Raw genomic sequence first — 71,410 nt, 5'->3', positions numbered from 1 at the left:
CTTAGCACCCGCTGGCAGCTCATTCCAGGAGATCCAACATCTCACACAGGCCTAGAAGCATGCAGACCGCCAATAGACATAAAATAAAAATAAATAAATCATATTTTTTAAAGAAAAAAATCATGTTGTTTTTTTCACAGGGTCTCGTGTACCCTAGTCTGACTTCTAACTAACTATGTAGAGGAAAATGGCTTTGATCTGATCCTCTTGAGTACTGGGGTTACAGGTGTATAGCACAATAGATGGAAGTCAGGGCTTCCTATATGCCTAGCAAACACCCTACCAAACCAACTTTCATTCCTGGTAATGGCTTTTGCTTGCAGACCTCCTGATTGGTCTTAGAGGGATTTCCCCAGGGGCGCTACTGAGCTACACTTGGAGAATGGCTGAATGGATTGTGTGATTTATTTCTGCTGCCTACAAATGGAGTCCCTGACTCCCTGGCCCTAAGATACATCCTCCAATCCCTGCCTGAGACATAGCACAGTGTTTGTGAAATCTCATGGTCTTTTTAGTTTATATGTATGTGTGTCCATTTGCACGCATGTATGCAAGTGCTAAAAGAGGTCAGAACAGGCTGCTGGGTCGCCTGGAGCTGAAGTTACAGGTGGCTGTGAACCATTCGATGTGGTTGCTGGGGACTGAAGGCAGGTTATCCGGAAGAGCGGTGTGTGCTCTTAAATGCTGAGCCGTCCGTCCGGCCAGCCCCATTTTAAATGTAACTGGAAATTGCTCCCCCCTTGTGTTCTCACTGATTGACCCATCTGTCTTAGAGTCAGACACTATTACAACAATCACAGCAGACATCTGTATCAGGTCTTCTGTCCAGACAGGAGACTCTTTCCTGGAGCTGCTCTTCTGCATTCCTTCCTGGTGTCCTTGGGACATTGAGCCAGAACCCAAATAGAGGCAAGCATGGGGCAAGTGTCATCCTGCAAGGAGCAGGGCTACCCCCTCATTCCCAGTTATATCTGTGGCTCATCAGCTCCTCTTGCCAGCCTGCGCTTCCCCCTCTCCCTCCCCTTCCTCTCCCCCCTCCCCTTAGCAGGTTCCATTTCCCCTTCTAGGACCTGTGAGCTCTCGGGAACAAGCTGTTGCACTGTTTGTTGGCAGCTTTGCCCCTCCACCTGACTGTGGGGTTCTCCAGGGAGAGGGGGTTCAGGCCCATCCTTACAGGCCAAGGCCTGGCAACATGCCAGCCCTCGGAGACACAGGAAAGGCCAGCGGGATCTGGGGACAGCTAAGGAAACATGAGTTTCAGAAGGTCACCTCACAGCAGGTGGAGGGCTGCACCAGGAGAGCCTCTCTCCGAAGGACAGCTGTTGTTTGGCACAGCCATGGGTATAACCTGACACACAGAGAACCTTGGCAGCTTCTCTGCCTTAGAAGACGAGAGGTGGTCCTGTAGGAGGGGCTTCTGAAAAGCCAGGCCTCCGGGAGAGCAAGCCCATTGGTGTCCAGGTCTAATACACTCTGGGACATACTCCTTGCTGGGTTGTAGTTAACTTGAGCGGGGAGGTGCTATTGTTCTTGTCTATGCAACACCTGACCCCAGTACCCAGCACAGCAAGATACTGTTCTCAGTGCAAGAAAAGGGTTTGTGGAAATGAGTGTTTTATAAGTGATTAAAACAAACACAGCAAACAAACAAACAAAAAACAAAAAAAACCCGACCTTAAACTCCTGATCCTTCTGCCTCTATCCCTTAAGTACATATCCCACCACACCCAGAGTAGAAAAAAAATTAACATTATGTGTGTGTATGTGTATGCTAGCACTAGTGTGCATGTGAGCTTGAGTGTGCATGTGTGTAGGTCAGAAGACAACTTGTGGGAGTCAGTTCTCTCCTATCATGTGGGTCCCAGGGATTGCAGATTTTCTCCCTGAGCCATCTCACCAGCCCCCAGAACAGAATGCACAAGGATATGTGCACACACCCTTGTATTGTATTGTATTGACTTTATCGTTTTATATTTTTTTCCTAGGCAAGCGCTTTTTTTTTTTTTTTTTTGGTTCTTTTTTTCGGAGCTGGGGCCCGAACCCAGGGCCTTGTGCTTCCTAGGCAAGCGCTCTACCACTGAGCTAAATCCCCAACCCCTTTATATTTTTTTCTAATCTATCACTACAACCACTGGGCCAAAACTGCATACACCTATTGTGTTTCTGTTATTTTTGTCTGTGACGTGTCCCATACAGACCAGCTGACTTCAAGGTCCTGGACTTACAAAGTCCTTCTGCCTTGGGCTCCTGAATACCTGGGACAACAGGTAGGCACCTTGTTATGTGGAGGGAAACAGGGGTTAGGAGACTCTGCAAGGTTTCAATACAGACAGAATAGACTAGCCTCCCACTAGTATTGTCTGCAATGATTATATGTCCGTGTGGGGGTGTTGGATCCCCTGGAACTGGACAGTTGTAATCTGCCATGTGGGTGCTGGGAATTGAACCTGGGTCCTGTGGAAGAGCAGTCAGGGTTTCCTCATGAAGTTGCCAGATATGAGTTGGAAACTTCTAGAAAATTCTCAGGCTTTCAAGAAAGGGCAAAGGAAATCTCTCTCTTTATCTCCCCCCCCCACCCTTTTCTCCTCTGTGTTTGTACGTGAGTGTGCATATGAGTCTGTGTGTGTGTGTGTGTGTGTGTGTGTGTGTGTGTGTGTTCTAGATAATTCTAAATCATTAAGCAAATTCACAGAGAAAGGGTCCATTTACTGACCTGGAACTTCATCCTGGGCTGGCCCAGGGGGTAAAGGGGAGAGGCGACATGAGGCATAGGAAGACTACACACACACACACACACACACACACACACACACACACACAGGGAAAAGGTAGGGAAGAGAGATAAGGAGAGGGAGAAGGAGGGAGAAGGAGGGAGAGGGAGGGGAAAGGAGGAAGAAGGGGAGAGGGAGAGGGAGAGGGAGAGGGAGAGGGAGAGGGAGAGAGAGAGAGAGAGAGAGAGAGAGAGAGAGAGAGAGAGAGAGAAGAGAGAGAGTGTGTTAGCTTTCTACTGTTACCCCAAAATAGTTCTTGAAAGTCCTATATCTAGGATTTGCTATGAAGATCTATTTTACAAAAGACACTACATCTGGGGAAACAAAGTGGAGGGCCCCAGGCTATAGGGAATATTTACAGACATCGGATAGACATTGTCTCTTTCCCATCATCCTTTGCTAACAGATATGAACAATTCTGTGTTCAAACATGCATAGATGCCTCATGCAATGGGTGCAAAAAGTGGTGTAGCATGTTTGACTAAAGCAGGAATCAAGGACACTTGCCGGTGGCTGGCAGACCACAGGGAATCCCTTAGTCCTTCCCGCCCACCTCCATTCATTCAGGAATCTCTGCCACCAGGGCTGCTGAGTGAGAGTGAGGGAAACACTTTAGTAAGCCATTCAAGATCAGCCCCAGGCACACCATAAAGCCCTGAGCCCGACCGGTCACACACAGGTGGATAGGCTGGCTGTGCACTGCAGTTATAAAGAGTCAGCCTCATAACATATGCAAGGCCCATCCCAAGAAACACAGCCAGATCCAAGCCTACTGGCTCCACCTAGACTTTTTCTTTGAACTGCAGGCAGAGGAGAACTCCCACAACCTGGCCAAGGACAGACTGCAGCTAATATGAAGAACTGGCCCCATCCTGTAAGTTCTCAAAATTGTAAGAGGTCAGCCTACCTGTCAAAGACTATACTGAACTGAACTCCTCCCGCCTTTAGCTGTGGCTCCAAAGTCAGCTGCCAGAGCTCAGAGGCCCGAGACACTGGAATAGGATTAGAGGTAGGGGCAGGGCAGGATGCTCTTATCCTAGAGTGAGTGGGTCTGGGTTCCTGACCCTCTGTTAGTATTTTGTGCAGTCCAGCTCTCTCCCTCCCCCTGGCAGAAGAATAACAGCCACCAAAGGTACCTGCATCTAGATTCCTGGGGCCTGGGAATGTTCCTTACCTGGACAAAATCTATGCAGTTATGACCAAATCAAAGATGCTGTGATGGGGAGATTATCAGGATGGGCCCCAAATACCATCATGAGTGTGCACTCCTGGGAGGGAGAACAAGAAGATTGTACCAGACAGAAGGCATGGTGAAGAATCGAGGACAGACTTGAAGATGCTCACATGGGCTTTGGAGTTAATGGAGGAGAAGCGTGTAAGCCAAAGATTGCAGGGGGTGCAGTGCTAGAGAACACAGAGGGCTGGGGACCACTTTCTCCAAACATCTTGCATGGCCTTGGTCTTCACCCCAGGAAACAGGGCTCAGACTTCTGCTCTCCGAGGAATAAGAGAATAAACGTGTCACTTTAAGCCAATATATTTATGCCGATTTGCTCCAAGAGCCATAGAAACAAATGCACCACCTGTGCCTCCTGCCATGATTAACTGCATCCCCAAACTTCCTGTGCAGGACTCTGTCAACCCCAGCAACATAGCAACAGAGTGGTGGGTGAGAGGCAGGAGGTAGGAGACCATTGATGATCCATGAAAGGCAAGCCAGCTGACCCCTGCGACCACAGAGTTCATGATGTCAGGGCCTGGGAGGGCAAGGTCTTGTTCATTTGGAGAGTATGACATCCTGACACTTCTGAAGTTCTGTGACAGCGGTCCGCCTTCTGAGTAATGTCTTGACCCTAGAGACCCCCCAAAACTGCAGAACACAAATGGTGTCATCTCCTTGCACCACTCCCTTCCTGGTGACCACTGAAAGCTCAAACCTTTGGGAAACAACCTCCCTACACTTACTCAGAACTCAAGGCCAGCAGTGTCTTGATGTCCCCGGAGAGCCCATGATCACACAGCACTTTGAAGGTAGCCTCAGGTCACTGGTTAGCCTGACCCCGGAACCTGTGTAGAGCCACATCCACCCCACCTGCAACTGACCCTCCTTCAGTGGGCTTGGAGTTAGAGCCCTTCCCTGCCAACCTTTCCCCCAGTCTTGTAGTCCTTCAGAAACCAGACATAGGTCTAAACAAGGCTGAACACCAACATGAGGGAATATATGAAACCCAAATTTAGGGAGGAGGAATCTGGCTTCTGAAAGCGTTTGTAACATTTAACCAAGAGAATCTGCAGATAGAAGGACATGCAGAACAAATGATGAGGTGAAGAAAAGGCAGAGCAGTTTAGACCTCACTTAGACAAGTAATTTCTTGATGCTTTTGGCCTTCCTGCTAAGGGCTGAATACCAGCAGTCACTTGCTTGATAGAATGGATGAGGAAACAGGAAACAGAAAACATGGATGAACTGGAGTCCAGACCAATCCTGCCCTCCCCAGTTCTAACGTGAGGAGCTTACACTTCACATGAATCCCGCCAGGAGCTTCGTGTGCAATCAAGAAGTGAACATAGGGCTCTTAATCCTAGCACTTGGGAGGCAGAGGCAGGTGGTTCTCTGTGGATTCAAGACCAGCCTGGTTGACATAGCAAATTCTAGGCCATTTAGAGGTATAGAGAGGCCTTTTCTCAAAAAGCAAAATAAATAAATCGGTTTGGGAAAATGGCTCAGTGGGTAAAGCACTTGCTGCAGTGTCATGAGCGCCTAAGTTTGGATCCCAGCAAGGAAGTGAAAGGTGTGGTGTGGGAGTGCATGCCTGAGATTCCAGCATGGGGAGGCAGAAGCCGGAAGACCCTAGGGTTCACTGGCCAGTCATTGTAGCCAAATTGGAGAGACCCAGGTTTAGCGATAGAACTTGTCTCAAAAAGTTAAGATAGAGAAACCATAGAAGAAAACATCTGTCCTAGTTTGCTTCCTGCTGGGGACAAAAGAGTTCATCTCATCTTCGACTTCCAGATCCCAGGCTACCGCTGGGGAAAGTCAGGGCAGAAACCTGTTACAGAAACTATGGAGGAACACTACTTGCTAGCTCTGAAGCTCATAAGCAGATTCATGCTTAGGTATACAACCCAATATTACCTGCCTAGGGATGGTGCTGCCCACAGTGGACTGGCTCCTACATCATTTAGTAATCAAGACAATCCCCACAGATCAATCTGGTCTAGGCAATTTCTCAACTGAGGCCCCCCTGTCAGTCACTGTGCTAAATCTACAATTAAAGCCAATTTAAATTAAAGCAAAGTTACAATTAAAGGTAATCCTGACCCCAAATTCCTCTCACACACATGCAAGTGCATGTGCATACATGTGAACATGTATATATCCAACACACACACACACAGAGAGAGAGAGAGAGAGAGAGAGAGAGAGAGAGAGAGAGAGAGAGAATAGATTTAATGAAAGAATAATTTTCATTCAAGACAAAAATGGCAACTGCCCATCTAGGTACTAGGCTCAGGGACATGCCTTTAACTCAGACTTCCAGGTCCTTCCATTTTATTGCTTCAGTGGTCCCAGAGAGGGGTCTGCTAAAGGAGCTTTACTCAAGTCATTCCTCAAGTCAGAGCCTTTAGTAGCTCCCTGTAGCCTTGAGCATGAATTTCCAAAATGAGGTTGCCATTCTCTGTTCAAGGCTCCAAAGAGGACTTCTTCCCATAGGCTTTTAATATTGTTCTCAAATCTCTCTGGCTTCAGATTCATGGAGACATCATCTTCACAGACTCATCCAGCACCTCCACAGATGCACCCATCACCTCCACAGGTGCACCCATCACCTCCACAGGTGCACCCAGCACCTCCACAGACTCATCCAGCACCTCCACAGATGCACCCATCACCTCCACAGGTGCACCCAGTACCTCCACAGGTGCATCCAGCACCTCCACAGGTGTACCCAGCACCTCCACAGACTCATCCAGCACCTCCACAGGTGCACCCAGCACCTCCACAGACTCATCCAGCACCTCCACAGGTGCACCCATCACCTCCACAGGTGCACCCATCACCTCCACAGATGCACCTAGCACCTCCACTAACTTCATGTTTCTTTAGTCGCCCCCCACTTTGGTTCTCTAAGACAAAGACCTGGCATGGCCCAAACTAGAAGCTGACTACTAAGGCCATTAACATTAACCTTTCTCACTGGACTACATTTTCCGGGCTTCCTTGCAGTTCAGTGTGGACCTGAGACCAAAGGAGCTTAGGGAATTTGAGCAGAAGTGATTTGCTGCTCTTCAATGACTAAATACCATAAACACCATTCCCTATTCCTCTATCCCTTCTGGTTTCTTCTTTCTGGTGGGTGTACTTGAGGGACGCCTGTTAAATGGATAGTCCCACAAGAAACAAAGGCAGGGGAACGTGGTAGAGTGCTTGCCTATCGTGTACAAAACCCTGGGCTCAATCCTCAGTATTTTTCAGAAAAGAATAAAACAAAATTAAAAAACTATCTTTGATTGTTAATCTCAACTGTCAACTTCATGAGTTCTAGATGGGTCTAGATCCATGGGAGATGGGTCTCTGAGCAAGCCAATGGGAGATTATCTTGATTTGATTAATTAGGTATGACCTGTCCACTGTGAGTGTCACAATTCCTTGGGCTAGGGTCCTGGACCTCATAAAAAGGAGAGAACCAGCTGATATGCATTCACTGCTCTCTTCTTCCTGGCTTGGGGCCTCTGGAGTCCTGCGGGCAGACGACTCTCTTGTTGTCTTGGCTCTTTCACCATGGCTGTGAATGCTTTGTAAATGTAAGTTTCCCATAATGAGTTCAATTACAAAGAAATGTCCAGTGTTGTCTGATTTTACCGGAGAAGTCTCAGGATCCTACCACCGAAGCACATTTTTATTTGGAAAACCTAAAATGAAATAAGCGGGTGGTGGCCTCAGACCCGAGTGGCCCGTCTCCCTCCCGTCGCATTTGCTTTTTGAGGCACTCCAGGTTTTGATCAATAAACCCCAAGTTTGCATTCTCGGCCCACTGCAGGCCATAGAGATTTTACTACAAAATCAACAAGAATGTCTCCAGGCAGTCAGAGGGCTGTGAAAAGAAAATGTCTAAAAGAACTAGAGGAAGAGGGGACAGGGGATCCTGGAAATGGGAGAGAGGCGGGTGTGCAGGGCTTTACGGAAACAGATCCAGTTTAAAAGGTGATAATTCGTTCCACTGTGATCACAGGGCTTGAGGCGGATGAAAGCTCTTTATGCTCGTAGGGAAATTTAGTAGAGAAATAACGACTTTAATGACACCCCTCCCCACACTGCCTCCCCCAACCCTGGGTGTCGGACGTCAAAATGTTCTCAGAAAAAAACCCCTGGCCATTAACCATCCTTTCCAGAGGTGGCTATGCCCTGAAGCTCTCAGGTTTCACTGCCATTGCTCCCAGATGTCCCTGGGACGCATGGACTGAGGGGCCACTGTGCTTGGGTAGACGGGGATGATGGCTCTGAGAGACCCCCATCCCTCCCACCACCCTTTTGGGATTTCTCCAGCATGCCTAGCTCCCTCCAAGATTTTGGGTCAACCTCAGATAAGAACAACTTATTTAAATCCTGCATCCTACATCACTGACTCTGTTGCCTTAGGCAAAGGGCTCAGGCATGCTGTGTCTCTGCCTTGTCCATCAGGGGTGCTAAAAGTCAGCATCCAAAAAAGAGTGTGCCATAAACTACCTTACTGTGCCTCATTCCCCAGTCCAGCACCAGGGGCACGGAGGGCCCTGTTTACCACAAACACTTACTTTATATTTTAAAGATTTATTTGTGTGTCTGTGTGCGTGCATGCGTGCGTGCGTGCGTGCGTGTGTGTGTGTGTGTGTGTGTGTGTGTGTGTGTGTGTTTGGATACCCATATGTATGCATGTAAATGCTCCAAAACCCAGAAGAGGGTATTATATGCCCTGGAGCTGTAGATCCCCTTTAAAACGCAAGAACACATCCTTCAGACATTCTCAAAAGCATTTTGTCAGAGGGTTAGTGAGTGACGAGTGGTCTCAGAGAAAGGGGTACCTCTGCAGCATGGAAGCTCCTTGGGACTCCAGAGGGATCAGAGGATAGGAGAACCTAGGTCTTGTGAATGCAAAGCCTAAACACTTTACTGACCGCAAGACTCCCAGAATCTAAAACCCAGCAGCTGCTCCTGGTTTAGGAGCCAAAAGAATTCCCAGAACAGCCAGCCTTACTCTCTGCACAAACTGTTTCCCACTGTAAACTGTGACGGGTCCTGTAATCAGTGTACTAGCAGGGTAGCGGCTGTTAGCATCACCCACGCTGGGTCTCAGGGGTGAGTAATGGTCTTACCCTCCCCAATCAACATCATGATGTGGTTTCTGGTCCACAGAGAAGTCAGGTCTAGCTAACAGGAGGCCAAAAATAGTTGGAATTCATCCTTGAGTGAATATTCAGAATCTTTAGTGGACTATGGAGGGTCAGTGAGTAGGTCAAGATTGATGGGCTGTGTCCACTAGCAGCCATGAGGAAGCTGGTGCCAGGGACTGGCTGGGTGGGAGGAAGAAGTTACATGTGGGAAGGGTGACATCAGGGACCATGCCACCACCTCCCTGCCATCATACCACAGTTTGACAGGCTCATTCTGTTCCCCCTCCTGTCTCTGCCCAGCCATCCTGTGGTGTCTTCGTGCAAGTGAGTGACACTAAGGCTTCAGGTACATGGTGAGTCACTGGATACTGTGTTTCCATTCTGACCCAGGTATTTTTGGTTGGGGATATACTCCCAAGATTTGGTGCATAATGTGAAGGAGGTTCAAGAAGGACAGCAGCAGCAGCTGACCTGGGGACAGTGCAAATATCACATGGGAGGGAGTTGGCTGTGCCAAAGTGGGGAGGTGATGGAGTGGTGCTCACAGGGCTTAGAGTCACACCGGAAGCTGCTCTTGACATTGCAGGTGTCACCCACTGTGTCAAGCCCACTACAGACTTAATGAATCTTCATACCCAACTACAGAGGTTCTGTCACCCCGAAGCCTCCAGCACTCTTAGGTCCTTCTCTGTGAGAGCTAATGTTGACTGTCAACTTGAAGAATCATCTAAGAGACAAACCTCCGGGCATGTCTGTAGGGGGTTATCTGGATTGGGGTCATTGGGGTGGGAAGAACCACTCTAAATGGTACTATTGGCACTATTCCATAGGCTGGAATAGTGTGTGTGTGTGTGTGTGTGTGTGTGTGTGTGTGTGTGTCCCAGACTGAATAAGAACAAAAGAGCTAAACACCGGCAGCCATTACTCTGCTTCTGAACAATAGATACAATGTCACTAGCTGCCATTAGCTGCCTCCAGCTGCCTCCAGCTGTCTCTCAATCCTGCTTCCATGACTTCCCCACAGTGACAGCCTGTACCCTCAAACTGTGAGCCAGATTTATCCTTCTCTTTCTCTTTCCCACCCTCTCTCCCTCCCTCCCTCCTTCCCTCCCTCCCTCCTTAAGTTGCTTTTATAGAGTGCTCTTCAGTCGCCACAACGATGAAAATAACTGCACTCCCTGTCTGATGTTGCTGATGGTTACAAAGAAAGCCCCAGGAAGAGCAGCTGCTATGGGGGGCAAACGGACTCAGATGATGTTGAGCCTGGTGCTCATGGCTGGGGTGTGCAGGGCAGGGGAGCGGGCACAGGCCTATAGGAAAGCAGGCACCTGAAGTCATCCTTTCAGGGCCCCTGGCAGCCTTGGCGCCCACCCCCCACCCCCAACATTACAAAACCCTCCCTGCATTTATAGAAACCTACATTCATTTTCTGTGGCCGTCCCCCGGCAGTGGCTGTGCTGGGCTCTGGGATGCCTTTCTTGGCAAGTGAAGCTTCATCAGTCCATCTGGAAGAGGATATTTGGTGAGCTGGCTGGCTGGCTGGCTGGCTGGCTGCACATTTCCATGGTAAGGCTCTGAGGGCCCATCCTCAGAGTCAAGTCTGAATGGCTCTGAATACAGCTCTCCGAGTGTGTGGCTACATACCAGAGGCTTTTTGGTCTCAGGGATGGTGTGGCGAGCCTGGGCAAACCCCCACAGGGCCAGAAAAAAACAGACTCTGCTTTGAGGAGGGCAGGAAAGGTGGCAGGCATTAGAGCCACGATCACTAATGTCATCCAGTCTCTCAGCTTTCTCAATCCCAGGCTAGCCCAACTCCCCTGCTGAAGCTATATCAGGTACTTACACATTTAGGGTCATCTATGTCCCTGCCTACTTAGGAACTCACCTCAACCCCACCCTCTAGAGCCTGAGCTCCTAGAGTCACACCACAGGTTGACACTTCCTGGGAACCTAGACCACATTTTGGTTTCTAACATTAGGACTGGACAGTTATTGCTGCCAAGTCTGCCCTCAGCACCCTCATCCGTGACTCTGGGGTTCTTCCCTTATCAGCAGAGACCCCCAGCAATAAGGATGGGGAGCAGACAGGCCCCTCCTACGCCCCCCTCCCAGTGAGCTGGTGGCCAGAGGCCTCTCACAGCTTGACTTGTTCTCACAGATGTTTTCTGAGAATCTGTGACATTTGGAGCACTCTGCAGGAGGGCACAGACATATGAACAAGATAATCATATATTGCTGGTAGCAGAGAGGCAAAAACCAGGAAGCAGGGACAGAGCAGACAGGGACATAGGTGTGCAGGGGTCGGTGTAGCTGAGAAGGGAGCATGTGAACGCCCGGTCGGAGCTGCTGGTGAGCCCCAGGTCACTCCCAGGTCCTGAGGTTTGGGAGTCATTGGGTCTCAGAGCTTTCTGGGCATCAGCACTGGGCTGGAACGCTCTGTAGAGACATTCTCTTGTCGCAGCTGAGCCCAGGCCCCCACTGCTTTTCCTAGATAGAAGCCAGGCTTCATCTTGGCTGAGCCCCTCCATTTGAAGTCTTGCCTGGCCCAAGGGTATTAGAAATAGAATATTCCCAGAATCTCCGAAGTGGGAGATTCTGCTTTCAAGAGTACTGTCTCCCCTGACCACAGGGCAGGCCTGGATTCAGAGTAGGTAACTATAGATTCTGCTTCCTCATCTCAGCACTTGGTCTGCCCACCGGGTACCTCCTGCTGGTGCTATTCCCAAATCCACTGTCATGGATGTGTTGGACACACCTGGAGGGATAGACAGAAGCCAGAGTGGCTCCCACTGTCTGACCCTAAGTTAGCCAAAATCCTCTGCAGGCATTGACCCTTCTCACCTTACAGGTAGTGTGCATTAGTCACTCGTTACAGCCCCAAGCACTGGAAGGATGGGCTGGGGCTGTATAGCAAAGATGTGGGCAGCTGCCAGTTTCCATGTTCTCCATAGAGGACTTCTGGGCTTTGCAAAGTAGATTGGCATACATGATATAATGCACATATGGTTTGTATGTATGAGGCTTATGTGTATAAGTACGTGTGTGTGTGTGTGTGTGTGAGATATGGAGACTATGTGGTTAGTATATGAAGAGTGTAGTTTATATACATGTGATGTGTATATATATATGGTCTGATTTGCATGTGTTGCATATGTATAGTATATACATATGTGGATGCATATGTGCACATGTGTGTGTTATGGAGAATATATAGTTTGTATATGGGGAGTGTAGCTTGTATGCATGTGGTGTGTGTATACATGGTCTAATTTATATGCTCTACATATTTTACAGTATATACATATATGCATGCATGTGTGTATGCATGTGTGTGCACATGTATGTGTGTGTATGTGTGTATGTATATACGCATGCCTGCTGGTATGGCCTCTGCCATCTTAGACCAGAATGAATGCTAGTCCCTGCCAGGTTACTGTGTACACAGCCCAGGTAGGGGATGTGCAGTATGGTAGTAGCCAGGGCCTCCCTCTGGAGCCCCTGGTTCCACCTCCTTTGATCATGATGCAAATCCCGCCACAGCCACAGTGACAGGAGTCCCTAAGTCATACCTCATGACCTGCACTGTCTCCAAAGCCACCCTGCAGCAGTTCCTACCCTCTTAGTTTTCTTGCTCTTGCCCCATTGATGACAGGAAAATTCCAGGAAGGGTGGATATGGCTGAGGGACTCCTAAGTGTGGCTCAGGGGCTTCCCCTTCAGAGCCTCTTGTTTGATTCTGGGGTAATATAGGTTGAGAGTTGGGTCCTTCTGAGGGGCCGTCATGTTTGTCTGAGCCTTTATAACACTCTGCACATCGGGAATGTTGGTGATGAGCAGTGATTGCCCGTGTGTTAAGCCTCTTCTCTTGCAGCCCTTGCAGACCCCCTGGAGAGCTAGCTCATCAGTGAATCAGTCATTCACTGCTGATGGGGCTCAGTACTGGGGAGAGAGACAGGAAGACTGATACCCTGTGAGAGGAGCTGCATAGACTGGCTGAGTCTAGATCCTGACTCAACGACTGTCCTTCTGTGTCCAGGTGGTCACCCTGTGCTTAGTACAGTGGACCGTGGCATTTTTATCATTCAAAAGAAACAGTTCCAGGTAAGCTTACACACACACACACACACACACACACACACACACACACACACACACACGGAGCTAATGGCACAGTTAGCTCCTATGTCCCTACACTTCACCAGTCTCTGGAACCCAGCAAGACGGGAAGACAGGTGAGCCATCTCTTGAACACATTTGCTACCTGTGAAGTATAGACAGGAGAGTAGTAAGAAAAACCAAGGCTCAAGTACCAAGGGACCCAGTGTGAACCTTCTCACATAGACAGGGGTGTTGTTCCTGTGCCATGAATCTTCATTGGATCCCATGCTCACCAAACTCTCTACGGTGGCCCATGAGGTCCAACACCATGTGGTCCCTGCTCTGACTCTATTCACCACAGAGACCCTTCCCATAGGACCTCAGCTTCCTGTACCACAAACCCTCAGGGCCTCAGCACCTACTGTGCCTTCAACACATTTGTCTCTCACAAGCTGTGGTCATGGCTAGTTCCTCCTAAGCCTCCTTGCCTTTGCTTAGAGCACTGCCTTCCAAGCCTTCCTCATTGCTGTTAAGAGGTTCCCTCCCCTGTATTATTTTCTGTGTAACGCTTTACCACCTAGCACGTTATATTTTCATTTGTTTATTTACTTTTTTCTTAAGGAAAACAAAAAGACAGGTTCTCACTATGTAGCATTGGCTGACCTGGAACTTGTTATATAGACCAGGCTGGCCTTGAACTCACAGAGATTCCTCCTGAGTGTTGGTTTAAAGGTGCACACTGCCATGCTGTTTATTTGTTCTTGAGCTCTCCCCTCCAGCAACCCCCTCCCGCCCCCCAACCCCCACTAGAGCATGAGTGTCGAGAGGACAGGCTGCTGTCTGGTTTACTTCCTGCTAGAGATTTTCATCTCTTTCTGCAATGGTCCTGGCATGGAGCAGGTGTCCCGGCAAGGCTTATTAACAAATCAGAGTGGAGTTGAAAGGGTCTGCCCAGCAAAGCACTTGGCACACAAAAACCACTCAGAATTGATGTTCCGGCCAGACTCCCGCATAGAGTTGTCAGAGTTGGAAAATTAAAGTTGAGAAGTCCCATCCATTTGGGAGTACCCACCGAACTGCCATTCCATGTTTCCCTGGACCTTAGATTTCATCAAGTGTCCTGGAATCTGGGCCATCTATCTGCCTCACTGATTTTCCCCTCTGTCCCCTCTGGCCTGCTGTGTAGGTGACTTAGCTGAGAAGACAGGAATGCTTCCACTCTGCCTGGCCCAAGTGACCTATCAAGAAAAGCTGTGTCCCCAGAGGATGTCTGTGAGGCAGTGCTGTCTAAGGGGCACACGGCATTCTGCCCCACTGTCCAGCAAACAGGGATCCCACAGCAAACCCCGAGGCTTACCCCTAGAGTGATGCCCCTGTTTGGAGTGTGAGCCTCAGGTGGGCTGATTGAAGGCTGTGATGGGACCGAATCCTGGTAGGAAGGTATTAGAAGCCAAAAGCTGGTCTGAAGCCATGGCATCTCCTTTTGGAGGTTGCTTAGGCAGGGCTGGCTGTACTGGGGACAAGGCCTTCTGAGTGCATTTCCCCGGCATCCTTTTCTCCTCGTTACACACCAGTTTCCAGCTCACCAAGAGAGAGGTGGTCTGTTTTCAAAACATATGCAGCCAGACCTCTTCTGGTTCTCCAAGGCCTCCGGCTCTCAGGGTCACACCACGCTTGGGAACTCACCTCCCAGTGTTGCTCTAGGCCAGCATGCCTCCGTAGCCAGCCTTCCACCACCAACCACAGACTAATCATTAGATCAGAACCACATGTTAGGGTCTACCCACTCCCACAATCTCCTGGTGACACAATGAAGCCTTCTGGTCAGAATTCCTGACAGGGGTCTAGGAGGGGTCCTTAGCGACTGACACAAACATTTGCATTTAAACCTGCAGGTGAATTTAGTTCCCTTTGCCCATGATACCTGAAGAAAGCAAGAACAGAAACCTCAGGGGTTTGGGGGGCTTTTGATCATCATGGTGGTGGTAAAGGTCGCAACATTCTGTTCATAGCCGCAGAAGGCATTCATATCATGCCTGACAAGGAAGCAGACAGAGGGGGGGGGGGGGAGAGAGAGAGAGAGAGAGAGAGAGAGAGAGAGAGAGAGAGAGAGAATATGAACAGAGAACCAGGGAGCAAGATATAACCTTCAAAGGCCTGCCTCTAGGCACCCAACTTCACCAGTCAGATCCTACCTCCTAAAGGTTCCATAGTCCCCCCCCCCCCCAAATAACTACAGCAGATGGAAAACCCTAAGCCAGTTTAGATTCCATCCCTAACACTGGGAGTCGAAAGAGGGAAGTCATTGTGTCCTGCTTGGCACCTCAGGGAGCAATGAGGCAGCAGCCGAGGGAGAGTCACATTAGAGAGCTCCACCCTTTCACTCTGGATGGGTCCCCAACTTTGGGACAGAAAAATTACTCAAAGTTAACTACCCTTACTGAGACTTCTGCCTGCAGCAAACACTATTAAAATAACAACAAAGGAGTTAAAAGGCACACCTTGGAAGTCCAGAGCCCCACAGAAGACATAGGACAGAGCAGGGACCAGGAGACCATAGGGAAATTATAATGCAGGCTTTTAAACAAGTGTTTTTACATTTGTTTATTTGTTTAGTGCGTGGATCTGAGTGTCTGTGAATCAGCATGTGCGTATGCACCGTAGCACATATGTGGAGGTCAGAGGACAACTTGCAGGAATCAGTTCCTTTCTTTTACCATGTGGCTCCTGGGAACAACCTGACAGAAAGCACCTTTATCCAATGAGCCAGCTCACCTGCCTGGAATCCAGCCAGCCCTGATCCCCAAAGCCTCTTCCCACATACTCCTCACATTGCCCCAGAAGGCGACAGCCAGTTGATTTACTGGAGATTTTGAGAACATCCAGGATTGGCGCTTCCAGGCATGGCAGAGACAGGGCTAATGTGTGAGAGGTTTAAGCGAAGACCTCACCCAGACCTGCAGATGCCTCTTCCCGATCTAGCCTCTCCTTGGCAACAGAACGTGCAAGACATTTAAGGAATTTTTCCTGGAAAGATGGATTCATTCGAAAATAAATGCATCCAGATAATGTATGAGGAGAATTCTCACACAGAAAACAAATCCAAGTGGCCCACTATGTATTGACCCTCTGTGACACAGATCCACCAGCAAGCAGCCCCTCCCACCACCTCATGCATGTCCTTGTGCATGCACACACACGTGTGCACACAGAGACCTCACAGTCGGCTCCTTGGTACACCCCTCTTCATGTAAACAGAGAACCCATGCTTTCTTACCTTGACATCCATGAAGACAGCATCAGAGAAGTAGACCAATATTCCCCTGTGAATGTTGACAAAATCCCCCCAAAGCACAGATAGAATCCAGGAATATATTAAAACATTAGACACAGTGAAAAATGGTATCTGGCCTGTGGCACTGTTCCTGCTGAGTAGCTTCAAAGCTTTATTAAGAAAGTCTGGGGGGGCTGGGGATTTAGCTCAGTGGTAGAGCGCTTACCTAGGAAGCGCAAGGCCCTGGGTTCGGTCCCCAGCTCCGAAAAAAAGAACCAAAAAAAAAAAAAAAAAGAAAGAAAGAAAGTCTGGGTCCCCATGAAACCCTACTATACCCAGGTTTACCAGGAAACTTGGGTAGGAGTGGGGTTAATGACCCTCAGCATTGATAAAATCAGGAGTGCTGATAAGAGAAGTAACACTCTGAAAGGCTCCAGCCCTGGGCCTGCCCATGGGCATCACTAACTGCTCCCTCAGTCCACTCAAGATGACTACGTCAGCTAAACTTAAGCAAGTTGTGCAGATGGGAACAGGCAACATCACTGTACAGTTACCTGAGTACTGTTTACATTGTGGCATTAATAAATGTATCTGAGAAGCACCACTCCCTGTGGATACCACAGTCTGCATCCCCTGAATAAGTCCTTGGTAATGCAGTAGGCTCCACCACAACCTCTGAGACGCCTTTCTTAGAAAGCCCGAAGAACAAGAAGCAGTGTTTGCTGCCTTATGATTGGACATCAGGATCGAGATATTAACTTTGATATTATTAGCTAATAATATTCAATAATTCCAAAAACAAGAAAAGAAAAATGGTATGTACTCTCAGGAATACAAGGTTGGCTCCACATCTGAAGCCACTGGGCATATGTCACAGTAATAGAATAAAGGACAAAAGACCGTAAGTGATCTCCATAAACACAAAAACACTTAACACAATTAAATGCTCCTTCATGAAGCACTCGGCAAAACTAGGGGCAGATAGGTGCTTTCTCATCCTGACGAAGGTGCCAGCCAGTACCGTACTCAATGGAAGAAAATGGGAAGATCTCCCCCTGTAATTAGGAACAAGAGAAGGATGCCCTGGTTGTCTCTTCCACTCAGCATTGTACTTGAGAGGCTCACTACTCACTGTGTGTGCATGTGTGTGCGTGTGCATGTGGGGAGGAGGGGGTCAGGGGGAGGGGAAAAGAAAATCATAATGGGCACAGAGCCTCATGCACTAGACAATGTCTATCAAATCACAAATGACAGCAGAGAACTAATAAGTCAGAATTAAGAGAATTGCTATCATTCGTGCTTCGGAGGGTACCATCGAGAAAGTGAAGACTAGTGAGCATGGTGGTGCACTCCTTTAATCCTGGCACTCAGGAGGCAAAGGCAGGAGGATCTCTGTGAGTTTCAAGCCATCCTGGTCTACATAGTGAGTTCCAGAACAGCCAGGGCTATGTATAGAGACCCTGCCATTAAAAAGAGAAAGAAAAAGAGGAAGGAAGAAAGAAAGAAAGAACCAAAAAGAGAAAAAAGAACAAAAGAGAGAAAGTAAGAACAAAAGAGAATGAAAGAAGAGAAAGAAAGAAAAAGGAAGAAAGGAAGGAAGGAAGGAAGAAAGGAAGGAAAAGAAAACAAAGACAGTTCATATAATGGGGAAAATGTCCCCAGTCTTGCATCTAATAAAGGACTTGTACATAGATTATATTAAAAAGATATTACAGGATGTAAGGGCAACCTGGCCATGACATCTGCCATTCCACTGATTGCCAGGGTTAATTAGCTGACCTGACCCGCCTCTCTGTCACTGCTCCATAAGTGAATTTCCCAAATCTGAATGCTCAGGTGTACCCTCACCAGCCAAGGGCCCTTCTTTAATCAAGCACATGCAGATGCTGCTCCCTGATGAAGCCTCCTCACAAGCTCTTAAGAATCAGGCAGCTCACTCGGTGATGGGCTGTGGGACAGAGCTGGGGTGGGGGTGGGGTGGAGGGTGCGGGGGGGGGGGGTGTCCAGTGAAGGGAGCTGGAGGATGCCTGTGCTTTAGGGTGGGGCTTCAGCTGCTTCCTCCTCACAGCCTGGGTGACCTGTGACCGTAATCTGTAACTAACCTCCTACGCCACACACTCATTAGGAGGGTCGCACAGAGCCAAGCCATCAGAGGCAGAGGCAAAATTTGGATCTAATAAAGGTCCTATTCGTAAAATGTAAGTCCTCTGAGAAGCCATGGCTGGTGGCTGGCTTGTGGAGATTGGCAGATCTGCTCGGGGCCAGCCCCTTACAGTGCTCAAGAAAGGCTTGCACTGCTCAGCCACCATGACACAGACACTTGTCTGCCTCTCTTGCCCTCAGCCCAACCCTTCCTTCTTATCTCCCCCACTTTACTCTGATCCCAGTGTCTCTAGTTAGGACAGCCCCATGCTTCTCTCCCGATTCTGTCGCTAGGGGAGAAAGGGGAACATAATTTTCTACAAGCCCCGTCCTCGCGTCACTCCACACCAGTGATCAATATTAATAATGAAAACAGGGGTTGGGGATTTAGCTCAGTGGTAGAGCGCTTGCCTAGCAAGCACAAGGCCCTGGGTTCGGTCCCCAGCTCCGGAAAAAAAAAAAAGAAAGAAAAAAGAAAGAAAACAATAACCGAGGATATTACACAGCTTTGATATGCCGGGTCCTGTGATAAAGACTATAATTACTTCCCAGAAGCTCACGGCAGCTCATAAGAAGTCGAGCGCCCCTGAAGTCCGGTTCCTTCCGGGCCAAGAGGTGCGATTTTGTGCTCATGCTTGGGGAAGTTGGCCCATGCATATGACTGGCTTTCAGATTGCGTTGTGGGAGGCCTGGGAGCTTTATGACTCTCCGTGGGCCTCAGTTTCCCTGAGAGTCCAGAGTGTTGCGATTCTGATCCCACGTTCACATGACGGTAGTCACGCGGGGGCTCCACTGGCTTGTGGCGTCCTCATTTCCTCGCCTACATTACTACAGACACATATTTTTAACATCCTCCAACGCCCTCAATTTGTTTTCTCATTTTCCTCCTCATTTCGCTTTTGCCCTTTGGGACTCGGAACCTAATTTTAGCGAAGGTCAAACACAGATTCTCGGGGGCAGTTGGCTTTCTCTAATACACCTCCTGAGAAGAGGGGATCTGAATGTTATTTCTGAAAGGGGCACTCCTGTTTTAGGTTGGGAACTGAGAGTGGGAACCCATAGTAGGGAAAAGGGTGACTTGGCTGTCACCGGTGGGCCATGTGGGAACCTCACTGGGGGCAGTTGGCCTGTCTTCTTTCTGCCGTCTGTCTGGCCATCCGTCAGAGAAGTATCAAGTTCACTGGGAAGAATCCAGAGCTGACAGAAGCCTTAGTTGTCTCTCTTGGAACTTTCTCATGTTAGGGGATACTGAGGCACCGAGAGCAGTCTGTTTAACCAGGCCATGAGGCAGATAAAAGCTGAGCTTACCTGTGCCAGTTTCATTCTGTCCCTGTGATAAGACACACTGAGCAAAAGCAACTTGGCAGGGATGAGGGGCATGTGTGGAAAGAAAGCCCAGTGGTTAGGAAGATTTGCTGCGTTTACACAGGATCCAGGTTTGATTCCTAGCACCCACATGGTGGCTCACAATCATCTGTAACTTCAGTTCCAAGGGGTCTGAGGCCCTCTTATGGCCTCTGTGAGCAGCAGGCATGCATATGGTGTGCAGACATACATGAAGGCAAACCACCCATACTGATAAAATAAATTTTTAAAATGAAAGAAAATCGAAGAGCCTTTTGTACCAAAAAGAAGAAACCTTCGACAAGAAGCGAAGAAACAGGGGAGGGTTGGTGTTGGGTGGTCAGGATTAGGGGTCTGGCTGAGAGGAGCTGGATAGAGAGCTCTAATTTGCTTATTTGTGTTTTTAAAGATTAACTTATTATATATAAGTATACTGTATCTGCTTTCACACACACCAGGAAAGGGCATCTGATCTCATTATAGATGGTTGTAAGCCATCGTGTGGTTGCTGGGATTTCAACTCAGGACCTCTGGAAGAGCAGTCAGTGCTCTTAACCACTGAGCCATCTCTCCAGCCCCAAGAGCTCTAGTTTTACAAAGCAACCCACCCAGCTCTCTAGCAGCTGTGAGGAAGACTCAATGTTGTGCATCTTTTCCAGCCACTCTGGTCTCCTAGCTGACCTCATCCAAACTCCAGCCCTGCTCCACAGTGCCCTTAGTGGCGGAGAACAGCCTGCTAGATCCAGCAGATCAGTGTCTCCCGTTGCCCTACCCCACCCCCAGCAGAGTGGATAGGACCTGCATCTGCCAGCCTCCTTCCACCACTGCTGGCAGGACCTCCTTCCTCCTGACTATAAGGAGCAGGGACTTTGCTGCTGTGCACTGAGAGGGAAGCAGTGGTAACGGGTGCTAGTTAATCTGTAAGGCATTGCCCTAGAGTATCTTGGCTGTAGCCCCAGGACAGTGGTTCTCAACCTTCCTAATACTGCGGACCTTCAGTACAGTTCCTCACGTTGTGGTGACCCCCAACCATAGTCTTATTTCATTGCTACCTCACGACTGTGACTTTGCTACTGTTGTGGATTATAATGTAAAGATCTGATATGCAATCATGAAGGGGTCATGACCCACGGGTGAGAACCATCTACTGCTCTAGAGGCTGGGAAGGGAATGTGCCTCAGGAATTAGAGAGATTTGCCTATCACTCTGTGGAGGGGGCACTGGGCTCTCAGCCCTGTGGGAAGCAGATATTCTGAGGTATTGGGAATTAGGGTGCTATCTTGGAGGGAGACGGCTGTTCCCAGGCCGAGGGACCTAAGGAGCTGAAGGCCCAGATAATAGGTGGGGGCTTGGTGTTCTCCAGCACTGAGTTTGTCCCAGCATTGCTCGTGTCGACTTTATCCCTCCTCACCTGATGTAGTAACCTGGACTCAGACATACTGGGTGCTCCGAGTTAGTTCAGAGAACAGGAGTAAGCCGAAATTGGCCTGTACAGGGGGCCTCCGGCTTCATGACTTCCACCCAGCTCCTTTCTAGGGACTAGGGACAAGGAACAAACACTCTATTCTTTGGAACCCTCCTCTCCCTCCATTAGTCCTGTTCCCTCCCTGGAGATGCTGACCAAGGTACCCCAGGTTTTCTCAGTTGTCCTTCTCCCTGAACTTCCCTGGAAATCCTTGACTCTGCCTCATCCCTCTGCTTCCCTGTTGTGGACTAGTGTGTGTGTGTGTGTGTGTGTGTGTGTGTGTGTGTGTGTGTGTGTGTGTGTGTGATTACATGTGGGTGAGTGTATGCATACAGATACATGAGTTCATGTGTAAAGGTATACACAGAGGTATGCATAAGTATACTTGTGTTGATGTGTGTGTGTGTGTCTGTGTATATGTACACAAGGATATGAGCTACTACATGTATGTGGCCTTCTGAGCCTAGTTCCATGAGACTTCCTAAGAAGGTCATTGTGACCAGCCTTGCTCTCTCTACTCCTGAGCTTTAGGCACGCTCTGAAGGCCTCAGTCCTCTCTGCCTCCTGTTGTCCCCTGTGTTGGGTACCCAGATTGGATGAAAGTTAGTGTACGTTGGTGTGATTGTGGGTCGCCACGCCGGGTCCCTGTAGCCAGTGGTGAGGTTGTGACACCCAGTGGTCTGACATCACTGGGGGAAGAGGCTCAGGGCTTTGGGGGTGAAGTCATTGCCTCCTTGGGATTACTGCCCCTGGAAGTTGGAGACCCTCAAAGGCATGTGGTATGCACCCTCCATAGCCCCTGTGACTGTTTGGGATGGTGCACACAGTAACCCCTCCGTGGCTCTGCAGTGTTGGGCGCGTGCTTCATCATCTCCACCTGACCAGGAAGTGAGCGGGGCTTGCAGATAGTTCCTTGTTAGTTGGGGGCTCCCCGGAAGGGGCCTGGCATATGTGAGTAGCTTCGGAATCATTGTGAGACAGTGGAAGTTAGCCACAGTGGCTAGGCACCAGTCTTTCTCCCTTCTGGGGAGTATCACCTCCATATGCTGGGACATCTTCAGGGATCTTGTCCCCTCCCATGGGCACATCCCACTAGGAGCTGAGCTGAGTGTCATGGAAAATTCCACCTGCAAGGCTGCTTCCTGGAGTAACCTGCCCCCAGAGCTCCCTCCACTTCCCTCAGCTCAGCCTTCCTAATTGCCAGGGAGCCCATAAAAGCCTTTCAGAGCCTCTGGGATTCTTTTTGTTATTTTTTCCCCTCCAATTTGAAAGAGAATTAATAGGTATGGAAAGTGTCTCCTGACCTGGGGGTTGGGGGTGGGGTGACAGCCCATAGGGTCAGGCTTATCCTGACCCCCACCTAGCATCACAGGACTCTGAAGAGACCCTGCCCATTGTTTCCTGAGCTGCTTGGAGACCCTGCAGATAATGGCCTATGGAGACAAGGGTATGTTAAGGGTTTGTGGGAATTGACCAAAAGCTAAATTCACTTAGGGAACCAAGATTCATCAGCCAGTCCCCACAATCAGCGATTTGTCCCCTACTTGTGGCTATGAGAGGCTTTACCCTTAAACCCTGGGTGGTAACCTATGTTCAATTCCTGTAGTGTCCCCATCCAGACCTGCAGTGGGAAAGACTCTTCCTGGGGAGATGCACGCACATGCATATGCACACAAACACACACACACACACACACACACACACACACACACACACACACACATATGTTTATTCAATCCAGAAAGGGAACCCATAATAGACCAAGTTAACGGTTGTACCAAAGTACAGTTTGGCAAAGCATTGACTTTTTATTGGGGTTATTAACAGCAATACGTGTGAGGTATCATGAGCAGGGATGAGTCACAGCCCACCCAGCATAGCTGGTCACTCACAAGCTGCAACCCTGGAGTTTGCTGCAGGAGCTCAACTTGCAAACAACTGGACAGGTCAGACAGATCTTCCAATAGCGTGGCCAGTCCATCCCCTCTCCCTGTCATCAGTTACTGCCTTTGTAAAGCTGGGGGGAACCTGGAGAATCCTGACAATCCCACTTTTTCAGACCTGTGACCTTCTGTTTCCCTTCTGAGTTTCTGGAGCCTCCCCCTCCCATTTGAAAGGAACATGGAAACTGCCCTTCAACAGAGCCCTGTGGAACCCAGAGCATCAGCCCCGAGTCTCCTTCCTGTGTCATTAGAGGATCCGACCCCCAGCCTGGGAAGGCAGCAAGCTGGCTCTGGCACACATCTTTTATATTTTCCTCTTTTGGGTGACATGAAACTTAATCTTGATTGTCACCATGACTGGATTTAGAAACACCTGGACCAGCAAGGTGCACCTCTGGTGTGTCTGCAGGAGTGTTTCCAGAGATGATTAACTGAGGGTGTGAGACCCACTGCAGACTGAGGGCAAGCAGAGGAAAGGGAGGGAAAGGAGAAAACCTTTCCCTGAATGAATGCTAGCCTTTCTCTTTGCTTCCAGCCTGCTGTGATGAGAATAGCCTTCCTCCCATGGGTGTTCCTGCCCCATGACCCTCTGCCCAACCACATAGGCCAAGCAGCTGTTTTGGCTCAGGAACGCAAGCCAGAATAAATCCTTACTCCATAAGTTGTTTGTATCAGGCGCTTAGTCACGGTAATACAGAATTAATACAGTGAGAAGAGGAAGGGTACATTTGGGGTGGCATCACAGAGCTGATCACTCCTCTTGTTGTTCTGGACAGGCCGGTGACTGGCACACAACAGACACCTGGTCAGCTGAGAAGGCTGGGCAGCATTGCGTACTGGGGCAGCTGCATAGCCAAATGGTCTGATTCAAGAGACAAGGCTGGGCCTGAGTACCCAGGACACAGGAATAGGCTATAGAAAAAAGGAGCCTAGGTATCCATAGAATTTGAAGACCACCAGGGCCAGGTTTCCTCTTTCCCACTTACCACTTTCCGGGCTACCTCAAGAAGCCAAGAAGGTGGCATGGAATAGACAGGCTTGCTTTCACTCTTTGAGAGTTTCTAAGACTTTCCCCAACCCCAAACACACACACACACACACACACACACACACACACACACACACACACACACACACCACCTCATCTTATCCAATCAGAACCACTAATACACTGGGTAGACTGGCAACACTATTCATGCAAAAAATTAATTATGTACTTGGGGACTAGAAAACATTCAACCGACCGGTGTCACCAACCAGAGACATTTTCAGAATAAGTGTAGCAGTAGCAGCCCATCCAACAATGTTAAAACGCTGCCTTGAAAGCAACAGCCTTGGGCTTTTCCAGAGAGTTCCAGAAATGGGCCCACCCGTTTGGATGATTTCAGATCAGTGCTCTGACTCCCCCACACCCAAAGCAACCGGTCGTCTGTCAAGCTCAGTCACACTGCTTCCATCTTGAAAGGTACTTCTGTGTTTGTGGACATTGTTCTCTTTGGGCTCAGGCCATGTCCCATCACTCCTTCCAAAGGCTTGGGATACAAATGAAGAGGTTCTTCTCTCCTCACACCTAGATTTGGGCGAGGACTGTGAGTTGGTTGGGCGTAGCTGGAGGGGAGGAGGAAGAGGGTACCTATGACACCTAGTTAAGTAAGTTGGGGCTCTGAGGTCTGTGTGTGAATTAACATGAGGAGGAGGGTAGGAGAAGAAGTTCCCGACCTAGGATCTACTATCCATATGGCCGGCTTTGAATAAGTAGAATTTTTAGCTGGGGATGTAGAAAACAATAGTCACAGAGTTTCAGTCTCTACAGCCAAATGGATGATGTTCATTCAAAATTTAAGAGTCTTGAAATACCAGTGTGGGGTGGAGGGAAATAACCTCTGAGACGCACATGCTGGAGGGTCTGGGCTTTGAGTTACAGATTGTGCTGGTCAGCTTTCAGTGACTGACGCAATGCCCAAGAGAATCACCCTACAAGGAAGAAAGGTCTATCACGGCTCACGGTTTTGGAGGTTTCAACCCATAGTCACTTGACCCCATTGCTTTGGGCCGGTGGTGAGGGGGTACATCAGGGTAGGAGTATGTGTTGGGAGAACCTTACTCATGGTGGCCAGGAAGCAAAGAGAAAGAAGGGGCTGCAGTTCTACTATTCCCTCTAAGGACGCATACCAGGAGACTTCCTTCCATTAGGCCCCGCCTCCTTAAAGGTTATACCACATCCTGTCAGGTCCAAAAATTGAAAAGTTCAGAGTTGTAACACTTCTTAACAACACAGGCTAGTGGCTACCTGGGCCTTTTGGGAGTATTTCAGTACAGATGCAGCTGTCTCTGGGGCCGACCGGAGAGCCAATCTCAAGGAACACCGTGTTTCTCTACCACCATTCAGGTCACTTCAGAGACAGAGTTGGTCCCACTCCTGAACACTGCATTAAGAATGATTAGGGGGCTGGGGATTTAGCTCAGTGGTAGAGCGCTTACCTAGGAAGCACAAGGCCCTGGGTTCGGTCCCCAGCTCCGAAAAAAAGAACCAAAAAAAAAAAAAAAAAAAAAAGAATGATTAGAACACTCTAGCATTGCTGGAGGTTCCTGGATTGCTCCACCTCAGTCCTCAGGCTCCTCAGAGCACCCCAAGGCCCCAGTCCTCCCACCTATTGACACGTGGTCTCCAGCACCCAAGTCTCCGGGCTTCCTTGGTAAGCAGCCTGAGATGGGGAAGGCAGAGCCCACAGCTCAGAGACACACAGTGCCAGCCAAGGCTTATCCAGGTCTGGACCTATTCCCTGCCTGAGGTCTTGTGCTGGTCACCCCCCTCTCTGGTCTAGCAAGCTGCAGTGGCAAAGCTGGAAGGGCAGCATCATCCCTCAGTCCAAAGCCCCCTGACATGTGCAAGCAAGGCAGGGACTTGCCCAAGGTAGCTGAGCACCTTGACAGACACTGTGTATTTGCGCTTGCCAGGGAAGGTGTGATCCGCCACCTGCCCCTGATGTCAGACTTTCCGTGGTGCTTTTTATTAACTGGGAGATAAAGACTCAGTTAAATCTTGAGTAAATAACCAAACCTCTACCGAGAGGCTGGTGGGAGGCCCAGACCAGTTTCTCAATGACTGACACACCTTCCCTTGGCACCAACCAGAGGCATGCATTGGTGTCACCGGGGTGTGTGTGCGGTGGGGGAGGACTTAAGATTGCTGGCACGCCCCACTAAACTTTAAAAGACTGGTTTAATTGGTTTGTGGAGGGGCCCAGCCTTTCGACTTAAATGCCCCCTGGTGGCACCAGCAGAAGTCAGGACAGGAACAGATGATATCAAATGGGGTTGGAGACCTAAAGGGCTACACTTTTCATTTCCAGCAGAGTGAATGCTTTAACCTGCTTGTTCTAAAACGCCAGTTCAAACTGCATCCAAGCTGAATGCCAGACCCTCGGGAGCCCGTGGAGCCTGCTTCTGCCACGTGGCCTCATTCCCACGGGGCACTAGCACAACCTCTCGTCAGCAGAACACATCGAGAAGTTTCCGGGCTGTCGAAACAAAAGGGCACAAAGCCCACACTCTGGGGTTGAGATCTGATTAACAACCAGTGCTCTGGGAAGGGAGTCAGAAGGTGAAGGGAGCACACCATGGCACGAGAGCATCTTACCACAGAATAGAAGGCACTCAACTCAAAAGCAATGTCGAGGCCTTGCATAGCAGGAGGTACCAGGGTGGCACTCAGGCCAAGCAAGGGGTAGGGTAGGAGGGCAAGTCTCGTTTGGCTGATGTAATTGTAGTCTCTGAGGCTTACTGCCTCTGTCTGTCCTGGAAGATTCGAGCCTCCACACAATCTTATCTAGGCCTGGAATATTTTCAGCCTCTGAGATTGCTGCTCAATGAGCTGAACTCTGACTGGATTGTCAACTCAGCTGTTCTGGCCCAAACTCTCCTCCAAGCTGACTGATTCAATCTGGCTTCTCTCAGGTTTTCCTGAGCTGCTCTGCTTAGCCTCATACTAACTTTGGCAACCTGTTCTAATCTTCTGGCTCATTCTGTCTTCACCTGTGTCCAGTCTGTTCTCTCTTGGCAACTTGTCTCTGTACTTGTCCCAGAAAAACACACACTCTCTCTCTTTCTCTCTCTCTCTCTCTCTCTCTCTCTCTCTCTCTCTCTCTCTCTGTATTTCCCCACAAGCTTCCCTAAGTAGCCTCCCTTTCTTCTCTTGTCTCATGAGAGTTGGGCATATCCTATGCTGTCAAATCTCTGATTCGTCACTTTGCCCGCCACTCACTTAGACTTCACTTTCAAACACTGGTACTTCCTTCTACAAACTAACTTTACCGTCATTGTTTGGGATTAAAGGTGTGTGCTAAGGCTGAGCCGCACCACAACTAGAAACAGGGTTTTCCAGTAAATAACACGATCTCAGGGTTCACATTGTGATCAAATATCCTGGAACAAGATAAAGCCCGCCAGGAGGCAAAGTGAATACTGAAAGACACCCTGATGCCTTTAGCCTTGCGACCATCAGAGCCACAGAGGCCAGTGAATGCTCAGTTGTATCTTGTCCTACCCCACGGTCAAGAAAGCTGCATTGACTATTGAAGTTGGTGGCCTGAACTTTTCCTAGTGTTCCCAAGAGGGATTCTCATGAGAGGCTTGGTAAACAGTGGTCAGCTATTCCCCTCCCCTGGATCCTGAATTAAGCATGCTGTTTAACTCCATGACAAAGGCAAGGGTTCCACAAGATGCTCACACCCCAAAGTCAGGGCGATAAGATTAGGGGCACATTCCCAGTTCCCTTCCGTCAGTTGGCTTTTGCTTGAGCGCTCCAAATCATTCTTTTTTTTTTTTTTTTTTTTTTTTAAGAGCAACTCAGCAAAATAAAATTCCAGATTATTGTTGGACACTGCTTCACACATATATCAAACAGGTCAAAACAAACAAACAGCAACTTTATAGATAAGGAAACAGAAAAATAATCTTTTCCTTTTAACCATCTCAAACCTACATACAGCACAGCTAGGTACATACACAAAAAAGTTACTGGAATGCTCGGAATAAGATTATTTTTTCATTGTTGTTTTTGTTTTGTTTTGTTTTGTTTTGTCAGTTTTGGACTTTCTTGTCATTGTTGTCGTCTCAGGCCTTGACTGCGCACTTGCGAAGTGGGTACAGCCGCTCCTTCCGCTGCTGTTTCTTGGTCTCCAGCCTCTCTTCAAGCTTGGTGAGCCGGCGGCGCATGGCTCTCGTCTTCTTGGGTCGCAGGTCCAGGGGCTTGTACTTCTTTCCCTTGTAGAATTTCCTGAGGTTTTCCTTTTGAATCTGATTAATGACAGTGAGGACCCGTGCGATGGATTTGCGTAGGACTCGTATCTTGGAGAGCTTGGACATGGCGCCGCCTGTCACTTTGGCTATGCGAAACTGGGACGGTTCCACCTTCAGATCGTCCAGTTGTTTCAACAGCTCCTCCTTCTTCTTGCCGTGCAGGTCACGTGCCTTAATCTTGGCCATTGCTGCGTTTTCACGGATGAGGCCGCCCGGTTCGAGAGAGCTTGTTTTGTTTTTTACAAGCTTTTTTTTTTTTCTCCTTTGAGACTATAACGAACGTGGTCACGCCACAAGTAAAGTCTGAAGTAGGGCAGAAAATACTCTGAAGGCTGGTTCGGTCACCCGTCATCATTAAAAATGGCCTACCCCTGGGGTTGGGGATTTAGCTCAGCGGTAGAGCGCTTGCCTAGCGAGCGCAAGGCCCTGGGTTCGGTCCCCAGCTCCGATAAAAAAAAATGCTGACCCCTAACACTGTGTATAAAAATACAAAATGTAAATAAACAATACAAACAAATTTTCCTTTTAAAGTATGTTTAAGAAAAAAAAAAAAAAAAAAAAACAGGGCCCGGGAAGTTCTGGTTCTCTTTTCCTCCCATGCTGCCAATTCATATTGTGGTTTTGGTGGGTGGTGGACAGCGTGTGTCATCTGTGGGTCGCACTGCCCTCTGTGGGAGGACGGGGCCTGTGGGAAGGTGACCACGTTTAAATTCTGAGACGGGAAGTAGAGGGTGAATAGGTCACTGTTAGCTTTTCCTTTGGCTGTCTGGTCATCCTCATCGATCTTCTGCTTCTTGGTGTCAACATCATCACCCTCATCATCCTCAGCTACTGCTTGCCCGTAGGAGCCTCAGCTTCCTCACCTTCATCTCCATCCTCTTCCTCACCATCATCTTCCCCTCCTTCTCTTCCTCCCCACCTTCTTCCTCTTTTTCATCTACCTCATTGTCAGCCTCCTTCCTGCTCCTCGTTTTCCTCATTTTGAGCGTCCCCATTGGCAGGTGCATCGCTTTCACTCTCTGCCTCCTTCACGGTTTCCTTCTTCTCCTTCAAGTCCTTGGTGATCTCAGAGCTGGTGTCCACTGCCAAATCTGACATGGTGGGGCACGCCGGTGGCCCACCAATGCAGCAAGTAAGAAATTAGTTGAGTTTGAAGACTCTGGCGAGAGAACTGCAGAGTCCGTGTTGGAGGAGGTGGTGGGCAGCAAAGGTGGCTGCAGTGAGCACAGAGCACGACCAGGGAACAATGCAAAGATGGCTTTTCAGAGCAGCCAGTGGGGGTCCAAATCATTTTTACCACTCCTACTGCCCCCCCAACCTGTCCTAATGACCTCACCAGACAGAAAGAAAAGAACACTTGGGCCAGGCAATGTGGGTAAAGCCACATTGAACCAAGCTCGACTACCTGAACAATCCCAGAGTTCACATGGTATAAAGAAAGAATTGATGTCTGCAAACTGCGCTCTGACCCCTATTCTCGTGTTTGGCGTGTGCACGCACCCCATGTATACACTAAATAAATGTTAAAAGGTTTTTTTTTATTCTGAAAGAAGGTGGCAGCCTCATAGGGGCTGTTTACACAGCCTCCAGAATCAAGGGCAGCTACAGTCCTATAACAGATATCAGCACAGGTACCTGTGCACTGTAGCATCCACATGTACACCACATGCTACATGTGCACAGTACCTACCTGTACCTTATAGATGTATTACTTGCCTGTGGTGTGCTACATACATACTGCACACTATGTATGCATACTGCCCACTCACATGCATATTGCCTGCAGGGTCCAGGTCACATCATTTCCAGGGTGGCCCAACTACCTTTTTTTTTTTTTTTTTTTTTTTTAGCTATCTGGGAGATTCTAACATGTAAATGCATTTGAGACCATAGGCTACTCATAGGAGACTCCAGTTTGTAGCTCCACTAGGACTCAGCCTGGGTTCAGGAAGGGGAACCCTACCCCATCCACCAACTGCAAGGACATGTGGCAGACATTGGGAAGACACAGAAGCTGAGCCATGGGCTTCTGGCCTCTCCTGTGGCTTTTGTTTCCACCGAGATCAGTGTTAATTATTCATCTCCAATCAGATCTTCCACTCTCCGACACCTGCCCAGCCGGAAGACAGGGAAGACAGTGAAGACAGGGAAAGCATCTATGGCCTTTGTGCTCAGAAGCAGCCCAGCCCTGGGATGAACAACAGGAGGCTCTGGCAACTTCTGTGGTGGAGGTGGAGGGTGAGCTGGGGACCCAGTCCAACCTGCTGATCTGCTTATTTTCCCAAGTGCCGGGGCTCCCACCCTCAGCCCCAACAGTGCAGAATCAGCCTTTGGGGTGCTTAGAGATTCTCTCTAAACATATTCCTCCTATATCCCACCTAGTAAGCTCCCAAGTTTGTAACCAGTTGTTGGGGTTTGATCTTGTGTACTGTGTATTCAGATGCTGATTTTGTGCCCATCTGTCTGGCTACAGTACAAACAATAAAATGGTCAAGCATCTCTGGTCTCAATGTTATGTAAACATTGTTTTCTATCATCTCTGATTGGTTAAAAAAGAGCTGATCAGCCTATGACTGGGCTGAAGAGGACAGTGGAGGTGGGACTTTGGATTCCAATGAGAGAGAGAGAACAGAAAGAGAAGAAAGGTATGGACAGAGCATGGGGAGACACCAGGAGAATTCGCCATGAGGACACACACGGAGCAGAGCAAGCCAGAGCAAGACTCAGATGGCAAGCAACAGGGCATTTATCTGGGTATTAACAGCCTAGGTGGATTAGAAGAGCCCAGAACCTGCCCAGCATAGTGCCAGCTTATAAAAATACCAGGTCTCTGGGTCTCTTCTTCAGGAACTATATGGGCTAGAGTGGGCATAGAAACCCCTGTGGAAGCAAAAGAGAGCATAGCAACCCCCCCCAAATGCTCTATACCCAGTAATAAATGTGCACTTTGCATTCCAAAAATATGACTTGGAATGTTCAGAGTAGCATCATGTTAGTTAGTAGTACTAACCCTAAAATGAGGTATCCTGAATGCTTACCTCCCACCCCCGCCCGACTATAGAACAGACACTCAGGCCACAGTGGAGTCACTAGGCAGAGGCCACATATGGAATATACTGTATATGTGAGCCACAGTCTCCCACACTGAGATAGTGATGCCCACAAACAGTAGGAAGCACAGTCAGGCAGCAGAGGTGCACACATGGTGTGTTAGCCAGAGGGACAGAACGTACAGAATGTGTGTGTCGGAGGGGGGGTGGAGGGAGGGAGAGAAAAGAATTAAAGCAGCTTACACGCTGTGGCTCAGCCAGTCCAACAATGGCTGTTTATTAATGGATGCTCTAAGACTCTTATAGTTCTTCAGTTCAGGAGGCTGGATGACTCGGCTGGTCTTCAGAATACACCAGAATCCCAAAGAAGTAGGCTCTAACGCCAGTGAAGGTCTTGCCAGCAAGAGCGAGAACAAACAGGCAAAGTGAGTTTCCTTCTTCCATGACCTTTATATATAAGCTGTTCCCGGAAACTGTGGTCCACATTAAAGGTGGGTCTTCCCACCTCAAAAGATCCACATTAAAAGCAAGTCTTCTCTCTTCAAATGACTTAATTAAGAAGAAGAAGAAAAAATCTCAGCACTGGCTCGGCAGTTAAGAGCACTGGCTGCTCTTCCAGAGGTCCAGAGTTCAATTCCCAGCACCCACATGGTGGCTCACAACCATCTGTGATGGGTTCGGGTGCCCTCTTTTGGTGTGTGGGAAAAGTGACAGTGTACTCACATAAAATAAATCTTTAAAAAAGAAAAAAAGAATCTCTCACATGTGTTCCCAGATCCTTAGGTTATAATTAGTACCAGATGTAGTCAAATTGACAACCAAGAATAGCTATCACAGGTGGGAAGAATCCACAGTATTCTTATAGCTTTAAACAGCAGCAGAAACAGTGTATAACATGAGAAGCCAGGTAGTACCTCTGACTTTCCTGTATTTTATACGTGGGGGGGGGGAGTTAAAATGCAATAAAATAAAAACAAAAAAACCCTTGGTTAAAGGGTTGAAGAGTATTCAGAGGTCTGGGGATTGAGGAGAAGTTAACTGCTACATAGAATCAAGGGACACAGACACACACACACACACACACACACACGCACACACACACACATGCACGCACACACACACACACACACACACACACACACACACACACACACACACACAGAGGACCCTTCCTTATCCCATGCTTACCATCTCCATGAACTTGGCCCTATGCTGCCTGCTTTAGTTAGGGTTTCGTTACTGTAAAGAGACACCATGACAACTCTTATAAAGGGCAACATTTATGTAGCTCATAGGTTCAGAGGTTCAGTCCATTTTCATCAAGGCAGGAAGCATGGCAGCATCCAGGCAGGCATGGCACTGGAGGAGCTGAGAGTTCTACATCTTGTTCCAAAGGCAAACAGGAGAAGCCTGGTTTTTAGGCAGCTAGGAAGGTCTCTCAAATCCCACCCCCACGGTGACACTCTTCCTCCACCAAGGCCACACGTCCTAATAGTGCCACTCCATGGGCCAAGCGTATTCAAACCACCACACTGCCTATGCCTCAGCATCCCATGGGACTTCTAAGAAAAGGAAATCCAGGGCCTTGAGGCTGTACTTTTCCACTACAGAGAAGCCATCAATGGTCATCCAAGAGGTATAGCGACATCAGAGGCTGCATGGCCTATTTAGAAGAGCCTTCTTGAGCTCTTGCCTGGCCCTTTCTCATCAGAATTCTACACAACTATCCCCTCAGCCACTTCTGCTCTGCTTACTGGAGGATTTGCTCTTAAAATCCCCAGCCACCCTTCAAGTAGCCTTACTACCCTGAGGTACAGCAGGCCATAAGAAGCCCAAACAAGTTACATTAGTTATCTTTCACTTCACTGTGATAAAATACACAGTAAGAGGAAACTTAAGCTTGGAGAGGGTGATTGTGGCTCACGGTTTAAGGGGATACAGTTCATCACACTGGGGGAGGGGTGGCAGCAGTCACCACATGGTAATAGGATCATATGGCCGCTTCTTGTTACCTGGGGCCACTTGGAAAGTAGAGACTGATTTGGAAGTGGAAATGGGCAAGGCTTGTCCTCTAGCGATGCGATTCCCCCAGGAAAAGTCCATCTCCGGAGGATGCCACAGCCTCTTCAGCAGCACCACTAGCTGGGGACCGAGTGTGCAGGCATAGGAGCCTGTGAAGGTAAACTCATAGTACTATAGGGTCAGCGGAGACCACCTCTGTCTCAAACTGGTTCTTATCTTGCCCTCTCCAAGAAGGAAGTGGACAGATGGCAAAGTGTACAAGCAGAGGTACTTAACGACTAACTCGGGGTTAAACTGAATACTACTGATTTCCATTGTGGGGTTAGACGATTCAGTGGGGGTGGTTTTGAACACTCCATAGCAGCAGGATGCTAACAGAGAGCGGTGGCAGTGCTCACATTTCGAGAGCAGCAGGTACCTGAAGCAGGGGGCAGGCCTTGATGTCTGGAGGATGAAAATGGCTGTGGGAACGAATTCTCACTCAAAGCTGAAGCTCTGAGGCTAAGGGATGCCAGTTAGGCCCTGAGTGGCTGAACGTGGGTAGGCAAAGAGGGAGAAAAATAGGACCAATCAGAGAAGAGTGTTCAGACCTATGGGGGTGGGGGAACCATGAGTCCACTGAAAGAGCCTCGAGTCTCAACCCTTTCTGTCATTTCTGTCTGTTCCAGTAACTATAGCCATTCTTGCTGGTAACTTCACTCATTGGAGGGTTTGTTTGTTTGTTGGTTGGTTTGGTTTGGTTTGGTTTTTGTTTTGTAATTTTTGTTTTTCTTTCTAGTGCAGCTGGCCCACTCATGGCTACCAGCAGGGAACTTGCTCTCTGGTCCTGAGCTTGCCCATTGTTGGAAGGTGTCAGACCCTCCTTATGGGAGGGTGAGGCCAACTGTCTGACCTAGAAGGAGAGACAACCCAGAGAGACCCCAAGACTCTAGGACAAGGGACTTGTACTCTCTATTACTGGTTGCTTCAACCCCCAGGCAGGGTGCAGCCCCAGAGACCCAAAGAAACCAACAGGGGAGCAATGTGGCAACTCTCTATTTTATGCTAATTTAAGCAGTGAGTCATTGAAACGGGGACTTGCTGTAACCTGGAGCACCTCTGGAAGAAACCCAAATCAGGGAGCTTTGAGCAAAGAGAGCCCTGAGGAACCCTACCTAGGATGGATGCCCCTGGGGACACGAGAGCAGAGCTTCTGAATCTGCCACCAGGATCCTCTGGAAATGGCGTTGGTGACCTCACTGGGTGAGCAGTGGAGGTTTGTGAGCAAAGGCTGAGAACAGGGTTGGTATCCTCTCCCAGCTCGGGCTCAGCCCATAGGAGAGTCGATCAGTCATGGCCTGAATTGGACTTGTGAAGCCAAAGGAAATCACTGGATGGCACAGCCTTGAAGAAGCTCTGGGAGCTAACAAGGTTTTTTGGTTTTTTTTGTTTGTTTGTTTGTTTGTTTTTGTTTTTTTTTTATTTATTTTTTATTTTTTTTTCGGAGCTGGGGACCGAACCCAGGGCCTTGCGCTTCCTAGGCAAGCGCTCTACCACTGAGCTAAATCCCCAACCCCTAACAAGGTTTTAATATTTCAGAAGGTTCTAGGTCACTGCTGAAATGCTCTCTCTCTCTCTCTCTCTCTCTCTCTCTCCCTCTCTTCCCCCTCTGTCCCTTCTTTTCTTCTTTTATTCCTCTCTCTCTCTCTTCCCCCTCCCTCCCTTCTTTTCTTCTTTTATTTTCCCCGCCTCTCTCTCCCTCCCCCTCCCTCTGACAGGGTTTCTCTGTGTAGCCCGGCTATCCTGGAACTCCCTCTGTAGACCAGGCTGACCCTGAACTCTAAGGTCTGCCTGCCTCTGCATCCCAAGTGCTAGGATCAAAGGTGCATGTGCACCACCACCACCACTCAGCTTGAGATGCTATATCTAAGGCCTGCAATTTTAGAGGCATCATTGGCATTGCTTACTGGGCCTTCTAGAGGATCAGGACTCAGGTGCTGGGCAGCCCACCTGGGCTACAGTCACTCTTTGATCTTTGAGGATGAGGGATGTCTGGTGGATGTCAGAGACAGGCAACTTTGGGCCCAGCTCCATGTGCCTCAGTGTAGTTGCAGGGAGCAGAGCTGGAAGACCCTAGGGCTGCAGTTGCCCATCAGGAGCCAAAATACAAGACCTAAGTCAGAGCATTGGAAAAACAAGGATCAAGATGTCATCTCAACACGTCGCTAGGCTGCTCTTTGTCATGGAGGCAACAGGAATAAAGACGGGATTCAGCCTGGGATCAAAGTTACAACCATCTTCTTTGCAGGAGGTGGAGGAAAGATAGGGGTGGGGTGTGTGTCAGAAAACAAGCCAGTCATTGGTTCAAAGGACCAAGGTTCAGAAAATAAAGTCAAGAATATGGACCCAACCAGAATATGCATGTTCAAACCCTCACACTTCAAAATCAGCAAAATTGACTTATTAAAAAAACCCTCAGAATATAGTGCTGTGAGCAGAAGAGAACGAGGCTCAATGAAATAAAATTGGACAGGCCCCCAGGGCATCTCAGTTGATGATGGAAAATTCCAAGTGTCCTCATTCTCTCTCAGGCCTCTGATTGAGGACGCCCACAGCAGCTGGGTGCTCTAACACGGCCCGAAGGCCCCAGGGCCAGGGACATCTGGGAATGGGGGCAGGGGCAGGAAGGAAATGAACTTTGGGGGTCAGACAGACCTGGACTTATTCCTCATTTAACACTGTGTAGCTTAAATTGGCCCAGGTTGCTTCTGTGAAGACAATTGGTTGATTTATAAATTGGCTTGGGGCAGCCCCTACCCGAGAACAGCCAGAGCTCAAGAGGCATGATGAAAACTCAGCTCGCAGTGGGTGTCTGCTTTGGAAATTTAAAGCCAGGGAAAAAGAGTTTTTCAATTCATATCATGACCTCAATGTTAAATGCCGTTTTCCGGGGTTGGGGATTTAGCTCAGTGGTAGAGCGCTTGCCTAACAAGCACAAGGCCCTGGGTTCGGTCCCCAGCTCTGGAAAAAAAAAAAAAAAAAAAGAAAGAAATTTAAAAAAAAGATGCCGTTTTCCTAGTCTTCGAGAAGATTCTTCCCTCTGAAGCAGAAGGAACCATCTCACCTAACAGGACATTTGTAGTGACTCGATGTTCTGGACCAGAATCCCTCAGGCCCATATCCCACACTGGAACCCATAGTGATAGGGGGTTATCTCTTGTCCTGGGCCTTTCAGAGTTGCCGCTGAAACTAGGGCTTTGGCACAGAGCTGAGCATAGAGAACATGAGGCAGGGAAAAATGATGCAAAAGGAAAAGAAGAGAGAGAAAGAAGGGAGGAGGTGCTGAAAGAAAGAAAAGAGGAAGGACAGAGAAGAGAGGTTAAGACTGTCACGAAGTCTTCCCAGTCATTTCTGTTCCTCTTTACCCAGGATGCCGGCAGCCATGTTGGCAGGCTCAAAAGGCTGTGGCTGGTCCAAGTCACTTCAAAACTTCCCATTTCAGGCCCTTCCTACCAGGCCTACCGGAAGGACAACCTTCAGAACTGTCTGAACACAGAGGAGATACCTGTGTGTCGTTTCCTAGAGAACACCCCGAAGACACGGGGCTTTGGAATCAGACAGGTCTGGGTTTGAATCTCAGCTATTTCGCTCAGCTAAACCTGGCCACCCCCCATCCCTCCACCCCCCCCCCCCGTAGCATGGGGGTTAGGGATGCATGCTCCTGTGGTTTGCACGTTAAATGAACTAGGCCCTTTGCAAAGGACCTGAGTTCCCGTGGCTCCATAGTAGATCCTGTGGTTCCACAGTGGCTCCTGTACAGTGGACCTGAGTCAGTTACCATAGAGAAGCAGGGAGGAGTCTAGGCCCAGAACTGCAAAGGGCTCCATACTATCATCTCCTGCCTTTGGACCTGGCATTTGTGCTATTAGAGTTGCATTTGAAAAAACATGGTGCGAGTAAGGGTTAGGGGAAAGGAGGCTGGAATGATGGTCTTGCATTGGGGCCTGAATTTGGTTCTTAGCACTCACCTTAGGTAGTTCACACTGCTATAACTCCAACTCCAGAGGATCCACCACCTCTGGCCTCCAAGGACCCACCCACAGTCCTGTGCACATAACCCCAGACCCCAGACTCACTCTCTCTCTCTCTCTCTCTCTCTCTCTCACACACACACACACACACACACACACACACACACACAGACACACACACACACAATTATTTTATCGTTGTTTTTCGAGACAGGGTTTCTCTGTGTCGCTCTGATTGTCCTGAAACTAGCTCTGTAGACCAGGCTGGCCTTGAACTCACGGACAGCCTGCCTGCCTCTGCCTCCTGAGCGCTGGGATTAAACATATGCACTGCCACCGTCCCGCTCGCATAATTTTTAGAATAAAATTAATAGTTTAAATTTGGGTTGGGTAGTAGTTAGACGGTAAAGTGTTTGCCTCGCAGGCATGAGGACCCGTGTGTGACCCCTATAACCCACGTTTTGAAAGCTGGGCTCGTGGCACATGTTTATAACCCCTGTGCTAACGAGGTGGAGGCAGGTGAGGACTCTGGGGCTCACTGGCCAACCATCCTACTCGGCAAGTTCCAACCCAGAGATTCTGTCGAAATATCAGGAATGGCACTTGAAGAACAATGGCACCCGAGGTTGTTCTTTGGCCATTGTACTCTCCTGCATCCACGTATACGAGTTTATGCACACATACGCTTGTGCACACACATATGGAGGGTCTGACTCAGGAAGCTGAGGGCAGGCCCCGGAGTGTGCATTTCTCTCAGCACCAAGTGAGAGCAATGATGCCCCGGCTTTCTTCCATGGAGACAGGAGACCTATTTCCTGGCCAGTGCCTGGGCCAGCCTGCCTGGGCCGTTCAGCAGCCTTGAATGGCAGGGCCTCCCTGCCTGTCAGCCCAGGTGCAGCAGTTTGCCTAAGGACTATCTAATACAATATGGTTTGGGGGTCAGGACCTCTCTCCTCTGAAAGCATCCATGGGCTGCAGCTGGTAAGCTATTGTTTCCTACTCAAAGGGAAAGTGTCATTAGTGCCCTGTGCGATGGGAAAGGGCACAGGAGCTGGGCTTGTGTTAATAATAGTCCTTCCTTAATGGGCTGAGCAAGACTGTGTGTGGGCCTCTGGGCAGGACAGGCCTCTCTTCTCCGTGCAGAGGCTCTCCTATCTCACCCGTCTGGCCCTCAGCACTCCTGGGTACATTTCCCTCCCAGGCGCCCACGTTTTCTGGGCTATGCCAGCTCCCCAGAACTACCTTTAGAGAGCCACAAACTCACTGGCTTAACATAAGAGTGTTTATCTCTTGGTTTTGCAGGCTGGAGCTGTGAGGTCAGGTTCTTAACAGGGCCACTCTCCCCCCAAATCCTCTGTGGAGCCTCCTTCAGTGGCTAAGTGGCCTCCATGTCCCTTGACTGCTTCATTCCAATCTGTCTTCACATGGTATCCTCCCGCTCTCTCTGTCTCCCTCTCTGTTGTTTTTCTCTGTGTGCGCACGCGCATGAATATGCCATGAGGAACCTGTGGGAGTCAGAGGAGGACCTCAGGAGTCTGTTTTCTCCCTCCACTTTTGCAGGGTCGCTCTGGCCGGTTGTCACTGTGGTGGATACCCCAGGCTAGAAGGCCAGCAGAGCTTCTAAGGTCTCCCCTGCCTCCCATCTCATCATCGGCATGCTGGGATTGCAGATGGGGACCAGCACATGCAGGTTTCTACCTGAGGTCCAGGAATCTGAATTGTTTGGGTTGCACGGCAAGCACTTTCACCCTCGGTCCTCGTAAGGACACCAATCGCGTTGGACTTAGGGTGACCCTCACTGCGGTAGGAAACCCATCCGACTTAGTCACAGCTGCAAAGGGACCTGTTTCCAAGTAAAGTTAAAGAGAGGACACTGAAGGTTTTGAGAGGATCCAAGCCAACCTATGACAGAAGGTTAGAAGGACTTGGGCTCCAGGGACATCCTGAATCCCTGCAACACCTAAGACCCAGGGGGCCTTAGTTTGCTCAACTGTAGGTGAGAAGTCTCTCTTCCCTCCCTGGACACCATAAGGATCACAGAGAATATCTTTTCGAGAGAGGTGTATTTGCCTTTGCACGTGCATGTGTGTGTACATGTGTGCATGTGTGCATGGGATCCAGAAGAGGGCATCAGGTGGCCTCTTCTCTATCACCATCCCTCTAGTCCCTTGAGGCAGCACATCTTCCTGAACCTTGAGCTCTCTCGACTAAGCTGCAGACAGCTGCCCCAACAATCCTCCTGCATTCACCCACTTGGAGCTGGGGCTACTGGTCCATGCCAGAGATGTGGCTTCTTATGTGGGTGCCGAGATCCAAACTCCGATCTTGATGAGCATGTAGCAAGCTCTCTTGACCACAGAACCACCTCTCCATCCTGGAGAAATGTCTTCTGACCCTCGAGGGGATGCTGAAAGAGGCAGAGAGGCTACGACCTCTGGATCTCAGCAGCGGAGTAGCAGAACCTTGCCTCCCTTCCGAGGGAATGGGAAGTTAAGCAGGAAATATCCTGGTGAACCTGGAGAGCCCACGCCAACTGTGTCACTTTGGGGGAAGGTGGCAGCATTGTTCCTGTCACTCCTGAAGGGCTGGAACTCTCCGTACCAATGGGCCCCACGGTCTGCCCCAGAATACACTGAAATGGCTTTTATCACCATCCTGGGCCTGTGTGGGTGGCCACTCAAAGCATAGCTCATCCCTGGAAGGCTCTCCAGCAGTGATGACTGCAGAGAGTTCTGGCTGAAGCACCCACATCTAGAAGCAAGGCCTTCCCAAAGCATGTTAGATGAAAGTGGCCTTTATTAAGTGCCTCTTCACTCAATTGCGTTTTCTGCTAAACAGAACATTTGATTAAAGGGTCTGAGGATAAATTATTACCAACCACTAATGATTACATTTAAAAGAGCAATACAGAATTTAGAACAGGGCTTAAAGAAGTTACAATACCTAGTGGGGCTTTTTTGTTTTTGTTTTTGTTTTGTTTGTTGGGGTTGGGACACTTTAAGCGTTTAAGTCCTGAAAGTTTAAGCAGAAAAGGAATTGACTGGCTTATAACACTACAAAGTTGGGGGGTGGCGCATGGAATTCAGACACAGCTGGATCCAGGGATTCAAACCCAGCAGTGTCTTCTTAAGGGTCACCCTTGTTCTTAGAAGGGACTCTCACAGCAGCAGCAGAGACAGCCACTGGTTCTCCAGCTTTTCATTATGACACTGTGTCAGCACTTGCTTGTCCCCAGCAGCATCCTCAGCTAAGGAAGGTTCTCTGGTCCAGGTCCCTCCCATCTCTAGCCCAGGGAACAGGAGCTCTCTCTGGCCACTCCTTTAGGTCAGAGGGTCAAAGTTAACCAAGGCCTAAGGGAGTGGATGCACCCTGGATAGATCATACGAATGGGCGAGGGGTGAGTAAGAAAGCAAGAGACTCTTTAATAAGTCCATGACTCTGGGGACATTATCTGTGAAGCCTTCAGCAACTTCCCTCCCTGCTCCCTCAACCCTGAGCCTTGACTCAAATTGAACACAAAATGTAGTCATCCTCAACTCAGCTCCTGGAAGCTAAGGAATGTGTGAAGGGCCTCCTGGTCACTGTGGTGTGCACAAAGGAGGCCACCTGACCCCGGACAGCTGACCCCAGCAGGGACAGGAGCTGTGTGTGCACTTGTTAGGGCTCGCTACATCTAGCCCTTTCTTGGACTATCTCAGCGTTTTTCCACCGAGAACTCTGCCTGGCTCCAGCTGCAACATTTACTTCTCTGTGAGACCTGCACTACTGCCTAAACTGGAAGCTCTCATTCTGTCCTTGTATCTTTTTCCAACTGTCTCCTCACTGTAGTTACAGGCCCAGGCACTGCAGCCCCACCACAACTGAGCTCAGGGCCCCACTCACATTGATGTCTCCTCCACTGCTTCTCTGACTCTTTTCATTCAGTCTGTTAGATCATTGGGGAAAGGCTTGGTCACATCTGTTTTAGGGAGACCCAGAATCCTGTCATCAAATTCCCTACATCCCACATGTTAGGCTAGGCTCTGTCCTAGAACCTGCCTTGCTCGACACAGAGTCACCATCATGTCACCATCCTGGTTGACTTCCTTTCCACAGACTGAGCAGGTGACCTGGGCTGGGCCCCCACAGGGAGCCGATTCCCTTGCCGTTGACAAGCAAATTCCTGTCAGGGAGAGAGATGCACCTTGACCCCTGAAGCAGGGCACTGAGTGCACTCATGGCCCGGCCAAGGAGCCAAGGAGCCAAGGAAAGGAAGGCTTCAGGCAGTCTCGTAGAGAGAGCAAAACACAATCATTACAGCAATGATAGACGCTGGCTGATTGAACACATTCTTCTCAGCCAAACCTGAAATTACTTGCGCTATTGATGGAGGCCTAATGGGAAAGGCAAAAGTCCCCCCACAGGGAGCCCTGCTGAGCCCCTGATGGTTACAGGGACTGCTGGCCTCCAGCCCGGGGGACACCTCCTTTCTGAAACTCCATCTTGTCTACATCCACTCAGAGCCACTGCCTGTGCCTGGGGCTATGGCCTGGGGTCCTCAGAAAGTGCTCATGGGGCAGGGGAGTGTCTCGTAGCTACTGTCAACCCTATGTGGAGTAGGGACTAATTGACCAGTCCTCACCACAAATATTCATTAGTAGACAAATACTGCTGTCCCCTCTGCCTACACCCTCACAACCAAACTTCCATTCTAGGCTCCAGGACCCACCCAAACAGTGTTGTACTGTAGTCGGTAAAATACATGTAACATAAACACAGAATACAAAGACGTAACACAAGAGTGTCATCTTAACTGCAGTTAGCGCCTAGGTTAGTTATATTAAGTATATTCGCTTTGTTATAGGAACAAAGTATGTTGGCTTCATACTTTCCAAGCTGAAATTCTAAACCCCTTGAACAGCAGGCCACAGGCAGCCACCCGGCTACTCTCTCTCTCCACATTCAGGGAAGTGGAATCACGTGGTGCTGACCTTTCGTGACTGGTTTTCCTCACTAAGAGTGATTTCGTCATCATGACTGAAGACGATTGATTAACGAAGAGCCTCACTAGGTAGCCCAGGCTGGCCTTCAATCTGAAGTACAAGGACCAAAGGGACATGCGGTCACACAGCTCTGTTTTCTGATCCCAATGACCCTGCATCTACACTGCTCCAGGATTCATCTTCACATGCCTGAGTCCCCATTGGACCACAGACCCAGAACAAACAGCCACAACCCTGCAGGGCACTGGCCAAAGGGCTGGAGGTTTGTGGACGTGGCAGGTTGGCCTGCAAAGGACCCCCTGCTCTGTCAGCCTTCTCTCTTTTTTCCCCAGCCCTGGCCTCTTCTTGAAAGAACTCCTTCCCCAGTTTCCAGAAGTGGGGGCCACCTAAGCTTCTCCCCACTGCTCCCTTAAGCCACAATTTGCTCTTCAAATCACCAAACTGTTTACCGACAGTACAGCTCCTTCACACTCTACTGAACTGCAAAACTAGTCATTACTGGGGCTCTCGCCTCCTTGCTGCTAACAATGGCTTAATGGGAAAATCAGCATCAGCGGCTCAGAGGCCTTAATTACTCTTCTCTGTTGATCCCCGCTTTGGCCTAAGCCCGCAGCAAGGAGGGAGGAGACTACCCAAGACACGGAGAGACTTGGCTTTCCCCAAAGGAAAACACAGTTCATCATTACATGGGGCCAAGACACATCATGTGGACGGAGGGGAGGCCTGCCTAAACAGTGATGATCCCAAGGATCAGCATAGTGGGAGGTAGTCAGGACTGTGATCGGAGTCCCATCCAGAAAGGCCGAGTTCAAGTTCCACCCCTGCTACTTCCTTGTTCTGTGATCTTGAATGAGCTGCTTATGTTCTCTGATTCTCTCTCTCTCTCTCTCTCTCTCTCTCTCTCTCTCTCTCTCTCTCTCTCTGTGTGTGTGTGTGTGTGTGTGTGTGTGTGTGTGTGTGTGTGTGTGCGTGTGTGTATGTGTTTAAGACAGAGTTTCACTGTGTAGCCCTGACTGTTCTAGAACTTTCTCTGTAGACCAGGCTGGCTTTGAACTCAGAGAGATCTGCCTGCCTCTGCCTACTGAGTGCACCACCACTGCCTGGCTAAGGCCTCTTATTTTAATTTTTGCACCAGGCTAGGTTTCCAGGGCCACTCTCTTGTCCATTTGAGCACCTCTGTACTTCCAACCCCCAACATAAGGCTGTAGTTAGAGTTGGTATTGAATGGCCAACAGCCCTGGGTAGAGCTCTAGGGGGCTAAGCAGGCCCAGAGAAGAACTTGGGATTTTGTCTTGTGGAGAGATATCCTGGGCTTGAGACTCGGTGCTCTGATGCCTTCAAGCACGGGAGGCTGTAAGGAGGAGCTGTAGCAACGACATGCCCTTCAGGTTGTTCTGGTCTGTCAGGGAGGTGACCCAGACATAAAGAACAGCAGAGGACAGCTGGATATCTGAAAGGCAAAGAAAAGAGGGTAGGCATGCCATGATCCAGGGGACGGACATAGCCAGCAGTGGGAACGGGATTCCCAAGAGGAAGGGAAAAAAATCAAAGCAACAGCTTGGTGACTTTAATCTCAGCACTTGAGAGGCAGAGGCAAATGAATCTCCAAGCTCGAGGCCAGCCTGATCTACAGAGCAATTTCCAAACAGCCAGGGCTACACAGAGAAACCCTACCAAGAAAAACAAATGAAACTCAGAGATGGTGACATGGAGAGGTCCGCCCACAGGCACAACACATAAATCAGCTTCAGGCCCAGGCAGTGTAGAAGCCCAGGCTTAGGGAGGAGCCTATGGGCCAGTCACCTGGCTGGGCCGCAAGGTGCAAGTGAAAACCAGCTCTAAATGAGTGGACTTTGCCCTGCCTCAGAGACTACAGTCCTGACCTGTGCAGACTCCCGTGGTTAGAGCTATGGAATCCAGGTCCCTGTATAACAGACAAGAAGCTAGCCAGGAGACTGGATTTGGGGACAGTAAGGAGGCTCTAATCTTCCCAGGAGAACTGAGAGACAGGGAGGAGTGCAGTGTGCAAGTGCTCTGGTCTCTGGGCTCCCCTCTGAAGAAGCGGCTCCATAGGGAGGTGCTTAATTTCTGCTCCAGTCACCCTGGAGACCCAGGACTCGGATACTCAGCTCTTCAGCTGCTGCAGGCTTCATGGTGATGACAGCTTGCCATTTGTCTGTTGCGTGTACAGGCCTGGGAAGTTGCAGAAGATTCCTGTCATCTGCATTCCCACACCAGGCAGGGATCCTGGGGGGCCCAGGTCCAGGAGACTGAGGGACAGTGGGGGACAATGCCCTTCCTGGGAGACAGTGGGACAATATCTTGAACATGCACAGTTGTAATAATGGAGCAAACTCGGACTCAGTGACTGAGTGTGTCAGAATATAGAAAAACCATTCGGTATGGTGATAACTATGAAGGAGAGGCCTCTCTGCTTCCCATAAACCCTCACCTGAGGCCATCCTCCACACCTGCTGGCCCTCTCCTTGTTCAGCTCCAAGACCAAACCAGCTAAGAACATCCCACTTCCCTGCTCGTAGTGTTTTTGAGACCAGGGTCTTTCTTTGTGGTCCAGGCTGGCCTTGAATTTTATATGTAGCTAAGGTTGATTTCAATACATGGCACTTCCGCTCTGTCTTACAAGTGTTCTCCCCCAACACACACCATGTGTTATGTGTATGTGTTTCCCTCCCGCCCTACCCCCCTCCCTCCCTCTTTCTTCTCTCTCCCTCAGTGAGGGCTCCCAGGGAAAAGACTGATGTCCAGAAGATGACGAGTTAATGCCTGGGGTGCTTCTGATTTGCAACAACATATCCTCTTCCATGCAGGAGTTTAAATAATTAAAATGTTTTCCAGTGCAAGTGCCTTTAAAGTGCATTCTCCAAACCAGTCAAACAATTGATCAAATCACACCAAAACTAAAAACAGGAAACTCTAAGACACAAACCTAGTCTCATTTGCAGTTTTTCAGGCCCAAAGCTGAGGAGTCTGTCACTTCGGGCCACCCTGCTGTGACCTCATTCCAGTTTAGCTAACCAGCAAAATGAGCCCCTTTCCCAGGTCACCCACCTGCCAGCCCAAGTTCCTCCCCAAGATTCCCCAAGACAGCTCACAGGCTGGATCTCAGCGAGGCCATTGCCTACCTCCACACTGAACCACTTCCTGTCATGGCTGCCCTTCGTTCTGTGGTGGTCCAGTAGATCAGTTTGTGTTCCTGAATTAACCATTTTGTTGGATTCCATGCTTGCTCTTGGAAAGGAGCATCATAAAAGAAATACCTATGGAAAGCAGAGGAGGGTCATGGGTTCAAGGCCAGCCTGAGTACATAGAGAGGTCCTGTCTCAAGCAAGGGCTGAGGATATAGCTCAGTGGTGTAGCACTTACTTAGTATGTACAAGGACCTGGATTCCATTTCTAGCACTTGAGGGAGGGAGGGAGGGAGGAAGGAGGGAAGGGAGGAAAGAAGGAATGGAGTGGAGAAGCACGTAAGGGCACGTTCCTTACTTTATATTGGAATTCGCATTGGATCTCTCTGAACCAATAATATGAGTGTGTGCGGGTACACACACAAACACACACACACACACACTTTCACACATACATTCACACACACATTTTCACACATATACACAAACTTTTATACACACACACACACACACACACACACACACACACACACACTACACACTCCTCTGGGAACAATATGCCTGAGCTATGCCCACATGAATATCTCTGTCCTGGTGATTGACAACGTGTATTAAACACTCCAATAAGTTCTGTAAGAAGGAACTTGCTTAACCCAGACTTCCATAAACTTAATTAACCAGGAAGGTCTTTAAATCTTATTACTATGTAGAGGCACACACATGCCTAAAACACCGACAGAATGCTCCTCTGTAGAAGCAAAAGTCTCTTCCTTGTGCTTATGTCTGTTTTCTTCTGCAGAGGACTTTCCCATGGACCCAGGGTCCCTTGCTAGGCTTACCAGCCCATCTATCAAGAAGAAAGGGATGCTGGAAGGAAAACTCTCACCCCAGGTAGCATGGATCTTACACAGAGGTTTCCATTAACACAGACACATAGATCAGTGCAACATTGTTCTCCAGCTCAGACAACTGGACACAAATGTACCTGTCTTGTTGACTTCTCTTCAGTCTTCTGTCAAGTTCCTTACCTCATAGACTCCTAACGTCTTTGGGAAATAATTATCCACACTGAAAGGCCTCCTGCCTCTTGGGCACAATGAGGGCACCCTTTCCCACATGGACCCTACTGTTGTTGTCCTACGGTGTACCCAGAGCCCCATGGGGTGCAAACTTGCTCTCTAGTGTGTAACTATGAGCAGGTGGCAGATACTACAGCCTAGTAGGTGACAGTGGCCTTGAAGGGGACCTCAGTCTCTTTTTCCTCCTCAAAACTCAATAGCCTGGCTTTGAAGTGAATGGCTTTTTTTTTTTTTTTTCTGCCACACATTCCCACCAGGATGTGCTCCTTGACCACAGGCCAAACCTGTACAGCTGATTTTACTACTATACTGCCAAAAGCTGTGAGCCCAAATCAACCTTTTCTCCATGTACGTAGATGGCCTCGGGTGCTTTTTAGAGTGAGGGACAGCTAACTGGCACAGGACCCAAGCATGTCCTCTTGCCCAGATGGTTTAGAAATAGTTTTCCCAACTCCAAAGCAAGGAGGACTCGGAACCATTTGTGCCTTGGGACTCTGGGGTAGGCCGCCGAGGGAAAGGCTCTGAGTTTCCTGGGATGTGTGATAAGAGGCTAGGTGATGTGGTTAATTCCACCATCAATCAGACAGGATATAGAGTCACCTAGGAAGCACACCCCTAGACTGGCTCCTGGGCCAAGGCAGCTGGACAGTCTGCTGCTCTGGGTATCCGTCTTATTTAGGATTCTATGACTGTGAAGAGACACCATGACCACAGCAACTCTTCTAAAGGACATTTAATTTGGGTCTGACACAGTTTCAGAGGTTTAGTCCATTATCGTCATAGCAGGAAGCATGGCAGCGTGCAGGCAGACATTGTGCTGGAGAAGCCAGGAGTTCTAAACCTTGAAGGGGACTGTGTACCACATTGGATATAACCTGAGCATAGGAGACCTCAAAGCCTGCCCCCAAAGTGACACACTTCCTCCAACAAGGCCACACAGACTAATAGTACCATTCCCTATGGGCCAAGCATTCAAATACATAAGTCGATAGGGCATGCCTATTCAAACCACCATAGTATCAAACTTAGAAATCTCTGAGTCTCTTGGACATGTAGGGCTAACAGACTGACCCTCCCAAAGGCCCTGTCTCCTATCCCTAATGCCTAGGAGACTCCCTGCCTCCTCTGGATGCCTCTGTGACCTGAATGGGTAACTGGGTATCTTAGTTAAAAATCCCTTTGCTGTAAAGAGACACCATGACCAAAGCAACTCTTCTTCTTCTTTTTTTTTTTTTTTAAGATTTATTTATTTTGTGTGTATGAGTACACTGTCATTGCCTTCAGACACACCAGAAGAGGGCATCAGATGCCATTACAGATGGTTGTGAGCCACCATGTGGTTGCTGGGAATTGTACTCAGGACCTCTGGAGGAGCAGTCGGTGTTCTTCGCCGCTGAGCCATCTCTCCAGCCCCCCAAAGCAACTCTCATAAAAGGACAACATTTAGTTGGGACTGGCTTGCTGGTTCTGAAGTTCCCTTTCACTATCATCAGAGCAGGAAGCATGGCGGCATCCGGGCAGGCATGACAATAGAGGAGCTGAGAGATGAGAGCTTCATCTTGTTCTGAAGGCAAACAGAAGACTGGCTCCCTTGTGGCTGAAAGGAAAAGTCTCATCGCCTGCTCCTACAGTGACACACTTACTTCAATAAGGCCACACCCACACCAACAAAGCCACACCTCCTAATAATGCCATGCCCTTGGCCAAGCTCATTCAAAGCACCACGCCGGGTGTCCATAGCAAACCTCAGCTTCTCTGAGGAGAAGAGAAGCCTCCACATGGGTACCACCCCACCAAACTGGAACATCCGCCCTCAACTGCGTCTTTCATTCGTACCCATCATAGCTATTCCGTCTCCCATTTTACACGTATCCCTCCGATTCTCCGTGTTTACTGCCTTTCCATCACATATCCATTCGTGTTAGTGGCACTGAAAGCTGCAGTGCGTCCTGCCGTACACACCTTTGCCCCAAAGCTTTATGTGCAAACATCCATTGCAATGACTCACGGGACTGGTTCAAGGCCTCTCTCTGGCTTCTCTGCTACACCGTACGGGACTCTTGCCAAGACTCTTCTCAGGTATCTTGCTATGTCCATAGATATGGGGCTCCTGCGGCCACTGCTCTCTTCATACACGCTGCAGAGCATAGATGGGGTAGATGTTGGGGTGGGGCAACTCAAAGCCCTTCATCTGGGCCTCTGAAGGGACACCATGCATCACACCGCAGCGGCACTGCAGAGTGACACCTGGAAGGGGCAGAGCCATTTTAGCAAGGCCCTTGGATATCAACATGGCCTCAGGCAGCAGCCCAGACTGCAGACACCCACAAGGCCTGTGGTGGTAAAACCATGGGCAGCAGACATCAACACAGCCTCTGGCTGTATCTGGATCACCTGTCCACTTATGGCCCTCAGCGGTTGTCCAGACCTCAGGCCTCATCATGGCCTCGAGTGGCTACACATGCCACTCACTTCAACATGTCACCCTGAGGCAGCAATGCCTGAGAACATCACCAAACCAACCTCAGGCAGTGATGCTGACTGCTCACATCTCCCTGGATCTCAGGCTTGGTCACAGCCCGGGGCAGCAGCATGGACCACAGCCAGCAACAAGGCCTCCGGTGGCATCACAGACCAGGAGGGAGGTCCAAGTGAACCTCTCCTTATGTCATTGCCCAGAGCATGGGTGGCCAGGCAGCATGTTGGGAGGCAGAGTCTGTGTATGCATAAGCCTGCTGCACACTGCTCCAGACTGTTCTAGGCAGTGACAGCATTTGACCTCAGCCCTCTGTCTCTCACCTGTCACTGCCTCTCTCCATGGGGCATGCACCACCCTGATTTTCCACTTCTCCATCGCATGTTTGATCATCATGGCTTCCACCTCTTGGGTGACAGGTTGCTTTTTATCTTACAACTGCCTCCCCCGCCGCCGCCCCCAGCCAGCCATGTGACGTGGGGTGGGTGCTGCAAACAGAACTCTTAACTTGCAAGGTATATTTTCCTGTTCTGGTCTCCCATTACCTTTGGAGGTATTTGTTCCTGTTTTAGTCTCACACCATCAAGGCTGATATGCTAAAGGTATAGACCCCAGCGAATGGCACCTAGGGTTACTCTTGCTGCATCATGGGGAAAGCTCACACTGGGCAAACAGTGCCCTGAGGGAGACTCCCTCCACGGCAATATGGATATTCTCTGCCCTTCTCGAGACTTATCCCTGTGGCCATTTATATTTTCTTTGGTGTGTGTGTTGGTATCTCACTGTAGCTTTAAGTTCTTTTCTCTGCTTTTTCTTTTTCTATTCTCTTGTTTTCTAAAATAAGGTCTGTCTGTGTAACCCAGACTGGCCTTGACACCACTCCCCTGACCCCCAGGGTCTCACTGTATAGCGCTGGCTATCCTGGAACTAACTATGTAGACCAGGCTGGCCTTGAACTCTATAGAGATCCTGCCTCTGCCTTCCCCCATGCCCAGCTTGGCACTGAGCTCTTGATCATCCTACCTCAGCCCCTAGTACTGGGTTTGGGATTATGAATAGGTACTACCCTGCCTGGCTTTGGTGGTTGTGGGACTGAATCAGGGTCTCACACATAAACACTGAGCTATGTCTAGCCTTGTTTTTTTTTTTTGTTTGTTTGTTTTTTTTTGTTTGTTTTGTTTTGTTTCTTTAACCATGCTTTATTTTGAGGCAAAGTCTCACTAAGTTACCCAGTCTGAACTTGAATTCATTCCGTAGTACAGGATGGTTTTGAACTTAAGATTCTTCTGCTTCTGCACACCAGGCAGCTGGGACAACAGGCTTGCACCAGGAGGCCCCACTTGTAGCTATAAGGCCTGCTCTCTCCTGACTAGATACAAATGTTTGTTTCCATTTGAATACCCTCTCTTCCAGAGCAGCTCTTCAAGCCCAGCCGCCCTCTTTCTGTTCCCTCACCTGCCTCTCCTCTTTCTCTTATTGGCTTGAAGGTACTCTCCCCAAATTCTGATTTTTTTGAGTCTGCAGTCTAATGTGCACATGGCCAATTCCTCTGTCCCCCTGTGGTTTGCCTCTTCACTCTCAGTGTTGGTTTTGGTTGAACAAACATTATTAATTTTAATGTAGGCCAACTTACCATTCTCCCTTTTGTGATTTATGCTTTTTGTGTCCTAAGAGATGTTTGCCTACCCAAAGGTCATGAAGATATTCTTCCGTTTCTGTCTGAAATTTTATTGTTTTGCTCTGAAAATTTATATCTAGGGTCCATGTGGAATTGGCTCTTATGTACGATATGAAGTGAGGAATAAAATTCACATTTATATGTGGACATCTGTCTTAGGCAGCCGAAGCGATTAGAGCAAAGCCCTGGGCAGCCTAAATGGCAGAAATTCGGAGTTCCTCCGAGTTCTGAGACTGGAAGAGCCAAATCATGAAAGCATCAGACTTGGTTTCTGGGGACCTGGGGAGGCTTATTCTGGGTTATACACCCTCCCCCCGCCCCCGCATGCTCACATCATTAAAGCAACCCAAGTCTCTTAGTAGAATATCAGTGCCGTTGCAGGGCCTCTACTGCTAAGACGACATCACCTCCCGAAGATCCTGTCTTATCTGTTCCCCTGTGTGGCTGCCTGAGAGGTCACAGACATAGACCTTCAGCTCTGAAAATAGGGGCTCCCACCTGCTTGGTAGGGTGATTAATGTTGGTGTGAATGAAAGGAGTTGTTGGAGATCAGAGCCAAGAATTTGCCCCTCACACCTTTGTGTGGAGAGTTCTCTCATACAAATCTATCCCATATGTGATGGTTTGCCTATGCTTGGCCCAGGGAGTGGCACTATTAGAAGGTGTGGCCTTGTTGGAGGAAGTGTGTCACCGTGGGGGTGGGCTTGGAGACCCTCCTCCTAGCTGCCTGGGGGTGCTCAGTCTGTTCCTGGCTTCCTTCGGGTGAAGATGTAGAACTCAGCTCCTCCTGCACTATGCCTGCCTGGAGGCTGCCATGCTCCCGCCTTGATGATAATGGACTGAACCTCTGAACCTGCGAGCCAGCCCCAATTAAATGCTGTCCTTTATAGAACTTACATTGGCCATGGTGTCTGCTCACAGCAATAAGACCCTAACTGAGACAGTAGTTTCTAGGACATGCCATGAGCCTTTGCTCAGAAGGGACCTGGGGTTCCTTACTGTAACATCTCTGCTGCTATCCTGACAATTGTCCTTTCACATGGATTTCTGTGTCTTTCAAATGCCACAGTTAGAGAATTGGCAGAAACCTTTGAAACCTCCTGGGAGAAAAGTAAACAGATTTAAGGGGTTGAAACAAAAGCCATCCACCCCAAATGAAGGTACTAGACAATAAAGGGTGGCGAAGGCCAGTTCCTGCCAGCAGGAGCACAGAGGATGAAAGGACACAGAGGATGAGAAGGAAAGGAGGCACAGAAAGAGTCCCCCATGTGGTGAGAGAATACTGGGCTCTGAGTGACACCAAGAGGGTCCCCCTTTGCTGGCAGGGGAATGGTGTTCTTTGTAGGGGAGAGTTGGACGCAGGGAGGGCTGCCACAGGATCAGGATGCTGTGTAGGCTGAGCTCCTGTGTTTGACCTGCACAGCTCCCTTGTAAGCGGGATGATGTCAGCTGTATCTCCACCAGCAGAGATGCTATGCCTCCTCCATCGCTCTGGGAATTAGCAGATATACTCACACCACCAAGCCCAGATTGTAGTCAGCCCCTGGCTGGCTGTGTGGGAAGTTGTGGGCAGAGGATTGTGGTAGCCATTGGGTCTCTGGGGGAAGAGGGGTCAGCACACATGCACACGCGCACGTGCTCACACAGGTTAAAATTACCAATACGCGCAGGACAGCTGCCTGAAGGAGACTACTTCCCAGAAGGATATTTCGGAAATATATTCTCATAGGAAAAAGAGAGGCTGGGCAGATAAAACAGGTCTGCCTGTTACAAGAAGAGCAACAGGGTTGTATTGAAGCACGTCTAAAGGGAACCACATCATAACCTTCAACTTTAGAAATGTATTCTCTGCTGTCTGTGGGGAAGGGTGGGGAGGCTGGAGCGAACCAGACTAGATTCAAGAGCACGGAGGCAACTGGACCAAAGACAGAGGGAGCTGACCTGGCTGAACTCAGTAGGTGGGAGGAGACCTCGACTAAGGAGTTAAAAGACAGTGTTCAAACATCTGCTGTTGAGGGAAGTAGATGCCATCCGCAGGGCTGGATGGTGCTAGGTGCTGAGTTGGCACATGGCGGGGGTTGGGGGTGGGGGGTGGGGCGGGGGTAGGGAGGTGGGGGAGGTTGTGGCTGGTTCGGGGAGAGTGGGGTTGCTCCAGTAGGAAGTTGCAGATGTAACTCTGCAGCCTGGGAGGTAAAGGTTGCCAGCGAGCTCATGCAAATCCTTATAAAAATATTTTCGTTCACCCAAATTAAATAGAGAAACAGCTCCTGAGACAGACGTGAGTCAATAGCTCTGTACTCAGCTAGTAAACCTGGTAAGTACTGTAGAATAGCGCCCCCGCAGGCAGCCAGCGGTCCCTACCCAGCCAGACCCTCGTCCTGGGGTCAGGCCTTCTGCGCGTGTATAGCAAGAACGCCTATGTTTTGTGTCTCTCCCGATATTCGGCGCCTTCACACTTGAGACTTGGGCTTGGACCAGTGAGATGGTGCAGACATCTGCCTCCAGGCTTGGTGACAGGAGTTTGGTCCCTAGGACCTGTGCAACAGAGAGTGAGAGACTACGGACTCCCAAAAGTTCTCCACGAACGCCTACATATGTGCTCGAGATCTACCTCCCCCTACTCAAATGAAAATAAATTTTTAAAGTCAGAATCATCAATTCCGTCTTCCTGGTTCTTGTCACAGTGTCTGAGATACAGAGTTAAACACATTTTCAAGATGAGAAAGACTTGGTCATCTTTTATTTAATCTGTGGCAGCGTGGCATGGCTTCTCCCCAGCCCTTCCCGTGCCAGGCTAGGTGTCCTCAGCTCTGCCCTCATACCTCAGACCAGTCACCCGCCCCTGCACTCCCCTCATTCTTTACCAGCTTCCTGCCCCTCCCTCAAAGCTCATCATGGAAGTCAGTCCTCTTACTCTCTGCCAGGTCCCCTTTCTTTTCCTTTCCCAACCCCCAATTCCTTTCAGCTACCTTTTTCCCATCACACAGGCCATGATGCCATCACATGAGCCAAAACTCACAGGGATTCAAAAGGAAACAAATCTGCATGTTTTAGAATGTTGTGTCATGGGAGTGATAGGCTCCCAGGCATGAGCAAACCTTCCCCATGCAATGTGCTTGCCCCAGAGACACATTGGCAGGCTGTCCCCTGTAGGAACTTAGAAGTCCAACAGCAGAATCGGACCATAGATAGTTAAATGTGGCTTCACTCCGATGATGTGTCCCTGGGAAGGAGCCATGATACCATAGGGGCATTCAGTGGGAGAGAGCTGACAGGGAAGTCAAAGCAGACTTCCTGGAGAAGTGCTAAATGAACCAGAGGAGGAGAGTCACCAGGCAGGGAAGGGATGGGTGTGACTGAAACTGTATGGATAAGAGTCTATGTGATCCTATCTGGTGCCTCATGTGTGGAACAGAGAATCTGCTGAAAGTGGAAGACTTGAGAGAGCAGAGGGCTATGTTGGAGAAGTGAAGAGATTTTTTTAGTTACAGATTTTTAGTTCTCTCCCTCTAAAACAACCACGGTACCATTTCCTAGGGTCAGGTTTATACTCTGAAGAAAGCAGGCAAGCCACATTCAGGGAACAGCTCTAGGGCTGTGTGGATGCAGGGAGGCTGGGACAGCAGCCACCATAGCCTGAGACTATGGCTCCATAGCCATGAGACTCAGGCTGGGAGGTTTGATGGAGGTTCAGAAGGGAGAATGGTAGGATTTGGGGACAATGGAAACAGGCAGGGAGGGAGACGTGTTCCTTCATTTTAACTTCATAGTCACCACACAGAGGGTACTGCTCCCCGGATAGGTGACCATGAGGGCAAGGGTTGGTCAGGGTAGGCACTGAGCATGGTGGCTGCTGGGACAGCTTCTCCCTTGCCTCAGCAGAGCCTTCCTTCTTATGTATGTTTCTTGTTGCTGTTGTTGTTACCTTTTGGAGCAAGAGTCTCTTCATAATATCTGCTCTCTGATTTTGATTTTCTGAAAATGTGTTTCTTTTATTAGTGTCCTCCTTGGAGGATGTTTCCCCAGACACACGAGACCTTTATTTCCTCCCACCGCCCTCAGGTCTCTCATTGCAGCTGTGGAAACGTCTGCCGATCTGCTCTCTCCTCATTGCTGAAGCACTGAGATTACAAACGCAGCCCTGGTAGCACCAAACTTGGGTCCTCATGCTCGCAAGGCAAGCACTTTACCCACTGTGCCATCTCTCCCAATCATTTGCTCTAGTCTTTTTATGTGGAGACACATTTCACTTCTTGACGATTCACATCTGGGAGTAGAACTTCTGGGGCATAGGTCAGACTCATGTTTGACTTCATAAAATCCTCCTTACCCACTGTCTGAGTTGCATCCAGCTATCCTGGCTGAAGTCTTTCAAGTCAAAATGTGTATGTATTACTGTGACGAGAGATTAAAGAGTTGAAGGATGGGGCTGGAAAGACGGCTCAGAGGTTATAAGCACTGGCTGCCCTTCCAGAGGTCCAGAGTTCAATTCTCAGCAACCACATGATGGATCATAACCATCTGTAAATGGGATCTGGTGCCCTCTTCTGGCCTGCAAGCATATATGGAGGTAGAATGTTGTGTGCATAATAAATAAATCTTAGGGGCTGGGGATTTAGCTCAGTGGTAGAGCGCTTGCCTAGCAAGCTCAAGGCCCTGGGTTCGGTTCCCAGCTCCGGAAAAAAAAAAAAAAGAAAAGAAAAAAAAAAGAAAAAAGAAATCTTAAAAAAAGACAGAGTTGAAGGGTGAAGGTTTGTCTTGGTCCCTTTCCTTGGTTTCTTCCCTCTTTACTCCCTGAGAAGTTAGAGCTAATGGAGCAAAAATTCAGAATTCCTTCAACACACACCTTCAGATCAAAGTCCATTGTTGAGATGGAGACACAGAGAGAGGAAGGAGGGGCTGGGAAGAGGGCTCAGTGTGTAAAAGAATGTGTCCTGGTAAAGCCGCCTGATGACCTCAGTTCAGTCTCTCGCAGACCCACCTAACAGTGTGACTGATGGTGAGCATCCTCAGAGTCCACCTAAGGATGTGGTGGTGCACTTCTGGCGCTCCTGAAGTGAGATGAGGTGTAGCTGTCTTTTGGCTATTTAGTGGGTTCATCTTTCTTCCATCATTTTCCACCCTTTTCCTACCCTTTCAACCCCCTGACACTAGATAGGAGAGAGAAAAGGATAGAGAGAGAAGGGAAAAGATCCCTGAATAGAGTCAGGGGTTGGAAGGGGGCAACATTATCCTTAGACTACTCAGCCCCTTATCCTCAGCCCCTGCTGATTAGGGGCTTGGAGTTCCTTGGGGGCAAGTTTGATCTTCACTGTCAGGACATGGAATTTCTTGTTGTTGTTGTTTCTTCTTTGCACATGATTACTTAACTAACCGTGACCAATATCAACCAACAACCCACCCTGCCTTTGGGGCCCTGGCATTTATATACCCTCTAAATGTGCCCTAAAATCCAAACATTACACAATTGCAGAAACCATCTGCAGCTGGCAAAATTGCAACCCTGCTAGAGCATGAGGCAAATCATAGTCAGCTGCTCTGGACAGTCTGAAGGAGCCCCATATCTCACACCTGGGATTAAACAAACAAACAAAAAACCAAACATATGTTTATATTATTTCTGTGGGTTTTTTTTAAGAAACCAAAACTCCAAAATTGTCACTACATCCCCCCCCTTTTCTTTTGTGTCATTAATTCTGCTCAGAGACATTTTCAATGAAATAAGTACTTTTCAGATCAGCAGCCAATGTTTTCAGGAGAACTCTACTGAAGTCTTTATCAATTTTGATGGGATCTACGGTTTTTCATTTCCTGTGGAAATATAAACAAATCCACCTCCCCAATGCAAAACTTTCTTGGGCTTCCCTTCTGATGTTAACACATCCTTAAAGTTTATAGACTGATTTAATTCCACATTTTTCTATGAGCCTGTCTGCATGTTAATCCTTGACTGAAACAGCTCATATTTTTTGCTGTGTCCGGCTAGACCTCCAAAGTCATTTCCTGACAGTAAGAATCACCCTGTGTAGTTGATGCCTATATGCAGGTGAGGGCTGGCACAAGATAAGGCAAGGCCTGTGATTGGGCAGTGGAAAAGTAAGGCAGGGACAGAGTTTTTGTAAGGCAGGAGAGAGGAAGAACCAAGAAGGACGACCCGGATCCGTGTGGCCTTAAATGGCCACAGGTGATTATGAACATTTCTTAAGGGATGGATTTTTTTTAGGACAATTTGTCTTATCTAGGTGGGCAGTTTATATAAAGTTTATTATGTGGATGTTTTGTGGATTGAGAATTTAAGGTATAAATCTGATTGCTAAATTACAAGCTTATCGAGTTTTGATTTTAAGGGGCTACTGGGAATTGTGACTATAACCAGAGGTGGCCGGTGCTAGGAATGTGAGCAGAGTCCAAAGCAGGAGAGTTGCAGAGGGCAGTTCCTGCTAGGCTCAGAGAGTAGCTGGAGGCAGTGTGGGATGGAGATTGGGAGTTTAGCAGGTGAGATGCTTTAGTGATTGAGATGAAAATACCCCGCAGATGCCATGTGGTCCCACTGAGCCAGCACTAGTGTGGGATGGTAGTGATTCATTATTTATATTAACACAACAACCTTGAATATCTCTCCTATAGCTACACTCATTGGTCCAATTGCAACCCTTGCCACATCGCCTGCACACTCCTGGAAACCTAGGCCTTCCTGCTGGTTTATAGTTAGAAAAGCCATTGCCCTTATAGATACCTTGTTTACAATTTTGTTGCAAATGACCAAATTTCTCACAATTGAAACACTGGGGCATGCTGATATTAGAGACCTCTAGCCATAGTATGACATATGACATTAGCAAGGTCCACATTAGAACCAAGATCAGTTGTAGCCCATATCCACTCATCCGTAGGAACTGATCGAGCCTTTAATGGCTCAATAACTTTCTTACATTTGGTATTTGAATTTTCTCTATCAACACATGCCTTGTGTCAGGGTCTGACATAGCTTTGTAAACAGCTGGGACTAATCAATGAAGACTTTGTTTAATCTCTGTAAACAACATGGACCTTTTCCCAGGCTCCTCAACTCTGTCTCATGCTCTTAAAGCTGCAGAGTGACAGTGCTTTACAGGAGTGCCATCAAACTGAACATGTTCTTGTATGTCAGAGTACCACCCTTCACCCAGTGTGGTAGTCTCAATATGCTTGGTCCAGGGAAGGACAGTATTAGGAAGTGCAGCCTTGTCGAAGGAAGTGTGTCACTATGGGAATGGGCTTTGAGAGACCTTCCTCCTAGCTGCCCAAGGATGCCAGTTTTTTCCTGCTTGCCTTCAGAACAAGATGTAGAACTCTCAGCTCCTCCAGCACCGTGACTGCCTGGATGCTGCCATGCTTCCTGCCATGATGATAATGAACTGAACCCCTGAACATGTAAGGCAGCCCAATTAAATGTTGTCCCTTATAAAAGTTGCCTTGGTCATGGTGTCTCTTCTCAGCAGTGGAAATCCTAAGATACCCAGCAACTGATTTCTTACTATATTCATTCCCCTTGCTCTATTTTTTACTGTTCAATATTCACACCTTCTTCCCTCCGCCATGTTAACCATTAAAAGTGTGGACCAGCTTCTAGTACAGCTGTTACCAATCTCCTCCAGTCTTGGAGAATAATTTTATTATGAGTAGCCCAGTTATTTAAGAGCTTGTTTCACATAAGGTGAGTGCATCCTATATGAAATCATAGCCTCTTTAAACCACCTTAGATCTATTATTTCTGTAAGACACCAGTCTATCTCTTTATAACCTGTTCCACACCATTAGCAGGCACAAGCTGTATGACTACTGGGAAAGTTGATGATAATCTTGTAACCCCAGGCCATCCCTCCTCCCACTCTGGTGGTGCAATTAATTTAAGATTAACCCTTTCGAAACAAGCTATTTTCATGAGATTGTCCTCCCGCCTCTTCAGCTTTTCTCTGATCCAATTGCTCTGTAGCATAGTTTTCTCCCCTCTTTCCTTCTGAGAAACTTCTGGTCTCTTGCTCAGTCACCTGGACTGAGTCTCTCTTTTCCCATGCTTCTCCCCTCTCCAGTACTTTTTCCTCACCTGTACTCCCCTCACCTGTAATTTTTCCAGTTGCACAGCCAACTCTATAACCTTTTCAGAAATGAGAGCAGAGTAACCCCTTCTCAGGCCCTTACATTTTTACATGAAAATTACCCAATTTCTCAGCCATTCTCCTAATCTTAAAAAAAAAACAAAAAACAGAATATTGAAAGGAGGAAGAGGAGGAAGAGGAAGAGGAGGAAGAGGGGGAGGAAGAAGAAGAAACAAAACAGAAAATCCCCTCTGGAAGCAAAGTGGTAGCAGCTACAATAAATTTTTGCTGTTCTCTTGAGAAGAAATATCTATTCCTTTGTTCCCTGCTGTTTCCTCTATGGCATCTGAAATCAACTTCCCCAATCTACCTCACCCCACATTATGTGATGCTTATAGCTGTCTTTGGCTACGTTGTGGGTTCTTCTTTCTTTCACCCTTCTCCACCCCTTTATACCCTTTCAATGCCCTAGCACTAGATAAGAGAGGACAAAAATATGGTAGCGAGGAAAGAAAAGAGATCCCAGAATGAAGTCAGAGGTCTGAAAGGGGTCCATGTTATCGTTAGACTACTTCCTGTGATTAGGGGCATGGAGTTCCTTAGGAGAAGTTTGATCTTCACCATCATAATATCTAAGTTCATTTTTGTTGTTGTTTCTTCTTTGCATACAACTACTTAACCAACTGTGACCAACAGCAAGCAATAACCAGCCAATAATACACCCCAACCCTAGGGGCCCTAGCATTTATATATCCTCTAAAAAGTCCCCAGAATTCCAAATACTGCACAGTTACAGAAATGATCCACAGCTGTAAAAGTCACCCCTGCTAGAGCATGAGGCAAATCATAGTCAGCTGCTGCAGACAATCTGAAGCCTCTGAAGCCTCATCTCTCACACCTGGGATCAACATGAACACCTCCCTCTCCCTCTCCCTCTCCCTCTCCCTCTCCCTCTCCCTCTCCCTCTCCCTCTCCCTCTCCCTCTCCCTCCCCCTCCTATACAACACACACACACACACACACACACACACACACACACACAATTTTTAACTCTAGAGTAGAGGGTAGGGGAAGTATTTAAGTTTATGAGTGAACTGGTATCTAATGGGGGACAATCAGTGTTTTGCTTTAATTGCTGCTCAGAGCTGAGAAAGGAAAATGAGGAGGCCACACTGAGAACCATGACCAGCAACAACATGAATCCATTTCACAGTCACACACTAGTTACCTTTGCTGACTCACCTCAGTAACACCAAGCCTGTCCTAATGGCTCAGGCCTTAGCCCTTGCTCCATGCATTCCCCTTGTTCATTCTCCTCCTGACCTCTGACCTCTGTCTCATCCTAGCCTGAATTTAGGACAACAGTCAAGAGTCATAAATCAAACAGAGAAGAAGGGCCAGATGATAAAGCCCCAGGGAAGCCTTTAGTAGGAACTCAATGGTCTCTACTACTCCCGAACCATGGGCCTGGCTTGTTCACGTCCTGCCTTGCATGGGATCCTGCTCACTAAGATCTGTGCCTCTGGTTCCTCTAGGAGCCCATACTGAGCCCTACACATTTATGTTAACTGCATGAAGTAAAACACTTATTCTCATCAGCAATGCCATCAGCCCTGAAGGAGGGAAGGGGACCCTTAGGGTGTGGCTTCTGCTCAGGATGGCTGGGAAAGATTGTAGCAATGGGTAATTAAACACATTAGGCACTGCAAGCATGGTCACAAAAGCTGGGCAGAATCAATGAGAAGCGGCCCATTAGCATCTTGTCCCTAATGGTCCCCACCTTTTCACATGAGGGGCTGGTGGGAAACAGCCAGCAGTTGTTTGTTGAGGTCTCAGTGGCTGCTTACCATCTTTCCTCATCTAAAGTACCCCAAACATTTCACCCTAGAAGCATCCCCTCCCCCAGGAAGCCACTCTGATTTTTATATAGGTCCCCTCTGGAATACATGTCTATTCCTAGCCAGTCCCCACTAAAGGTTTTGTCACCAGAGGAGAAGGCCTGGCTCCAGGTGAAAGGAATCCACCTTCTAAATGGAAGACCACAGAACTTTCGATTAGGTAGGGTAGGTGTGCAAGCAACAGAGCCCACTCTTGCTCCTTTCTGAGGGAGGGTGGAAATCTGAAGATGCTCAGGATGAAGAAATTGGCCTCAGCTGGTTCTGGGCACAGATGCCAGGCAGCTTTGGGAATCCAGGCAGCAGAAACCAATGATGTCCTTAGGACACAGAGAGGAGGGAAGCTCACCCACCAATTGGAGCCTTTGTATCATCAACCAAGGCCAGGACTCAGATTCCCTGGAGAAAGAGCCTGAGCGGTCTGACATTACCCAATGCACCATTCCCTGGGTGAAGCAGGACTCCATGCCTGAATGGTACTCATACCTGTTTACCCATCATCCATCCATCCATCCACCCATAACCAACAAGCTAGGTGTGGATATCATTGTTATTCCTCACTTTAAAGCTGAGGGGGCAGAACTGTGAGAAGCCTGAGCCCTTTCTCTGGGCTATACTGCCCTGGAGAATCATTCATGAACACATCTGCCCTGAATTAGCAAATGAGTCAGTTCAAGTGCGAGGCTGGCTTTTCCTAAGATATTCCTACTTCCAGAGGAAGGTGTGGGAGGCACTCAGTCCTTCCTCCTTCCTGAAGAATGGGTGATATTTCTTGAGGTGCAGAAAGGTTGACATGTCTGCTGTAGCCAAGGTAATTACTTCTCCAGCAGTGGCCTTTTGGCAGAATTGCAGGCTGAGTAGTCATCATGTTCTTCCTTTGTCCTCTGCATCGAGAGCCATTGGGAAGCATAGAAAAGGGAGAGTGGGAAGTCTGGGTGGTTCTGGCTTGTGAGGGGATATCTGCAGCACCAGGAAATATACCAGGAGAGACAGGATTAATCAGCTTCATGGCAGGGTTGTCTCTTCTAGTGAGCTCCATTCCCCAGATTTCTTCCTCAGTCAGAATGCAGAAGTCACCACAAAGCAACAAGCTAAGAACTTCCTGGATCCAAGTGTAGCATGAAGGCAGGTCCACTCTGTGGATGGGCCCCTTGAAGGCTGTGTCTACGCCTGTCTGGCATATGGGACATATATGTGGGCAAGAAGAAGGCCCTGTAGCAGAAAATAGAGCCTAGAAAATAGAGAGGCTGCCTGCTCCTTTAGGGCTTCAGTTGATGGAGTCCAAACCTATCCCAAAGCAGCGATGTGCAGGAAAGAAGGAATCTGAAAGCAGGCCCAAGCAGATCTAAGCATTCCCCTTAGGAGTCCTTCCTCCCAGCATCCAAACTGATGCTCTCCATATAACCCTAGCCTTCAGAAAGTGTGGTCTAGGGAGATAGCTCAGTTGATAAAGTCATTGTCTTGATAACATGAGAACCTGAGTTCGATCCTGTCCTAGTTACTGCTCTATTGCTGTGAGCAAACACCACGACCAAGGCAACTCTTATAAAAATAAAGCATTTACTTGGGGGCTTGCTCACTGTTTCAGAGGGTTAGTCCGTGATCATCGTGATGGGAAGGAGACAGGCTCCAGCAGATGCTGGAGCAGCAGCTGAAAGCATTCATCACAGGTGCTTCTTAACCTGTGGGTTGCAACCCCCAGAGGAGTGGCAGATCAGATCTCCTGCATATCAGAAATTTACATTATGATTCATAACAGTAGCAACATTATACTTATGACGTAGCAATGAAAATAATCTTATGGTTGGGGGGTCCCCACAGCGTGAGGAACTGTATTAAAAGGTCACAGCATTAGGAAGGTTGAGAGCCACTGTTTTACACACTGATCCACAGAATAGAGAGAGACAATGGGTGGGACATGGGTTTTTGAGACCTCAAAGCCAGTGAGTGACACATCTCATTCAACAAGGCTCCTAATCCATACCAGACATTACATCTATAGGGACCAAACATTCAAATATAGAAGCCTATCCAGGTGTCATTTAAGCCACCATGAATCTTTTTTTTTTAATTTATTTAATACTTAATAATAATTCTTTGGTTTCCGGGCAAACATCCCCCTCCCCCCAACCACCATGAATCTTAAGAACCTAGACTTAAAAGCTGGGCATGGTGGTATGCAATTATAATCCTATGAGGATGTAGAGAAAGATCTTTGGGGTTTAAGTTCCAGGCCAATAAAAGATTCTGTCTCAAAATAAATAAACACATAGGGCAGATATGATGGCACTCACCTTTAATCCCAATACTCAGTTGGATTTTTGTGACTTTGAGGTCAGCCTGGTCCACATAGTAAGTTCCAGGCCAGCCACAGCAACATAAAGTCCATGTCTCAAAAAAAATAAAAAATAAAAAAAATAAAAAATAAAAAACAATACAGTTCTGGCAAGTTAGCTCAGCAGGTAAAAGTGATTGCCAGGCAAGTATGACAACCTGAAATGGATCCCATAAACTTACAGTGGAAGAGGGGATCTGATTCCTAAAACTCTTCTGACCTTTGCATACATACCGTGGCACACATGCGTGGGGCTGCACGCCAGGGGCTCCCACGGAGACCTCTGGCCGGGATAGTTGCTTGGGTTCGGGAGAAGGAAAGGAAAGAGAGCTCGGGCAGGGAGGGGGACTGCTTCTGCTGCCTCCGCTGCTGGTCCGGTTCCTTTTCACCACAGCCGCTTCGGTTGCTCTGGCCAGGCCAAGCCAACAGGAGACTGACTAACCGGCGGCGAGGGGTGCAGGGGAGCTTCTGGCGGCGATTTCAGGAGAGCAGATCCCTTCCCCAAGCAGCGGTGTTACCGCTCTTATGACAGAGGCTCTCAGACAATGGAATAATTCCTGCACACCTTTCTTAAATACAGTTTTTGATTCTTAAATACAGTTTTTGTCAGTGTCTGACAGCAGGTACTTCCTATTGGTTTAACCTGAAAGCTTGGGAGGACCTCATCTACATATTCGGAGGCGTGGTCCTGCTTCTAAGACTGATCAGTCTTGAGCTTATGTAACCTGTGGTCACATCCTCACCTGTGGAGGAGGAGCTTGGGGCACTGCCCTATGTGACTGGTCTGTCTCAAACCTCTCAACAGGGGTCGGCAGGGGGCCGGGGGAGTGGGGGCTGCAGCTATGTGAGGCCTCGATCTCCTGGAAGACTGGGAATGTGCCTGCTGTTCCTTTTAAGGGTCCCCCGGGATTTGACCTATCTCGACCAGGAATCAGGGTACCTTTCACAGCCTGTCGCCCCACACACATGTACCTGCGCATGCTCACACATACAATAATAAAGCTGATAGTGCCTAAGAAATAACACCTGAAGTTAACCTCTGCATTCAGTGTTGTATACATACATGCACCCATACACATACACATACATGAACACACACAAGGAAAATATGACCACTCTCACGATGTAGATTTTTTTGGGGCAGAACCCACCAGGAGCCCTCACTTCCTGTGTGGGAGATAACACTGTAAAAGGTCATGGGTGGGTGTTCAAGAGGGACACTGAAACAGATTGGTGGTAATTAGGAACTTATCAAAAGAGTCAGTCACACCATGGATAGATAGATAGATGAGCATATTGACAACAACAATGGTGAGGACTCTGAGGAGAGTTCAAGAGACAGACAGAATTGTGGTGGTCTGTGAAGAGAGGAATCAGAGCCTACAAGGCAGAAACAGGAGTCTCATGCCTTTCTACTTGGAGGGTGGTTTTACCGTATAAGCCTACAGGTAGGCTCTCTGATTCCTAGGCAGGTGTCAGGGAGGGGGTGGGGGCAGGGGGTGTGACCACCAATATTCCCTTCAATATAAACTCAAGCGAGATCCTGGCACCTGGGAATGTGTGAGCTGAGACCTCACAGAATGTCTCTGTAGGATCCCTTGGGTGCCTGTGTGAGGGGAAGGTTATTACAGGCACTGTCACTGAGCGGCAGCAGGATTCTAACACTCTGTTCTTCCAAACTAGAATTTGTCAGCATTTAGTATCACAGATGGGGCATTATTTTAAACCCAGAGACCTCAAGGATGGCTGCTAAGGTCATTGTCACTGTCACCTAGTGTTACAATGGCCTAGGTCCTCACCACTGGGTTCCCACCTTAGAAGTGCTCTCTGTGACCTTGGCCTGATGCCACCCTTTCCTCCTCAGACTCCCTCTGCCCTTCCTGCTGCCCAGTGCTGTAGGAAGTGCTCCTCAGTGGTTGGAGAAATAATAAAGTGACCTAACAAATTCAAGAACAGAAAAGCGTGGCAGAGGCAGGAAGCAGGTCAGGGAGTCCTTCCCACTACAACCTTGTACCTCCAGAGTACAGAGAGACCAGCAATTCTACATATGAACTCATTGGTTGCTCTTACAGAACATTTCCTGTGGTTTCCTTAGCAGCCCTGTGAGGCAAGGACATTGCCCCTGTCATAGTTTTATTTTGGTTGATATAAAATATATTGACAAAAAGAAACTTAGGGGGAAAGATATTGATTGCTTCAGCTTGTAAATCCATCTGTCGTGGATAGTTACCATCTATCATTGCGAGAAGAAGAAGGTCAGGGCAGGAACTTCAAACAACTAGTCACATCACATATGGTCAAGAGCAGAGGAAAATAAATGTATGCATTTGCTTGTTTGTATGCAACTCAACTTCTTCATTCTTATACAGTTCATGAATCCCTGCCTAGGGAATGGTGCCACCCACAGTGGACTGGATGATCCCAGATCAATTAAGATAACCAGGACTAGAAGCATAGCTCAGCCATTAAAGTCTAAGGCTCTTAACCAAACCTTTAAGATAATCCCACCACAGGTCAACCCAAGCATATAATCCCTTGAGACTTCCTGGGTGATTCTAAGTGGGTCAAGTTCACAATGACAGTTCATCATCACAATCCAAATTCAGAAGTAAAACTGAGCTCATAAGTTTAGTGAGCTTGCAACAGAGACTAGGATAGGTGAAAGCTGATGTCATAGGCCTAGAGGAGAGACTTTGGTCCATGTCATAGGAAAAGGGTGATCCATAGAGGTCCATGGTAGACCTGAGACCCCTACCTCCACCTGCTCTTTACTTCTTAGGTCAGATGAGCTGATTCCTTAGATCTAGAGGTTCTTCTCAGAGGCAAATGGCTGCTGCTGGTGCCCCTGAGACTGAGAGCAGGAGGAGATGTGTTAAGGGGTGTAGTCATAAAGGGGCCATGTTCTGCTGGTCTCAGAGGTAAGTCTTGACTTCCATTCAGGATCCCATTGGTGTTCCTCTGACAATCCTAGTGTCTCTGGCTTCAGCCATTCATGTACCTCTGGCCTTACTCCCAGCAGCAGAGCCTCAGCCACATCACTGTGTGATCTTTGTCCACTGTATATCTGTCTATCTACCCCTCGGCTGAACCAAGGCTGTGATCTGTTCATCCTTGGAGGCTCAGGTACCCTCACAGTGAGTGAGGTCTTGCTGCTCCTGCATTTGTCCTGCTCCAGTGGGCAGAGGAGCAAAGTATCCGGAGCCCTTGGCCAGAGGCTGAGGTCTTGGTCACTGGCCTCTTCAATCGAATTTCTAGTTGCTTCTACGAGCCCCTCCTTCCCACCGAGCTCCTGTGCTTTCTGGGTCTGTTCCTATCCCAATGCAGCTGCTCCCTAGTGGATAAAGGAGTTCTTTCCAAAGAGCCAGTTGGACCATAACCAGAAGCAGGAGACTACAGGCACCATATTCCTGCCAACACCTTAGACGTGCATATAGGAGAGGCTCTCAGCCCCTCCAAGACTTCTTCCAAACCAACAGAGTCTCCAGTGAAGACACCGGTTCAAAGCTCTGCAAAGTCTTACATCATGTGGTATAGTGTACAAGACCAAGGTTCAAGAGATTGTCCACACCAGGAATTTTTATCAAAGAATTTGGAAGATTAAAAATGACTTAAATTTTCAAAGGATTATTGGCCTAGTCATATTCTGTTGCTGTGAAAAACAAAAACAAAAACAAAAACCACTCTGACTGAAAACAACTTAGGGAACACAGGGTTTACTCGGCTTTTACTTCCTGGTTACAATCTACTGTCTACTGTTAAGGGCAGTCAGAACATGATCCCAAGGCAGGAACCATGGAATAGTGCTGCTTACTTCCTCACTCTTTTTCTTGATTGCTCACTTGCTCGCGCTCTCTCTCTCTCTCTCTCTCTCTCTCTCTCTCTCTCTCTCTCTCTCTCTCTCTCTCTCTCTCTCTCACAAGCTAGCATTCTCATACAATACAGAACCACCTTCCCAGGAAGTAGTATGGCCCACAATAGGCTAGCCCCTGCTACATCAATCAAGACAATCTTGCATAGACACATCCACAGGCCCAGCTGATTCAAACAGTTACCCGACTGGTGCTCCTTTTGCAGGTGATTCTTTGTTGCCAAATCAACAATGCCAACCTGGGCAACTAACCTCCTGTGGCTACATTTCCAGCAAATGGATAAGAGCACCAACACCTACCAGGATATGGTGCACATCTTCCTTCAAGCTTAGCACTCAGGAGGCAGAAGCAGGGGGATCTCTTTGAGTCTGAGGCCAGCCTGGTCTACATAGTGAGTTCCAGGACAGCCAGAGTTACACAGTGAGACCTGAATGCAGACACCACCTCCTGTTGGCTCTGCTCACAGAGCTCTTTTTGCCCCATAGCTGCTGTGACTGAGGTTATCACACTCACGTTCTCTGATTGTCCTTGCCTGGTGACCTCATCTTCTGAAAGGCATGTTAAAGGGACAAAGCCCTGTCCACTCTGCACAGTACACCTGCGGATCTCACCTTGTCATAGTGTAGGATGCCTTCCTTCTGCTCTCCTGGCTCGAACATAGCCATTCTGGCCCATGCTCACCTTGGGTTCCCTCCAAATTGTTCTATCCATCTTCGCTGGCCCCTCCCACCTGTCCTAGGGCTCCAGCTGGAGCAGAATTGTTGGGGGATTCTCTTTACAGATTAGGGAGGACACTTTTAGAAGCACTGACTCTTCCAACTCGAGAGCATGACTCCATTTCCTTAAGCAGTCTTTGTTTATCAGCATTTTATAGTTTTCTGCTACCTAAGCATTTTTCCCTAAGCATTTCATGTTTGGAGAAGCTATTAGAGTTTTATTAATCTTTAATTATCTTTTATGAGTATATAAAATAGGAGGATTTTAGCCTGGTGTAGTGGTACATGCCTTTAGTCCCAGCACTTGGGAGGTAGAGGCAGGCAGATCTTTGTGAATTAGAAGCCAGCTTGGTTCACAGAGTGAGTTCCAGGACAGCCACAGCTACATAGCAAGACACTGTCTCACAGGGGGGGGGGGGGGGGGCTCTTGTGTCTGTAGCTCAGATGCATCGAATATTCTACAAGGTAAAGAATGATTTTAAAGTTGTCAGCCTCAGTCTCCCTCCATCTCTCTTAGTCAGGGATTAAAGACATTCACCACTGTGTCCAGCAAAGGTTTTAAATTAATTACTGATTCATTAAAAAATGCAAAGTACTACTGAATTGTATTCATCAAATAATTTTCCCAATGGGTTGCATACTGTATAAATACAGAACTGGACAACTGACACCAGTGCACTCCCCTGTGGCTTCTGCATCAGCTCCTGCTTCCAGGTTCCTGTCCTGCTTGAGTTCCTGCCCTCACTGCTTCTGATGAGGAACTGCTAAAAACTGTGAGTGAAGTAAACCCTTTCAACTCCTCCAGTTGCTTTTGGTCACAGTGTTTCATCATAGCAGTAGTAACCCTAAGACAGTATTGAAGAAGAACATTGAGAGAAACTTCCCTGCTATGTGTGTGTGTGTGTGTGTGTGTGTGTGTGTGTGTGTGTGTGTGCGTGTGTGCGTGTGCATGCGCGCCCTTGCCTTTTACCAAAATGTGGAGGTTTGGTTCAATTCCTATACCACTCAGAGTACTTATCATGACTGATTATTGAATTGGATCAATTGTTGATTCTTCATCTGTTGTATGAAATAAAAAAAAAAAAAAACCCACACTAACACCGACCGGAAGTCCCACCTACTTGCCCAGTGATTGGTCCCTTGTAATGTTTATTTATTAGGGGAAGAGCTTACCACATTCATCTGTTGTGGTCATCATTTGATTCTCTTCTTTGGTCTGTTGAAATGATAAATTCCATCTATTTTCAGAACAATACAGGGAAAAAAACAGATGTAGTCATATCCTAGCTGTTAGTGGCAATTCCACTGGCCTGCTCTCAAGGATACAAGCAATTGCTTGTATCTGCTACCATTGCCTGCGGTGTGTGCTGCAGATAAAAGGGCCTATAGTTCTCTCTCTCTCTCTCTCTCTCTCTTGAGTTCCCTCTCTCTGTTCTCTGCACACCTCCTCTCTCTGCCCTCGTGGCTCTCTTTCTGTTGTCTGTCTGTCTGTCTACATGTCCACTTGTCCACTTGTCTGCCTCTACTCCTTCCCCCAGGTCCCTGCTCTTCTTCCCTGCCCCAGTAAACCTCTTTTACACCAGATTTGTTACATGGTGTGATTTCTCAAGGGTCCACCTCGGCATGGGCCCACCAAAGATACCACCCCCCCGCATGCCATATTTCATAACACTAGCCTTCTTCAAGTGTTCAGACCATCTAATAATTTCCCATAATGCCTGCGATAAAAATAAAAAAGTCTTAGTGCATTGGATCAATTAGGGATGCACTTACTGTGAGAAGCAGAGAGTTTGATTAATTGCATAAATAATGAAGACATTTAACCACAGATGTGCATGACAAGCTGCAGAGCCATGGTTGGCTCAGCAGCCAATGGTGTCAGGTCTCTAGGTTGGCGTTTCTGCCTTGCCTCAGGCTTGTCGGATGGCTTTGACAGCTCAAGGATCATTACTAGGGGGAAAGACAGGATGATGCTGAAAACTAGCAAAGCGACCAGGAACAGAGATTCTACTGTGATATTCCATTTCTGGCTGAACAGAAAAATCCTTCCCCAGAATCTACTTTTTTTTTTTTCCTAACAGGTCACGTATTAATCTGTAAGCCAGCTTTGGGGTTGTGACAGCTTCGGACCAACCTGGATTTCCCCCTATACTGGGAGGCATTGCTGCTAGGCATTAGGGAGAAAGGCACGTGGCTACCGCAATGATTTCTACCCACCATTCTGTTTCCTAAGGCTTGGTATCTCCCCCATCATCTCCCAGGCTTAGATCAAGAAAGTGCCTCTTCCTCACCAGGAATGCTCTCTCCACATCCATCACCCAGGTCAAAGAAACCTGTCCCTCAGACCAACGGATCCCAAGATGTACATCTGCCACTCACTCCTGTGTTAGGGGACCATGACACCCAGTGACTTCAGAGATCCTTCTAAATGTCCCTTTGAGCCTTGATCATCCATCTTCCCTTCTACTATACCCAACCCAGCTTGCAAGCTCCACCGAGACCACACTGTGTCCTTCATAAAGAACCCCTCTACCCTCACAGGTAGACCAGTTCTCCTATTCCTTCAAGCCCACCCACAGAACACCCCCCCCATGGCAGTATCTCAGCATACACTACCACTACCAGGAAGTTTTCTAGGAGTCAAGACTAAATGTCATCTCTGTAGCTCCTCACCCCTGCTAGAGACATGGGCCTTAGAGGCAGAAAGAACAAAATCCAGTGTAGAAAAAAGCAGGAGCCATGAACATGATACCATGTGAAGGTCTTGGTGAATCCCAGACATTGGCTCTAAATCTATAAAGGTTGGTACCAGGAACAAGAAAATCTTTATATCACCACTAGACAGTGACAACCTTGAAATTAGAAGTGACTCATCTGAAGCCAAGCATAGGGCACAGTGGGGACTTGAACTTTGGTTTCTCCCACCACATGGGGAGGCAGGGAGGGAGGCAGGAGGCAACTGATTGTGTGTGTGTGTGTGTGTGTGTGTGTGTGTGTGTGTTAGATGACATGGGAACAGGAACAAGGACAACGGGGCTAGCAAAAAAGCTGGACAGTTCAGACACCAAGCAGAATCCCCTGCTGAGTCAGCTAGAGATGACTTCACATTGGTTACCAGGCAGAGATGACCAAGAGGGAGACTGTATTTGAAAAGTATTAACTAGGATCAGAATCCATACTGGGCAGAGTCAGCTAGCAGAGCCATGGTCCTTGGCCACAAGGACTTCATTGACTGGGAAAATGGACATAGACATCAGAAAGCCATAAAGAAAGACAAAGTAGTTCATGCATTGATCCCAGAGGATGGACTGTCTTGATTCCCACAGTTTTTATGGTTAAAATGGATCATTTGTGTGTCAAATCGC

The 71,410-nt window shown here is 48.5% G+C and overlaps 1 protein-coding gene, 1 long non-coding RNA gene, 1 other non-coding gene and 1 pseudogene across 3 annotated transcripts; 1 reads left to right on the top strand and 3 right to left on the bottom strand.

Annotated features, from left to right (window-relative positions):
* Positions 1 to 28,326: 28,326 nt before the first annotated feature.
* On the bottom strand, positions 28,327 to 29,085 carry LOC120093238 (60S ribosomal protein L35-like). Its single transcript, XM_039078184.2, has one exon. The coding sequence runs from the start codon at positions 28,893 to 28,895 to the stop codon at positions 28,524 to 28,526; it is 372 nt and encodes a 123-aa protein (XP_038934112.1). The 5' UTR covers positions 28,896 to 29,085; the 3' UTR covers positions 28,327 to 28,523.
* A 328-nt stretch (positions 29,086 to 29,413) lies between these two features.
* On the bottom strand, positions 29,414 to 31,720 carry Ptma-ps3 (prothymosin alpha, pseudogene 3; annotated as a pseudogene).
* Positions 31,721 to 36,706: 4,986 nt separating this feature from the next.
* Trnav-aac13 (transfer RNA valine (anticodon AAC) 13) lies at positions 36,707 to 36,787 on the top strand. Its single transcript has one exon. It is a non-coding gene; the product is annotated as a tRNA-Val (tRNA).
* Positions 36,788 to 61,657: 24,870 nt separating this feature from the next.
* On the bottom strand, positions 61,658 to 68,462 carry LOC134479347 (uncharacterized). Its single transcript, XR_010052537.1, has 3 exons — positions 63,695 to 68,462; positions 63,420 to 63,516; positions 61,658 to 62,848 (listed from the first exon to the last, which is right to left on the bottom strand). It is a non-coding gene; the product is annotated as an uncharacterized LOC134479347 (long non-coding RNA).
* Between the last annotated feature and the right edge of the window lie 2,948 nt (positions 68,463 to 71,410).

This window comes from Rattus norvegicus, chromosome 6, assembly GCF_036323735.1.
Source record: "Rattus norvegicus strain BN/NHsdMcwi chromosome 6, GRCr8, whole genome shotgun sequence".
In the NCBI taxonomy this organism is placed as follows: domain Eukaryota; kingdom Metazoa; phylum Chordata; class Mammalia; order Rodentia; family Muridae; genus Rattus; species Rattus norvegicus.
The sequence above is the reverse complement of the archived record's forward strand: the minus strand, read 5'-3'. Positions and strand labels throughout refer to the sequence as shown.

What these genes read in the sequence shown, in the direction of transcription:
- LOC120093238 (XM_039078184.2), bottom strand. Translation starts at nt 28,895, where the DNA reads ATGGCCAAGATTAAGGCACGTGACCTGCACGGCAAGAAGAAGGAGGAG.